This window comes from Pinus tabuliformis, chromosome 3_2 (assembly GCF_031772625.1).
Source record: "Pinus tabuliformis cultivar Carrire ecotype Pingquan chromosome 3_2, CPIR1, whole genome shotgun sequence".
In the NCBI taxonomy this organism is placed as follows: domain Eukaryota; kingdom Viridiplantae; phylum Streptophyta; class Pinopsida; order Pinales; family Pinaceae; genus Pinus; species Pinus tabuliformis.
In genome coordinates, this window is record NC_142302.1 from 665,626,668 (window position 1) to 665,698,756 (window position 72,089).

The 72,089-nt window shown below is 35.4% G+C and overlaps 2 long non-coding RNA genes across 5 annotated transcripts; both read right to left on the reverse strand.

The window, feature by feature from the left end:
* Positions 1-33,543: 33,543 nt before the first annotated feature.
* Positions 33,544-38,518, reverse strand: LOC149182399 (uncharacterized). The gene is made up of 2 exons (XR_016257122.1): positions 36,343-38,518; positions 33,544-36,145 (listed from the first exon to the last, which is right to left on the reverse strand). It is a non-coding gene; the product is annotated as an uncharacterized LOC149182399 (long non-coding RNA).
* Positions 38,519-41,849: 3,331 nt separating this feature from the next.
* LOC149182400 (uncharacterized) lies at positions 41,850-47,090 on the reverse strand. Of its 4 annotated transcripts, none has more exons than XR_016257123.1 (4): positions 46,771-47,090; positions 46,481-46,639; positions 43,748-44,241; positions 41,850-42,084 (listed from the first exon to the last, which is right to left on the reverse strand). It is a non-coding gene; the product is annotated as an uncharacterized LOC149182400 (long non-coding RNA). The 4 variants fall into 4 exon arrangements; XR_016257124.1 differs by having other exon boundaries at positions 43,748-44,159; positions 46,771-47,089; XR_016257125.1 differs by lacking the exons at positions 41,850-42,084; positions 43,748-44,241 and adding an exon at positions 45,742-46,394 and having other exon boundaries at positions 46,771-47,089.
* Positions 47,091-72,089: the final 24,999 nt, after the last annotated feature.

Consider the following 72,089-nt stretch of genomic DNA (forward strand, 5'->3'; position numbering starts at 1 on the left):
GAATCCTGATTTGAAGAAAGATAGTGAGAATGACAATTTCAATGGCATTTTCTCTTGATTCGGATTGTGAAGGCCTCTTAATTATGACTTTGGAGACAATAGAGTACGGTGTAGAAGCATAAAAAAAATTGGACTTGGACATTTGGTGTATGATTATTTGGAGTCTGTTTTGAAGCATTGAAGTGGAGCATATTTAAGCATTGTTGAAAGCATTATGAAGAAGTTCTGAGACATGAAGAGGGGATAATGTGCTAGTTGATGATGAGGCAGTAATCCTTCTATCTTGAGTAAAAAGAAGAGCACCACGACAGGGGAGTAACATACCCATAAAAATATTATATTCATAAAGAACAGAGGCAATTTGACAGGGGGAGCAGTTCGACAAGGAGAGTCCTTGTGCACTCCTTTGCCATTGATGTCAAAGGGGGAGAGAAGAAGAATATTGCCATCAATAACAAAGGGGGAGATTGTTAATATAGGTTGTCATTGATGTCAATATGGAAATGTTTGTGATGGAAAATTCTTGTGACGTGTGGTTTCCCATTGATTCCCATTGATCATAATACTACTCATGGAGGATCCAAGGATTGAATACAAACATAATAGAAACAGTGGAACTGAGGAGGAAAGATATCAGAAGCCATCAGAAGAGAAAGAGAAAGAGTAAAAAGGAGAAGCCATGAAGGCAAAGAATCATAGTAAGAGTTCATCAAAAGCCATCAAGGAAGCAGGTTATTGCATATGCCCAAGGATAAGTGTTATCAAAAGAACAAAGAGAAATAACGATATCAGAGGAGTAAAGAAGAAAACATCGGAGTAGCCATATCGCAAGTATCACATGTAGTATATGTCCAAGAAGAACCGATAGGAAGAAAACAACGGAGGAGCATAAATAGAGTTATTGGAGGTCAAAGGAAGATAAGCCACAGGAGAAATAACTATCGGAAGAGCAAAGGAGTGAAGAGAAGTCACAGGAGCAAGAACCCAAGTGCTTGCAGAAGAAGAATGGCAAAGGAATAGATCTAGATCATCATATCAATAGATCTATTAGATCGACGGTGATTAGCAACTGCGAGAGTAGGAAAGTACAGATTTCCTTGATCGTGGCTGAAGTCCCACACTCAATCCTAGCCGTCAATCTCATATTCAACTCTTAGATCATAGTCAACTACGGGGGTTAAGGTTGTTTTAATCTGTGTGCCAGTCGAAGTCCCACAAACCATAGATTGCGATATAATACATGCGGACCCGAACAGGTTATAGTAACAACCCTAATATAATATTGCATCCGCTATATCAAAACCTTCGTGTCGCAAGTTATGAAGGCTTGTCACATTAAAACTCCGATTGTGAAATAATATGTGGACCCAATCAGTGTATGGTAACAGCCCTAATGTAATATCGCATCCACCTATCAGAACTTTCATATCGCAAGTTATAAAGGGATGTCACATTAAAAACTGCGATTGCAATATTATTGTGGACCTGACTACAACACTATAAGATAACTTAATGTAATATCGCATCCGTTGAATCACAAGTTTCAAAGGAATGACGTGTAAAACCTCCGATTGCGATAATATTGTGGACCCGATGGATTCATTAAAAACAGTTCATTGAATATCGCATCCGCTCCATCGAAAGACAGAGCATGTGCACACTTGTAAAACCTCTGATTTTTTATGAAGTTGCAATTGCGGGATTAAAGGAATGACTCTGATTCTCATGAAATTGCGATTGTGGGATTAAAGGTGATGATGTTGCATGTGGGACCTCCATGTGGGTATAGCAGCTCTTATATGGTTTCCATTAATAATAAAGTCTATGGATAAAAGACTCTCCGATATATATTTTTAATATACGAGTCGGCCTCACTCCAATAGACGTGTCCTTTGGTCATTGGTGAAACTCCTATAAATATGAGTTAAAACACTTCAGTTATGAGTATCTATCTTGGGCATAAAAATAGAGCATAAAGAAGTTCACAACTTGTGAACTTGAAGAGATAGAGGAACCCGAAGGAACAGTAGAAATAAAGCCGAAGGTCGAGCGAGTGAAAAATGAAGCCAAAGGTCAAGCAAACGAAAGTGGAAGCCAGAGGTCGAGCAAACAAAAGTGGAAGCCGAAGGTCGAGCGAGTGAAGAAGGAAGTCGAAAGGTCCAACGGAAGAAAAAGGAAGCCAAAGGTTGAGCGAATGAAAGTGGAAGCCGAAGGTCAAGCAAGCAAAGAAGGAAGCTGAAAGGTCGATTGGAAGAAGAAGAAAGCCGAAGGTCGAACATTCTGTTGACTAGGTTATTTATTGAAAATCTCAGACCTATGTTTAATAGTGATTGAGATAACAGTTCAAAGGACTCTCTATGGACCTAAGAAGATTATCTGAGTATGAACACGGTTGTTTTTAATTGAACATACAATATGAAACCACGACAGTCACTCCTCTAAAGAAGTCACTCCTGAAGAAGTTAATCTCGAAGTAGTCACTCTTGAAGCATTTACCGTGACAGTGAGAACAAAGGCTTGAAACAGAGTGTTGTTTTTGTGTAGAGCTTAGTGCAGTTCATTGTAGACACATTGAAGTTGTGTGAAGACTATTGTAAATCATGATGGTTATTTGAAATCATCATGAGGTAAATTTGCAGACTCTGTTTGGACAATATGAGAATTGTGAAGACTCCATATGAAGACAGGTTGTCATTGATGTAGCAATGAAGCTGTAGAGTGACAAAACATAGTGAAGAAGATTTTGAGAGCAGCGTAATACAATCAAAAAATTTCTTAACAAAGCAAAATATAGGATCGGAGCCCTTGGGGTTTGTGCCTCATAATTGGAAGGATTGGTGTCCTTGGATTTGGTGCTCCTAAATCCAAGGTTGGTGCCTTGACAAGATGATCTAGGTGGATCTCAAGACAGCAGGGGCATGAAAAAGGCTCAAAATTCAAAGTGGTAGAAAGGCAATTATCTTGACATTAGATCGAAGTGCTCGTCGTCCTGATTCCAACGGTGCAAACGATGCTCCAATCCGATTCTGAATGAAGGAGATAGAAGCAGTCAAAGTTTTGGGTTGACTTGCCCATGGGGGAGGCTTAAAGGAGGAAAAGTTTTTCCCAAATGCAGCCCCGAATTTCGGCAACCTGGGCCAGATTTCGGGTGAATTTTTGGCTTGGATAAATCATCTCCTTTGGCCTAAAAATGGGTATTTTAAAAATATAGGGTGGTTTAATTAAAATAAAATAAAAAATATGAAAATAGGCCGACTTGCCACCACCCTTGCCGGCCTAACTACTTCCCAACAATCAAAACAAATATTATATGTTGGGGTGGGCGTCCATGACCCCGCCACCCTGAGATCCTCCACACTATAGTTAACATATGGTTACGGTGGGGCGCGGGCTGCCAACCTTGTCGCCCACCACCGCCACCTCACTCCATATACAAATGCCACGGGAAGTGGGGGAGCGGGCCATCGGGACCAGTGGACCCACCTCCCAATATATATATGTTGTTTCAACCGCTCATATTATATAGCATATACCATGTAAAAAAAGGGAGGGGCGGGGTTTGACCGCTCGACCCCTCCCTAACCATTTGCCAACTTTGCCACTGTGCCAAACGGCCAGTTTGCGAAACTCTGCCCACACAATGATATAAAAATCATTTTTTCTCAGTACGCAGGGGAGGAAAGTTGGCACGTGGATCGAGGCAGGAGAGTGGAACCCTGAGCAGCAGAAAACCAGAGGTGGAACCTTGCCTGAGCAAATTTTCCAAGGGGGTCATTTTGGTCCAGTGTCAGAATTGGACAAGTTTTATATCGATTTTACACCTCTCGGCGACGGGAATCCAATGGTGGTGTTAGTTTCTACAATAGAGCTCTCCATTTTTCGGCCATTTTCCAGCATGGAGGTATAAGACTCCTTTTGTAACTGATGATTGTATTTCTCTTTCTGATGCCATTTAATGAATGAAGGCCTCCCCATTGATTGAGCAGGGCCCGGAGACGTAGTCCAAGATGGATGAACTTTGTTATCAAGCTTCTTGTCTTCTTCTTATGCTTCATGTGTTTCTTCTTCTTCTTCTCTCATGTGCACATTAATTCTCTATGGTTAAGCTACAAATTCTTCATGTAATTCTTTAATACATCTATAAGCAAAAGATAACCTGGATCAAGTGGTATCAGAGCAGGTCTTTTTAGATGTAAATTGCATGTTTGTATGCTAACAAGGAACAGGATCCAAAGAGGCGAAGGGAAACTAAAGTCTTTCAACACCGAAGCAGGGCGTGCACATCGAAGGAGAAACATGGTATATGAAGAGGCTTGTTATGAAGAGGAAGTAAACTTCCACAAGACATTATACACAATGGAATATCATGTTCAGAAACTGTTCTCAAGACTTGAAAAACTTGAAAGTGCAGAGAAAAAGCTCCAGAAGGACAAGGTTTAGTACACGGAGATGATGGAGGAGATCCACCTCCTTCTCTTTCCACGAGTGAAAGTTCTTCTTCCTCCCATCACCATCATAGAAATTCAAGGGATTTACATAAGAAACCTTTCTTTAAATTAGATATCAAACTTCCCATGTATAACAGTGAAAGTAATGCAGAGAAGCTTAATAAATGAATTAGGCAAATCGAGATCTACAACAAGATTCAGCAAATCACAGAGCACATGGCAAAGATTCAGTTGGCCTCTCTTCGGCTGAGTGGCACCACTCTCATCTAGTGGGAGAGAAAATTACGAAGTAGTAAGAGTGTGGGTAATCTTCCTTCCTCATGGTCTAGTTTCATTTCTACATTAAAGGAACAATTTTATCCCTTGGGTTATAAGAAAAAAGCCTTAATGAATTGGCAATATTTAAGGCAAGGCAATGGTCAGGATGTGAAAATTTTTATAGAGGAGTTTAGAAAACAAGCACTTAATTTCGGCATTGTACCTGACTCACCTGAAGTAGTAACCAAGTATATTGGATCATTACATAGTTACATTAGACATTCCTTATTATTGTTTGAACCTACTACCATTGACTCAACCAGTGTAAAGGCCATTCATCTGGAAAACAGGAGAACGCATGGGCAAGATGACCACTCAAGGAGAACTGTGGCAGCCAAGAGAAGGGGAGCAAAGCCCTCTTGTACACATTGTGAGAAAGAAGGGCATGACGAAGAGAATTGTTGGAAGTTGTACCTTGAGCTGAGACCTGAGAGGAATGACAGAAAGGGGAAGCAGAAGGTCGTCACCACTGTACAACAAAGCCAAGATTCTGAGTCAGAGGAGTATGAGAAGGTCACAACTGTAGGATTTGCACAAGGTAGACCCATTGACTTGGGGTATAATTCTGGCGATGAGACAAAGTTTGTAGCCCTTAGGATCGCGGCAGGACGACCCATTTATTTGGGGTCTGATTCCAACCATGAATCAAGGATTTCAACTGACATAATGAAAGGGGCACTCCCCGCAGCAGGACTCCAAGAACTTGAGGAGATCAACCACCACATCCAAGCAGAGAATGCTGAGCTAAGGAGGCTTCTACAGGAGGCAAGGGAAGAAAAACAAAGATTATTACGCCAGTTGCAAGCCAAGGACGAGGCCTTGGAAAAGCTGCAACATAGCTATTTGTGTTGAAAAATGTGCAACAAGAAATGTTAAATTTAGAATGTGCTATAAATAGAAGTCCTAAAAATAGCATGTCTAAAAATAGCATTTTGGCCAGTGAGGTCATTGGCCACCTCAGGTGTGAGGTGAAACTGCTAAAAATAGAAAGTTATAAAAATAGTAGTTTTGGGTCCCTTCCTATTTATAGTAGCCCCTGGTCTATCTATAGGAAGTAAATTCGATTTTGGTCTTAATAGCTGTTTAAAATCTTAAATGATTAATCTCCATGAGTTAATTAGTTGTAAAAATTAAACTTGAAGTCTTTGTGAGAACATGCAATTAATTTCTCCACTGATTGAGGAATCAAGGATGAGTTAAATATTGAGAGGATCAGTTAACTTAGTTTAACTTAGTCAAGTTCAGTTAGATTAATTTAATAAGTAGTTAAATTAATGAGATATAGTTTTTTGATGCTTGCATGAATGTGTCAACTATTATTTCAGATAGCTGTGTATTCACTCATGGATAACTGATGCATGTCAGTTCTGTCAGAGACCAGTTGAGATCAGATGAGGGACAGTGTACTATCAGATGCTTGGATCTTCCTTTGGAATATTCCTGGCATGCATGAGGAACAAGTGTCCTCAAGGATTGTGTAGTAGGACCTGAGGTTGATAGCAGGTGTGATTAGATCAATATACATGTGTTTTGTAATTGAATTCCAATCAAAACTGTGCAAGGAAATAGGGGATTGGACGAGAGGAGCAGCCTTTATATACAATGCTAGATTGGTTCATGATACAGACCATCAGAGTACAAAGAGAACACGATAGCTTTTGAGCTGATTCTTTTTGTGTGTTGTTGAGGATTTCTACTTGATTGATAATACAGTGTTGGGGTTTTATGCTGGTGCTTTCCCCAGTGATATATTTTGTGTTATGGTTGATTACTTCTCATTCTCAGTTATATTTGTTCATGCTTGATGTTGCTCATGTTTGATTAAACTTCTGTAAATTTTATGGTAGATGTAGATCTAGTATTATGATTTAGTACATTGCATATATCAGTTGGATTTGCAGGTGAAATTTCTACATGATATCAGTGAGCTAGCTGATTTGTGGAGAAAATTCTACATGGTATCAAAGCTAGCTTATTTGTAGAAAAAGTTCTACATGGTATCAGAGCACAGGTGATCAAGCAAGGAAGAACAGAGTGAGAGAGAAGTTGAAGTTTGTTGTTTCTAAATATTGAAGTGAGTTCTAATCACATATATTTCATCGACGGCGTTTTATGGTTTGAGGCTTAAGTATGCATTGAATGGAAGCTCAAACTATATAGTCTGGAAGGATCGCATGGAGGCAGTATTAGATGATAATGGTCTAAAGGACTTCATTGATCAAGAATTCCAGAAGCTAGCTAATGCTACTCAATTGACGGTATGGAAAAAGAATGTGGCTAGAGCTAGGAGAATCCTCTTGGAGGGAGTTCGAGATCACATTGTCTCAAGCCTCCATGGGAAGGAGACTCCATTTTCGATGTGGAAAACACTGAAATATCTTTATCAGAATAGCAGTGATCAGAGGAAGCTAGCACTGAAGGACAAACTTTGAAGGATCAAGTGTGAAAAGGATGAGACAATCTCTATGTATCTGAACAAGCTCACCTCATGTAGGGATGAGCTTGGAAGTGTAGGGATTGTGACCTCAGATGATGATATGGTGAGTCTAGCACTCCTTGGCCTTCCTAAGAGCTGGCATAGCTACCAGGACTCAGTTAATGGAAGGGTGAAACTGCCAGATTGGGAACGACTATGGTCGGATTTGATGCAGGAGGAGATCAGACGAAGCACCAGAGACGGTTCTTCATCCATGGAGGATGAGGAGAGTTGTGCCTTAGAGAGTAAGGAAAATAAGGGGAAGGAGAAGGTTTCTCTTTCCAAATCCAATTCTTCCAATGATGGAAAGAAGATTGACAAACCGAAGGTGAGATGCTTTCATTGTCATGAGGTGGGCCATTTTGCTGCAAATTGTCCACAGAAGAAATCCAAGAAGGGATCCAGGGAAGGATTTGAAGGTGAGGCACTTGCTTCACAATTCAAGTTGGATTTCACACTCTTCACATGCATGGTTTCATCCATGGTGGGAAGAGGTTGGTTTATTGATAGTGGAGCTTCTTTCCACATGACCAGTGACAGGAGTTTGTTTAGTACTTTGGAGGAGAGAGATCTCCAGATACTCATAGCGATGGGTAATCATGAAAAGTATAGTGTCTCAGGTGTAGGCATGGTTATTTTTCAGAGGAAGCATGGAGCTCACCTTACCTTGACCGACGTCAAGTATGTACCAGGACTGAAGAGAAACTTGGTGTCGATCGCGATGCTGGAAGATAGAGGCTATGATGTAGCCTCCAGTAAGGGAAAGGTTTTCCTTAGACACATCATCACTAGACAGGTGAAGCAGATTGGTTCACGGGTCAAGAACCTGTATGTTCTTGAGGTTCAAGATGCATGCAAAGTCTTGATCAGCAAGGCAACTTATGGAGACTTGGTGGTTGAGAGGGAGGGTGTGTTACCTTTCAACATGCAGTGCCAGAAGAAGTCTCAAACGACTGTGAAGGAGACACAATTGATGCAGTAGCTTCAGGATTTATCACAAAAGACCAAGTTGGTGCTTAGCAATAGGTTGGAGCCTTATATATACTGTACCTGATTTATTGTAAAGATTATATTAACAAAAGCATTTATTCCTATTGTTCATTTTGTGTTCTAAATATAAATGATTTAAGTGGTAAAAATAACAATTGAAAAGGAATAGTGATTCACCCCCCTCTCAGTATTTCCAACAATTTGCATACACATAACCTCTATAGTTGTAATCAAAGGGTAAGTTGGAAATAAATTATTGAATAAATAATTTTAAAAATTTTAATGGGTTATATAGTTACACAATCCAATCTATTTATTTCAAACAAAAGTAGTATAATTATAATTCAAAGGTAGGTTGCAACATGATTTGGAAAATTATTAAAAAAAAAATCAGTGCCCCATTTTAAGAATTCTAATTAATTGTTCTAACATTGGTTGTAAAGTGAAGAATGGTAATTCCTCAAATAATTTTTTTCTAACGAGATTCATTAATATTAGGGTAGCTATATAAACTAGCATACTTCCAAAGCTAGGAACTGCTAAACTGAATTGGGACAATGTATGATGTCTTATTTGAAGATAATAAAACTATGTTGGATGGTTTATGTATAGCTAACAAAAGGTCCATTGAAAAAAGTCCATGAATAATGTATTTAAATGCTCTTTCAGATGGCTAAACATTGTTATAGTTGACTTCTAAATATATATAGAAGAATTTTCACATTTGAATGTCACATCAATTAAAGGATAAACATAAACTAAAGTCATTTGTTAATTGTTCTCATGAGAAAATATGGGTCATGGCTTAGTATGGGTCTTACAAATGTATTATAAGACCATAAATGAGAATACATGTTGATAATTTATTAAAAGTGATTTTCCAAGAGAACAATGATGATCACCATTCGTTTACTTAAAAATTGAAAATATATGATCAATTAGAAAAAATTAAAAGGGTCTTCACCAAATTTCCTTCTAATTTATCTACATGTAGCAATGGATTGTTGGCTTAAGAACAAATAGGCAATGATGATACTTTGTTAAAAACATCAATGAATGTAGTTGCTTACCATATATGTAATATCTATGTTGTTTCCATGCGGATCTACCCTTAACTATAGGTGGGATCATCAAAACATGAATTTTGCTCATGAAGCCACAAACCACCTCAAACCATAAAATTATTAGCTATAGGTCACACGTGTACAATTGGACTCCATCTTAGCTTGGTTGTAGAATTAAAGGCTATATCAACAATCCAAAGTGTTTGTGCATTCCTTGTTTGTATGTTTCATTGCTACTCATGCCATTATCTGAATAAGCATATCCCTCCTTGTTATAGGTTGTGAGTTATTTCTATCTTTGCTTTGGTTCTTGTAGGTCAACCTGGAGTTTTTATGGCTTTGAGTACTTTTTCCCATCTACTGTGTCTCATCATTTTACGTATGTTAGTGTTGTTTACTCGAAATCCCGTTACCCTACCTTTGTTTGAGTCCCATCTCCATTTCTATCCCATGACCAAACCTTATCAACCATAATGTTGATTATTCAACTCAATTGAATCTATATCATTCAACAATGTAAACTTTGAAACGGGAACTATAAACTCAAAACGGGAACTCTAGCCAAAAAACCCCAAAAAAACATCAAAAACAGTGCTAAAAACGAAAAGTGTGTATACTGGAACGATGTTTTTTTTTTTAGGTGTCAATTTTGAACGTCTTTTAAAAATGGCAGTGACTACGAAATTTACTACGAAATTTTCGTGCAAAATATAGCTTCAAAACGAAAGTGTTGATAGTGGAATAATGATTTATTTTTTTTAGGGTCAATTTTCAAACTTTTAAAAAAATGCTAATAAAACCAATTTTTTATGTCTCAAACAAAGTTACATTTTAAGGAAAAAACACATTAATGTTTCTGGTAGAATATCATTTTTCTTTCCTAAGTATAAATTTAACATGTTTTCAACCACAACATGCTAGATACAAAAGAAATTGAAATTTTTTCAACTATAAAACTAAAAAAACATGACATTATGAACAAATTATATCACTGAATGAATTCAAAAATCTTTATTTGTATACTGAATAAAACATACATTCTATCTCTAATTTGATATTGCATTGTAGATAATTAAACAATATAATTTATCATACTTAAGACATAATCCAACAATATAAAAATGCTTCATAACTTCTCATTTAACAAAATATGGAAAACATTAATTTTATTTGAAGATACGATGCATACATCAGTTATATAAACTGTCTTAAACAATTATTCAAACTCAATCACCCAATAACCGTGGGTAGGCCGTCGTCGTGCCCCCTTCCCCCAACCCATTACCGATCTTTCCCATTCACCCATGCCCTCTTCCCCTTCTGCCCTACCCATGCACCAGCCCTTGCTACCCCCAACTCACCCACCCATGCACCATTTCCCCAACTCTTCCTTCCCTACCCCACAACTCTCCTCCCCATAAGCCTACCCCCTAACTCCCATTCCCCTCCAATCTCAACTCCTCCTCCCCTTCCTTAACGCTGGCCCCATGGGCCTCGCGCCCTACCCCCCTCCACCTCACCGTTACCCCTACCCCTACCTTCCTCCGCCCCCCACCCTTACCTACACTAACCCTACCAATGAATATATTAAAATGAACACCCTCCTTTTGAATATAAGATATTTAAATGATTAAGTTTCTAAAATGAAAAAGAGAAGACATTTATTTATTTATTAATTCATGCATGATTTTAATTGTTTACATTTAAGTGGTTACTTTTTTTTTATATTTGTGAATATCAAATTCAATATTAGTCACATAAGAATACAAAATAAACTTATATGTAATAATTTATTTAACAACAATTAAATAAAAGAAATTATAATCTATTTAAATTCTAATTAAAATATAACTAACTATATACAAAAGATTTATATGAAGAAATAAAATAAAACAAAAACTGTATTTACATAACACCCTTAATGCATATAAATGATTATATAATAAAATTAATCAAAGAAGAAAAGGCAGTCGCATTAATGCATAAGAATTACATTTTCTATATATATTTAAATAAAAAATTCCATTGTTTGATTACGATAATGAAAATAAAATTTTACGTCTCCCATTTTCACCACTCACCAAGGAATGTAGATCCACTTTTGGTGCAATTTTAATAGTCGCTTCCATTCCTTGTTTCTTATTCATAATCGTGGGTGGCGTTGCTTTTATTTGATTTACAAAATTATCTACTTTACCTTGTACACTAATCAGATTATTATCGTGGTATAGCTGATGGATCAAGAATTACATTTTCACTAGAAAATATAAAATATTTTGGAGAAACAAATGACATACCTTCACTTCTCATGGTTGGTTGCCCATTGGTTCCTTCTAGTGAAGCTTTTGAGGAGACATGTCATTATGACGGCCAATTCCATGCGGGTTTCCGAACAATTTGGATAAAAGATATTTATGGGACAACTTACCGAGGCCTCAGGATCAAGAAGTCTCCGCATCTCCAAAGCATGATCTCTTTTTACCGTTCCGATCTTCCAAAATGATTTTAAAATTTTATATTAATAATTTTAAAATTTATATTTTTTATTTAAAAATTTATATCTTTTCAATGATTGGATTGAATTTGTTTTAAGTTATTTTTCAAGTTGAAAATATATAAATAAATCTTTCATCACCCACATAAATTCAAATTTTATTTAAATTTAAGTTATTACAAGTATTTAAATACTATGGATATATATATCCATAGTGGTTGATTACTCTTATATTATTCTTAAATTTTACTATTCAATATTCTTACATTGCTCCACCATATTAATTACTGGAATTTATTTGGTTAATTGATTCAAAGTAATTTCTAAGGTAGCACTTTGAATACTTACCTCCACCAACTTAATGTTGTCAATGGAATATTTTGTTTTATATTTTATGAAATTATTATATAATAAGTTAACTTGTATATGGTTTCTTAACCAGTGACAAAAGAAATTAAAAATTAATTTAATTTGTTATTTTTAAGCTGTGATTTTTTAATAGAAAAAAATATTGTAAAATTATCAAATTTAAATGGTTTAAACCATTTTTTTATTTCCAATTCCAATATACACCACATCTAGCCTTACCTCGTAATTAACAATTACGAATAAAAGCAAATTTAATTTGATACGGTTTTGATTAGAAACATTATTATTATTTTTTGTTATGAATCAATCGACAATATTAACGCTGAACTCAGTGATATCTTTCAGATTATATCAATGAAAATGAATAATATTAACGCTGAACTAAGTGATATCTTTCAGAGCTTCCATTTGAACTTCTCATTGTCGCTGCCTCGGTCTCTTCTGGAGGAGCTCGCTGCAGCGACACTCAAATCAGATTGCATTCACAGGATTGCCAAAGGTGTATGATCAGTGTCTCGAATTTGTAACTCTTGTAAATATTCAGCACGCCCGGGCCGCCCCGCCCCGGGACACTCAAATCAGATTGCATTCACAGGATTGCCAAGGTGTATGATCAGTGTCTCGAATTTGTAACTCTTGTAAATATTCAGCACGCCCGGGCCGCCCCGCCCCGCCCCGCCCCGCCCGACCTGCGGCGGGTCGATTCCGGGAATCGACCTGCCACCGGTCGGGCGGGGCGGGGCGGCCCGGGGTGCCGCTGCGCCCACTATCACCCAAAATGAAGAAATTTATTTACTGAGCCGTAATTCAACTTCTTCTGCATGGTATGTTTTCTCTTTGTATAAATTTAACGAATTGAAAACTTACTTGTGCAGCAGGAAACCATTTATATCCCCAACATGAGATAGCGCGTTTCTCCAACTTTGTAGCGTGTTTGAGTCGTAGCGTGGTTTGTCTTCGCCAGTTTGAGGGTCGCGTGTTCTCTTCTGTTGGAGTTTTTGCAGAGCTTCACCATAAGTCCCGATTGCCCACCGCACCATAGAAGGTTCAACGTGGTAAAACACGGGAAGAATGGTAGACCCTGAGCTAACCATGAGAACGAGCTCATTCAGGCACCAATATGATTCCGCGTAATTCGGAGAGAGTATGGCAATTTGGACAGAAGCTACTCTAATGGCTGATTCTATTTGCGAAGAAATGTGATGTCCCTCCTCCAATTCCTCTTTGTCCAGAAAGACTTGCAATCCTTGTCCAATAAGACGACGGTACAGATCACTTGCGAAGGTATCTTTGACATCCCTACCACGATGATTAATGAATGCATCGTAGCAGGGATAAGAGGTCGATGGTATTACCATTGGAATTGGACACTCGATCGAGGTATAATATCAGATGAAGCGGATGCACGAAGATTAGATTTCGTGAAAATAGGAAAGCGAGCGCGCTCATTAATAAAAAGGATGGATCAGTGTACGCCAACGCTTTTCGCAGCAGCCTTCAGCATTTTTCGTTGAAAACATGAAACCGCTAATGAAGTCGGCGGAACCACCAAGGGTGGTTTCATTTTGAAATTCCAACCGGCAGCATCCACAGAATAAGCGTGGTGGTAACGGGTACTCCATTCGTCTTTCTAATACTTATGTTTTTATCTTCTCAACCACGTGGCTTGATGCGACTCAATACCAAAACTCTCTACAAGTCCGCGGGTTGAAATATGACTGACATTTTGCATATAAGGTAAAAATTATGAGATATTTCGCAACCTGTAATTTGGGGCTGGTTAGCAGTTGTTGATTAACTCTCTCTGCAGGAAGTTGGAGCTATCCACCGAATAATCAGATTGTGCTTCCAAATTCTGATGTTACAAATCATAAAAGATTTTAGAGATATAAGTTTTGAAATTAAAAGGCATTTTATATTTAAATTTAAAAAGCATAAAAGTTTTAAAAAAATGATAAGCATGAAAGTTTTCCAATTTTCTTTTATGTAACATTGTTATATTATATAATTTATTAAAAATGATTTAAAATTCAAAATAATATCTTATAGAGTATTACAACATTGTTATATTGTCGAGTTTATTAAAAATGATTTAAAATTAAAAAAAAATCTAGAGTATTGCTTTATAAAAGGTATTTCTGTTACATAGACCAAAGTCTTTAACATGTATATTGTCCAATTTGTTTCTCATTAAAAATTATTCATTCCAATTTTTATCCATTCGTATGTAATTAGGATTTTCAAATTTAGTACGTATGGTTAGATATTGCGAGAGCCCTTCGACCCTCTGATGCAGGACCTTGGCTTCTTCAATATGATTAGAATTGTGATTGAGCATAGCCCGTCGCTTGGAGTGGTTCAGGTGATAATGCAAAAATATTGTGTCCTTGCTTACGCTTCACCATAACACGCGACCCTTCTATGGTGTGGTGGGCAATCTGGACTTATGGTGAAGCTCTGCAAAAACTCCAACAGAAGAGAACACGCGACCCTCAAACTGGCGAAGACAAACCACGCTACGACTCAAACACGCTACAAAGTTGGAGAAACGGGCTATCTCATGTTGGGGATATAAATGGTTTCCTGCTGCACAAGTAAGTTTTCAATTCGTTAAATTTATACAAAGAGAAAACATACCATGCAGAAGAAGTTGAATTACGGCTCAGTAAATAAATTTCTTCATTTTGGGTGATCGTGGGCGCAGCGGCACCCCCGGCCGCCCCGCCCGACCAGCGGCGGGTCATTCCCGGAATCGACCCGCCTGTCGGGCGGGGCGGGGCGGCCCGGGGTGCCGCTGCGCGCTCGCAACGCCACCCCCGGGCCGCCCCGCCCCGCCCAACCGGCGGCGGGTCGATTCCAGGAATCGACCCGCCGCCGGTCGGGCGGGGCGGGGCGGCCCGGACGTGCTGAATATTTACAAGAGTTACAAATTCGAGATACTGATCATACACCTTGGCAATCCTGTGAATGCAATCTGATTTGAGTGTCGCTGCAGCGAGCTCCTCCAGAAGAGACCGAGGCAGCGACGACGAGAAGTTCAAATGGAAGCTCTGAAAGATATCACTTAGTTCAGCGTTAATATTATTCATTTTCATTGATATAATCTGAAAGATATCACTGAGTTCAGCGTTAATAATATTGTCGATTGATTCATAACAAAAAATAATAATAATGTTTCTAATCAAAACCGTATCAAATTAAATTTGCTTTTATTTGTAATTGTTAATTACGAAGTAAGACTAGATGTGGTGTATATTGGAATTGGATTAAAAAAATTTAATTTTTTGATAAATAAAAAAATGGTTTAAACCATTTAAATTTGATAATTTTACAATATTTTTTTTTATTAAAAAATCACAGCTTAAAAATAACAAATTAAATTAATTTTTAATTTCTTTTGTTACTGGTTAAGAAACCATATACAAGTTAATTTATTATATAATAATTTCATAAAATATAAAACAAAATATTCCATTGACAACATTAAGTTGGTGGAGGTAAGTATTCAAAGTGCTACCTTAGAAATTACTTTGAATCAATTAACCATATAAATTCCAGTAATTAATATGGTGGAGCAATGTAAGAATATTGAATAGTAAAATTTAAGAATAATATAAGAGTAATCAACCACTATGGATATATATATATCCATAGTATTTTAAATACTTGTAATAACTTAAATTTAAATAAAATTTGAATTTATGTGGGTGATGAAAGATTTATTTATATATTTTCAACTTGAAAAATAACTTAAAACAAATTCAATCCAATCATTGAAAAGATATAAATTTTTAAATAAAAAATATAAATTTTAAAATTATTAATATAAAGTTTTAAAATCATTTTGGAAGATCGGAACGGTAAAATATGTTTGAAGAGTTACTTATTAATCATCTATATGCATATATGTTTGAAGTGTATATTTGCACTATGTCAGAAAGAGATTATGCTTTGGAGATGCGGAGACTTCTTGATCCTGAGGCCTCGGTAAGTTGTCCCATAAATATCTTTTATCCAAATTGTTCGGAAAACCCCGCATGGAATTGGCCGTCAGAATGACATGTCCCCTCAAAAGCTTCACTAGAAGGAACCAATGGGCAACCAACCATGAGAAGTGAAGGTATGTCATTTGTTTCTCCAAAATATTTTATATTCTCTAGTGAAAATGTAATTCTTGATCCATCAGCTATACCACGATAATAATCTGATTAGTGTACAAGGTAAAGTAGATAATTTTGTAAATCAAATAAAAGCAACGCCACCCACGATTATGAATAAGAAACAAGGAATGGAAGCGACTATCAAAATTGCACCAAAAGCGGATCTACATTCCTTGGTGAGTCGTGAAAATGGGAGACGTAAAATTTTATTTTCATTATCGTAATCAAACAATGGAATTTTTTATTTAAATATATATAGAAAATGTAATTCTTATGCATTAATGCAACCGCCTTTTCTTCTTTGATTAATTTTATTATATAATCATTTATATGCATTAAGGGTGTTATGTAAATACAGTTTTTGTTTTATTTTATTTCTTCATATAAACCCTTTGTATATAGTTAGTTATATTTTAATTAGAATTTAAATAGATTATAATTTTTTTTATTTAATTGTTGTTAAATAAATTATTGCATATAAGTTTATTTTGTATTCTTATGTGATTAATATTGAATTTGATATTCATAAATATAAAAAAAAAAGTAACCACTTAAATGTAAACAATTAAAATCATGCATGAATTAATAAATAAATAAATGTCTTCTCTTTTTCATTTTAGAAACTTAATCATTTAAATATCTCATATTCAAAAGGAGGGTGTTTATTTTAATATATTCATTGGTAGGGTTAGTGTAGGTAAGGGTGGGGGGTGGGGGAAGGTATGTGAAAAAAAGAGAGAGCACAACTGTGATTTTCGCATTGATTTTTAAGTTAATTATTATTTTTTGAAAAAAAAAGTTGTTATTATTATTTTTTGACATGAATTCATAAATAAAACTATTATTTGACCATTTTTAGTTAATATTTTTGTATGAAAATTGTGATTTGGACATGTTAATTCTAGCAAAAGATTATCAAAACGTTTAGTTTTTTAGTTATATTTATGTTAAAAATGGTTATTTTTATGTCCATTGTTAAAAAATGTTGTTTTTTAGAAACAATTATTTCATGTGGATTGAAAAATTAATTAAGGATGTATAAATATGTAGATTATCTAAAATTCAAACTATCGATTTTCTAATTTAAAAACGCAAAACAATAAAAACCCCCCTAAAAAAAAAAAATTAAGATAGAGAACAAGAAAATATGAATAAAATGACGAATTCAAAAACTATCAAATTTAGAAAATAATTTTTTACATTTCACACACTAGAAAATTAAAAGTCAAAAAATAGGTCTTTTAAAAAAAGGGTGTGATGCAGAATACTCACTTTTTAAAATCAGCATGAAAATCACTACCATTCTAAAACTTGATTTCATCCTTGAACATGAAAAAAAATTAAAGTTCCAAAAACCATGTTCTAAAAAAAACATGTGTATTCTGCATCACCACTTTTGGAAATCGGGTCATTTTTTTGCTACCTCTACGAAATGGGTAACAGTATCAGTTCCCGTTTCAAAGTTTACATTGTTATTCTCATTGTGGATACAAACTTATGATTTGGCTAGGGTTATTAAACCCTTATCTATACGTTGGAAACTAAAAAAATGAAGTCTAATCCTAAAGCCATTAACTACCTCAAACCATGAAATGGTTAGATATAAGTCACATGAGTACACTATGGCTCCATCTTAGTTTGGGTGAAAAATTAATAGTTGGATCAATGAGCCAATATTTTTGTAGGTTAATTGTTTGATAGTTTCACTATTGTTTGCACCATGGCTAGTCTAATTGTCCCTCCCCACTATAGGTTATGATTTCTCTTTGGATTTTGTTTTTTAAATCAAACAATTCAAACCTAACCTAACATAGGTGAATCCCCTTCATCACCATTGGCTCAATTGTACATAGAAACATTACATAAGATCTTTGTTGCATCAATGGATACTTGCTTGAGATATCTCTCACAAGAAATAAATATTTAATATATTTTTAAGTTTTTATAATAAAAGAATAACAAAATGTAAATTACCATAAAGTAAATCATGAATGAATTAATATAATTTTATTACATTCATGAATATTGTACTTTAATGTAAAAGTATTAAAATCAAATGTGCCATTCCTTTTTTTATTCATCATTTTGAGAAACTCGCGATTAATATTAATATAAAGATAATCTAACACAATCAATTCAATCCATGGAATCCATGTTATTGAGAGCTCATTTATACAATCAAAATTTTGAAAAACATAATACATATTCTTAAATACAATTTAAGGATATTTTACAAACCGAGCCCCTCAATACTATAGGGTTTATGTATATGACACAAGATTTAAATGAATTTTGAGCTTAAGATGCATTCCTATGTTACTTGTAAATGAAAAAAAGTGGATATTGATACTATTCAATGCATACAAATAATGTTCAATTATGAAAATTGAGTTGAAAATGGGAAACTTTAATATTAAAATCTAATATCAAAATAAGGAGACTTCTATAAAACATGACCCCATTCAAGATGGATTTATCTAATTTTTCAATATTCCCAAGTTTTCATTTATGATTTTTTGTCAATGTATTATAAAAACCCATAAAATAATGACAAAGTGTTATTAAATCTATGATGGCAAAAAATCTATATCATAGAGAAATTATTACGGCCATCCATTATCCATGACATAGATATTTGGAGTGAGTAGCAATGTATAAGGACATTAAAATGCATCAAACACCACACTTCTTGCACCAAACCCTAAATCTAGAGGTAACCAAGCACACAAAGAGGAAAGGGTAAATGCGAAGGGGAAGGGGTAAATGTGTGGAATAAACAATCCCATATAATTATAAATAAAAACAATAAGAGAGAACTAAAATTCATATATGGATTTTTTTAAATATAATAAAAAAATTAAAATTAGAGGTTAAGGGCATGATCCTGAATCGATTGAATTGAGATCAAAATTACACATTGGACCGCTCAAAGGCTCCAAGTTGATCAACGTAGATGTTTCTTATGTACAATTGACATGTTAAGCCTATAAATAAAAACCATTTCAAATGCTCCAGAAATTTCTCGCCGGCTTATTAATCAACATGAAATCCTTACATGACACCACATTAAACTTTCATGATTCCTTAAAACTTTTTGGTAAGGTAAATAGTGTCTAATTTTGAACATGGATGCTTGTTTCTACAACCTTTTAGGCCAACCATTGTTATTTCAAAGATTTGGGGATTGAAAATATAAATTGGGGAATCAAAGAAGATGAGAAATTGATGTGTACATCTGCTTTCGTCTTTCAAAACATGTTGATATGATTTTGAATATGGTCTTTAAGGAGTTTTTGAGAGCAATGAATTACATTGGTTTTGCTGTTCAAATCTCTCTCTCTCTCTCTCTCTCTCTCTCTCTCTATATATATATATATATATTCAATAATCTTATAATTCTATGTCCACCTATAGTTGTAATAGATATGTGATTACAACTTGTCTAGAGAGATGGAAGAGGAAGTGATGAAGAGGGTAAAGAGATGATGATAGTGAAAACCCATAGGATGATATTTGCTGAATGAAGATAATGTAGAGGTGAAGAGGGGATGTAGGGGTGTTGAGTAAGATTGATAACTTGCAAAAGGGTTCAAGGTCATATGATATTAGTGTTAATATTAAATATTCAAAATATATATTTCTTCTAAGTAATTAGATTGTGTCAATACCCTTGAAATATTGGCATAAATCCTGAAAAAACAATTGTCAAAATTTTAAAATATATAATAGATATCCTACACCCTTCCAATAATAGAAAAATATTAATATTTATAATCATAAGACTATTTAATGTCTAGTGTTACACCTATATTAATATTTATAATCATAAGACTATTTAATCTCTAGTGTTACACCTATATAAATAAAAGGGTGTTTAGATTCAAAAGAACAAATATTCAACCAAAAAAATAATACATAAATTCCCTCCTTTACATATGTGCATAAATTCTTACTTTTTAATCCATAACTAAATATATCGATGTCTTGCTTATGTGTAATTTTTCAGACCACAAATAAAGTAACATAGAGAGTTAGATATTAAAATTCCATAAAAACTTTAATCTCAACTTTTAGTACATAAATAAAAGCAGCATAACCGTTATTTATTAAAATTGCATGAAACCCCAATTAAAGGATCTTTCGGTTCAAAAGAACAAATATTCAACCAAAAAAACAGTACATCAATTCCCTCCCTTACTTTGTTAGGCATAAATAAGTGTGGTTCTTACTCTCCGTCCATAAATAAAAGTATGGATATCATTTGTTTATACATAACATTCAACCTATAAATAAAGTAACTTAGGGAGTTAGTGTAACACACCCCATAAGATTTAGCTTGATATCATTGGATTTAAGTGCACCACTGTTCTAAGGTGTGTATCCTATGAATTTTTTTGTTTTTCTTTTATCGCTGGCCCAAGTTTATAATTATGATCTTCTCCTCATGGTTAGTAAATTGAGCGCAGTTTTCACAATATCCAGCCAAAGGAATCAATTATAATTGACTTTTGGAATATAGACCACAACGAACAGTTTAAATATTTCTATGAGGTCAGGAACATGATTCCCCATCGGTTGAAACTAAGAATGAGGCTCAATTGTTCATCTTTGCTATTATTTCCGCACATAGTGCTACTGTAAAATCTGTAACTCCAAAGTTAAGTCTCTAATTTAATTCAATCATCTACATAATATAACTTTGATTATCCGAGTAGAAGTCATGCAACGATTGTAGACATAATATAACTTTGATTATCTGAGTAGAAGTGATGCAACGATTGTGGCAACAGATCTAACAAGTGCCACTCATACCGCATTGACAACAATTAAATTATAACAACAAATTTTAGGGATCTATAGAACTTGTGCAATATCATTATGGGGAAAAGTTGATGAATGCCTCTTAAAGTGCTTTGATGGAATATAGTTTCACACCGAGGACCAAAGGAAATATGAAACTTTACTGTAACTATTCAGTGTGTAACTACATTATCCATTTCTTGTGGACCAAATCTCATCACAAGCAAAAGACAATCATCAACTACCATTTGCCATGCCTGCAAGAAGATGTTCACAACAACACTCGGTACAAAGAGAGAAACTCATAGTACAAGATTCATCATTAAGGTAAAATAAAAGTCATTTTAGTTTTTCACTGTATGTAAAGAACTTCATTATATTAAATTGCATAGACAAAAAATACAACAATAAGAAATGCTTAAACCAGGACAGTGGAAAACAATGAATCTGCTCCCCAACTAATACACTAACAAAAGCAAGGAGATCATAGAAAAGCTGAGCAAGCTCTGATATCTCCAATGGAAGAAGTGAAGATTAGACAAAAGCTACCAAAGTCCAAGCATCTCCCAACCTATGATGTCTCCTCACCTATTGTGATGCCTGAATTAATATGTCATATGTCATGCTTGAAATGCAGAAATAGTTGCAAGCAAGAATTGTATCTTGAAAACACAACGAGAACAATAAACATTGGAAGTTTCTCAAAACAACCAAACATTATCAACTGTCAACTATGCACTTCAATAGATTATACGCTATGCTTGTTTGTCCAATGCACAGACATATAAAGGGCAATGGACATATAAACATCTTGTTTTGTTAAATGGAGGCCAAGTAAGATGCCTCACTAAGCATGAGGTTACTACACCCAAGCATGCTGGGTAATATTTCTTCTTTTGATTTGGTTTTGTTTTTGACAAAGGTTCCAAACCTACAAACCATGCAATTTACAAAAGCCCGCTGAATAACAAGAAGTGCGCAGATTTCTCAAGGACCCTGGAGGCGGATACATGGACATGCTCATCTAAAAATGGATCTCCTGGTGCATTAGGTGGCCTTAAATCACTCATGAGTTTAACTCCTGTCTTCAAGAGAGAAACCCACTAACCTTGTAAATGAAATGCAAATCCCCATTTCCATGCAATTTTTCACGTTTTAAATGATTGCAAGCAGGGTCTAAATCAAGGCTTATGGTTGAATTTTGAGGGATAACTACAATCATTACTAATTTTGATAATTTAAAACAGGATTTGCAAGGCTTCTCTTTCCTCAAGGAACTTGCCTCCGAACTTGTACCAACCCAGAACTATGCTGGTCACCCAAATGAACTACAAACTTGTATGCAACGAGGGTTGATGACACAAAGCATTAGAAGCATTTGTGAACTATTGTATGAATCGTATACAGTTTTGACCATCATTTCGTTGTAATAGTTTTGTTATATGAATTTAATACGAGGTTTTCTCACCCAAATACAAAATCGTTAAGATGACCAGTGCCAAAAAATAGGGGAAGACTACTGGATTTAACCAAGGAATAACAACCTTTTTAGTAAAACAAACCTTGTGGGAAGGGAAAGAAAAATGTTGTCAAAGGGCATGAGTATAGGCTTTAACAATATCTAGAGTTCATAATCTCATATCTGGTCCTCTCCGTTTGAACTATTTGCCAAAATCAAAGAAAAACACATTATAATTATTTATGAAATACGACTAGACTTGAAGATGTTCTAGGCTATAAAAAGTTATTAACACAACCGTGTACTAAATACATCCAAAAACAAAATGTCTACTATGAGGGTATGAACCATAGTCAGTAGAATTGTGTGATTGTTCCCATTCATTGACTTATGATTTCGCTTATCAATAGGGGTACTAAGGCACCTGAGGGATAAATAATTGTTGGACTCGCCTATATGAGAGTTTTAGTGGCAGAACGTGTACCAAAATAATCTGTTAGTTGGAGCAGTGGATAAAGAAAGAAAGAATTGAAAAATTGAATGGAAACCAACAATAAATTACAAAGTAAAACACAATGTTTCATGGTAAAACCTTGACAGGGTGACAAGGAAACATCCACGGGGCAAGGGATTAGATTTTCTATTAAACCAATAATGATTCTCCTTATTACAATAGTTCAGGCATTCATCATTTTATAGGAGGCTCTTCCATTACATAACATTTTTCGTTATAAAACCAACTTGGCAGTAAATACTATTTTACTCATATTCACAATTAGCTGTAAAATTCCAACAAACTCCACCTTGAAAACAATTTTCCTAATCCCTTGCCCATGCCCATTCATCATCTCTTTTGCAAGCCAAGAGAATCTAAACACCATCGCAACTTCTCTACTGTAACTGGCTTTGTGAATATGTCTGCACAATTCTCCTGTGTATGGACCTTCTTGAGAGCTACTTTTCTACCATCGATCACATGTCTCAGAAAATGATATCTTACATCAATGTGCTTGGTCTTGCTGTGATAAGTTGGATTTGTAGCCAAGTGAATAGCACTCTGACTGTGACAGAGTACATTCACTTTCTCCTGCGTCCTTCCAATCTCATCAAGTAGACACTTTAACCAGATTTCTTCTTTACGTGCATCTGAGGCAGCTATATATTCTACTTCGGTAGTGGACAACACAATTGTTTCTTGAAGCTTTGACATCCAACTAATTGCTCCACCTACAAGAGTAAAGACATAACCTGTAGTAGATCTCCTTTTGTCCAAATCACCTGCATAATCAGCATCTACATATCCGCAAACTGATCCTTCACTACCATTAAAGATGATGCAATGGTCACTTGTGCCTGTTAGATATCGAAGCACCCATTTCAATTCTCGCCAATGTTCTTCACCTGGATTTTCCATGAACTTGCTGACAACTCCAACTGTATGTCAAATGTCAGGTCTTGTAGGTACCATCGCATACATTAAGTTGCCTACAACATTTGCATATGGTACATGAGACATATACTGCTTTTCTTCATCCGTTCTAGGACTCAAAACCAAAGAAAGCTTAAAATGGGAAGCTAATGGAACATTAACAGGTTTCACATTGTTCATACAGAACTTTTCAAGTACTCTCTAAACATACTTTTGTTGTACCATTGCCTGGGAGACTGCCTCAGGCCATACAATGATTTCTTGAGCTTGCAAACTAATCTTCTGCTGCGGCCTTGTACAAAATCTTCTCATTGTTCCATATATAACTCTTCATCCAAATCACCATGTAGAAAGTTGTTTTAACATCTAACTGTTTTAACTCAAGGTTAAGTAATGTCGTTAGTGCCAACATAGTATGAATAGAAACAAGTTTTACAACTGGTGAAAAAATCTCATGAATGTCGATACCTTCAACCTAAGAATGCCCTTTTGCTACCAGTCTTGCCTTATACCTTTCGATACTTCCATCAACTTTTTGTTTCAGTTTTAAGACCCATTTGCATCCAACAACACTTCTCCCTTTAGGAAGTTCTACAAGATCCTAGGTATTATTCTTGGCTAAGGAATCCATTTCTTCTTCCATAGCTGTTTTCCATTTTTCGCTATCCATATCATCTACTGCTTCTTGATAACAAGAAGGTTCCCCATCTTCAGTAATCAAAGCAAAAGATGAAGCAGAATCTTCATACGTTTTAGAGTTTTTCTTTCCCTTGTAGAGTGATTGGTTGTTGAACTGGTTCAGAAACTTCAATAGCTTCCTTTGTATCCTCATAACCTTTTCCTCCAGAAGTCTCTCCTTCCTTTCAACTTTCAGAGAAAGGTCTAGACTCCAACTAAATTTGTTGATTTGGTGATACTTGTTCCTATTCAATTCTTTCAACATTTGATTTTAAAAGAGATGATTCATCAAATGTTACATCTCTGCTAATGACTATCTTCCGTGACGTAGGATCCCACAACTTGTGTCCTTTCACCACATAGTCATAACCAACAAAGACATAACATTTTGATTTTGGATCTAATTTTAAACGCTGATTTTTAGGAATAAGAGCATAAGCATCACAACCAAATATCTTTAAATGTGAATAATTACAAGACTGACCTGACCAAACTTCTTCAAGAATTTTACAATTAATTGCTACCGAAGGTGATCTGTTAACTAAGTAACAAGCAATGGATACTGCTTCTGCCCACAACTCCTTTTGTAGTTTAGCATTGTTGATCATGCTTCTGGCTCTTTCCATAAAAGTCTGATTCATACATTCAACAATACCATTTCGCTAAGGAGTATAAACAAAAGTTTTGTGTCTAACAATTCCTTCATCCTTACAGTATTGTTCAAATTCTAGAGAAGTAAATTCACCACCATTGTCAGTGCTTAAACAATTAATTGATTTGCCTGTTCTTTTTTCTACCATTGCTTTTAATTGTTTAAAGACATTGGATACATCAGCTTTTTTTTCAGCATAAAGACCCAAACTTTACGGGAGAAACCATCAATAAACGTTAAAAAATATAGAGCACCTCCATATGATACAACAGGAGATGGTCCCCACAGATCATAATGAATATAGTCTAAAATTTCTTTACTATTATTACATCCAGTTTTAAATCTTTGTTTACATTCTTTTCCATACACACAATGTTTATAGAAATCCAACTTCAAGGATTTCAAATCAGGAAGTGATTTATGTTTCATCAATACCTAAAGACCTTTCTCACTTACGTGACCCAATTATTGATGCCATAGGCGACTACCTTCTTCTTCTTTCTCTAACACAATCACTGCTTCACTGACCTGAGTACTTCCTTTGAGTCTGTAAATATTTCCAACCTTTTTTGCTTTCATAACAACTAGGGCGCCTTTAGAGACTTTCAGCACTCCATTCTGACCTGTAAAATTATAACCATCCAAATCCAACACTCCCAAAGAAATCAGATTTTTCTTCAATTCAGGTACATGCCTAACACTAGTTAATGTTCTAACTGTGTTACCATACATTCTAATCCTGATATTTCCCATCCCAATAGTCTGACATGATACATTATTACCCATAAACACAGAACTACCATTTACATCTTCATATGAAGTAAACCAATTTCTGTGTGGACACATGTGATGAGAAGCACCAGAGTCTAATAGCCAACTTCCAAAATCTTGAGAGACATTACATACAGGTAAAGTTTCATCTATTATACATAATTCTTCAGTAGATAAAACTTCATCTATCATACCTAAATCAATCTAATTTGCTTCCTTCTTCGGGTTATCAGACTCTTTTCGTTTCCAACAATCCTTCTTAAGGTGTCCAATTTTATTGCAGTGTCAACATTTTTCCTTACACTTATTTCCCTTTTTTTTTGATCTGGAAGACCCCCTTGTTTTTTTCTCCAATTTTCCTTTGACCGTCCTCTAGCTTCGTACTTCTTCAAACAAGAGAGCTCCCACAACTGATTCAAATTTTAAAGAATCAGCAGTGCTCAAACTGATTGAAGTTATGAAGTGGTCCCACAACTCGGGAAGAGAACATAACAAGGTTATAGCTTTTTCTTCTTCCTAAATTTTAACTTCCATATATGATAATTGGCATATAACTGTATTAGAAATATTTAAATGTTCTTCAACTTTTGTACCCTCCTTCATCTGCAGACTATACAATTGTTTTTTCAAATAATTTCTATTGGTTAACGATTTTGTCATATATAGTTTTTCTAGTTTTTCCCATAAACCTGTCATTGTACTCTCTTCAACAATGTTGAAGAGAACTTCATCCACCAGGCATAACCTGATGGTACTGAGAGCTCAAGCATCCAAGTCCTCCCAATCCAAATCTGCCATGCTAGCAGGTTTCTTATTCTAATGCTTTGTGCAACCCTTGTTGCACCAACAAATCCCTAACTTTCAGTTTCCATAGAGCAAAGTAGTTCTTGTTGATGGATTTCTCCACCTTGAACTTTGCATTCGTCATCTTGGCCATTTCTTCCCTCCTAGGGTTTCAGTCTTTCAACTAGGGTTTCTCAGAATTTATCTTCCTTTGATTTCTTAAAAAAAAATGATTATGTTCCTCTTTAATAAATTTCCAAAACTTCCAAAAAAACTTCAAACCCTACTCAACTTTTCTTGTATCCTTTTTAGTTTAAAATTTTAGAGGAAAAAAAAAAAAATTCATCATTTTTTTTAATAAACCCTACTCATCTTCGGTTCAATTTTTTTTTTAATAAACCCTACTCATCTTCCGTTCAGAATTTTTTTTTTTAATAAACCCTACTCATCTTCCGTTCAGAATTTTTTTTTTTTAATAAACCATACTCATCTTCCGTTCAGAAATTTCCCTACTCCAATTTAAAAAAATATCTTTCTTTCTGCTAAAAAAAAAATTACCCAGATTTCTTTTTAAACAGCAGCTCTGCTTCAAGCAGGTGGCTTTATGCTTCTCTCTATTGTTTTCTACTTTGACAGGACTCTCTGAATTATGATGCTACTCAGAGATTTTCTTTAAAAAAAAAATTACAGACTTCAAACAGTGGCTCTTTCTAGCAGCTCGATCAACCGGCAACCCTCTTCCTCAACAGCGGCAACACTCAACCGGCATCCCTCTTCCTCAACAGTGACAATACTCAGACCAGGAAATCCGCAACAGCAAAAAAAAACCTCTTCTATGACCCTCCTTGATGGTGACCAAGAAATCCGCAGTAGCAAAAAAAAACCCTCAGTTCCAGCACTGTTAGCGTGGGGTTCCAGCACTCAGGAGTTTTCTTCCAGACCCTCAGCAACAAAGAAAATACACAACATGAGTTTTTTCAGAACTCAGCGTGGGGTTCCAGCACTATCAGCATGGGGTTCTAGCACTAGACAACTCCTCAATGCATGCGTGCCTCTTCGACCATTCCTCTAATACCAATTGTTATTTGGAGCAGTTGATAAAGAAAGAAAGAAATGAAAAACTGAATGAAAACCAACAAGAAATTACATAAGTAAAACACAATGTTTACGTGGTAAAACCTTGACAGGGTGTTAAGGAAACAAGTTGATAAAGAAAGAAAGAAATGAAAAACTGAGTGGAAACCAACAATAAATTACATAAGTAAAACACAATGTTTACATGGTAAAACCTTGATAAGGTGTCAAGGGAACATCCACGGGGCAAGGGATTGGATTTTATATTAAACCAATAATGATTCTCTTTATTACAACAGTTCAGGAATTCATCATTTTATAGGAGGCTCTTCCGTTACATAACAATTTTCGTTATAAAACCAACTTGGCAGTAAATACTATTTTACTCATATTTACAATTAGTTGTCAAATTCCAACATAATCATGTGTTGAGCTCGGCCCTATCAAACAGTTAAGTTATATATTAATAACTAAGAAAGCACCCCTTTGCAGGACAATAACAAGTTCAGGTTGGAACTAGTCTCCAACCTACATACTTCATCACATCCCACAACAAAAATCATGTACCTATGTCAACTAATGTATATACGTACAAGATATTTTAAACCCACACACAATGGTATGTGACCAGCATATTTTATGAACCAGTATCGTAGTTTCAGACAAGTATGGGCAAGGATAACATACCACACGCATCTATAATTTCAGTGACCACAGATTGTTTATGCATTATAAATTTAGTGTCACAAGATTCTATGAGAAATTTACTGTACATATTATTCTTCTGAAATACTAATGGGAAATGGAATTTGGGACATTGCTCACCTTCCAACGATTGACTTCCAACAATCTAGCCCCTTGTGTAGTTGTCACCCCCGAGCTTTACTTCAGGGTTTGAGAAGATTGTTCCAAGATCAAACTTCCAGATGTGTTAAGTATTCCAGAGGTTTAATCTACCTCAACCCTTCACCCAAAGAGAATTGAATTAGAAGCTAATCCAAGGACTCCAGAGGTGTGCAACCTCTACCCACTAACCAATTTATTGCCAAAGTAACTAGACCCAATGAAGGGGATCCAAAGTCTACTGCCAAATTGATTAAAATGAAGAAAAGTTGGGCTCTATCTACCTACCTTCCACGAATCGAAGGTGCTAACTCCACCTAGATGTCTACGGAGTCCAGAGAACAATATCTCCCACCCTATAGTCCCAAGAATATAGAGGTTTGCATCCTCACCCGGAGGAGAGCTCTACCATTATCTGTTGTTCATCTATCGTTTACCTTATCTCTTATGAATGCAGCTACGCTGAAGGATTTACCCTATCTGTTATGAATGCAGCTACGCTGAAGGATTTACCCTAACTCTTACGAATGTAGCTACGCTGAAGGATTTCCTTCTCCTCTATTATGTAGATGAACACTCCCACTAATATCGATGATCTGTATTCACTCCCCTCCCCATTACCAGTTGATTCAAACATATATTCTACTAGGCTTATAGTGCACTCCCAGTGGACAACCTCCAACTGTTGTATTTTCTCCGCTCTGCATTTGACATTTCAACTCCAATTATTTGTCCCTTCGTATCCTCACTTCTACGCAACTCATCTCCCTCCTCCAATTTCTCTCGTCTGCTGGTAATTAATGTCCAGTTTGGAGAGGCCTTCTAAACCAACCAACATTGTCCCACCTAGGCTTGTCACAGGTTGGCTAATCCAATCAACCTGATGCTAGGACAACATTTACAATGTTCTCACAAGTATCGAACAAGGTTTAAAACAATATACATATATATTACTTCAAAATCTTTACACTATTTTTGACAGTGCAAAATGACCATGAAAGATTCACAATATCTAGAAAGAGTAAGATGGCAAGAGAAACATTTACAAATTCCACACAAGTGTGAAATGACCAGGGTTATGGGTTATTACAGTCAGATAAAAACTTTTATTTCACCCATTGATCTCGCCCTTTCTGTCCATTAATAAAAATAACGTGGGATAGGTATTAAAATTTCATAAAAACACTATTCTTTTAGGTTCCATGCCAAACAGAACAGGGTTATTTAATAATATAAGAATTATTAGTATAATATTAACATCATATTTTTTTAAGGATTAAAAAAAAACATTCTTTTAATCACTCTAAATCTTATCAATTTTAAATTTATTTTAACTTCGAATTTACCAAACATCAAAAAAAAAATTTCAATCTCAAGTAATTTTAAAATATCTCTCGACAAATATCTAAGCTAGTTTAATTTCCCCTATATTCCATATGAATATAGGTACCAAAAATTATCTTTATTTTGATTATTATTTTATTTTTATAAAATTAGTTTTTATATTTACTTTCATATTTATTTTATTTTGATAAAGTTAAAATATTTACATAGTATTAATATTTTTCTTTAATTTCATTTTTTTTAAATATGTAATTTGACTTAATTGAAATGTTCAACATTATGTGAAATCAAGCTCCTCACAAAAAAAATTACAAACTCTCTATGGAGCCCTTCTGAAACATTATGTTACAACATCTTTACTATACTACACTGTAATCACATCTTCTCAACACAACTAAAATGACATTATAACTTTTAAATCAAGGGCCTCCCAAAATACAAATTACACATTCTTTATGAAGCCCTTCTCAAACATTATGTTGCAACATCTTTACCATATTATACTATAATAACATATCTCAACACAAACTAAAATAATATTACAAATTAAATAAAATTATGTTGCAGCATGTCTACCACACAGTTGAAAAACAACTCTAAACACAATTAATACATACAAAATTACATTAATTGTTTCAAATAATGTGGAAATTTTCGCACACGTGAATATTGTCATTTTTCTTAAAACCCATGAGCAAGCAGACTTAGGTTCTGGAAGCGAACAAAATCTGGGAGCTGAAAATGTTGATTCCCTTCCCCAATCACTCCAAATTTTACAAGATTCCCAGGTGCACTTTTCAGAAGAATTAAAAAAAATACATACAATTTAATTGTCATTATACTGATTAACCACCAGCCAGCAAAAAGGCAAACTTATACTATTTATTGCGAGATCATGGAACATGTGTGTTATAGCTTGAGGGAGGCAACCCTAAATCATTTTATATATGAGTGTTACAGCTTGAGACCACAAGTCCTTAATTTAGATTTTACTAAAGCATCCAACAAATCAAATGATCTATGGGATTGGATTGGTGCAGTTTTATAGCTAAAGGTCATTACTTAAACATTACAGAGTTGTGAATTAGAAGGAGCTAGTTGACCTAAATTACTTTAAATACTTAGCCAAGTTAAGTTGGTTATGGCGAACAAGATGACCATCATCAACTGTGGCATCACCATCTATGATATCAACCTCCGATGTCCTACAGAACTTATTGTTTTCACACAAGTAAAATTTTCTTATTGAATTGATCGTTAGGCTCTTTGACGGAAAGAAGCCAATTATCAAAATTGTTATTGTTCATATGTAGCTGTGCATTTATTTCTCACCATACATTTTTATTAATATAATAAGAATCATACTTAATTCTTGGATATTTCTTGTGGTACATGCCTTTTTTACAGGTTTAATTTAGATCATGTAGCCGACCAACTACTCTATTTTATACTACATATATATAATCACATTTCTTTGAAACCCATAATTCTATATTGCTATTAGAGATTCAAAACATAGTATTATAAACCATGATAATATATTGTTGTTAAAAAGTTAAATATTACATTAGAAACCATGATATCATTATATAACACCTATACGCCGAACGAGAGAACATGAACATATAACTGGAACTAAAAAACCACTCATGAGAGCTTAATTGCAAACCTCTTGGATGATGATTTCAACCCAAAAATACCATCTAACCCACATTTCAATCCACTGTCCTGCACAATTTATGCCTCGGGCTGCAGATTGTGGAGTTATCATAAAATATCACCCAAATACCATTAGATGGACTAATCCTCTAATGTTATCCAACACTACAAATTACACACTCAAAAATTGAAAACTTACTAAAGGACTGATCCAGACGTCTTATGCCCCTGCTTATCCTCTTGTTCTAGTTTCACATGAATGGATCATATGATATTGCTCCTCCAATAAACAGAGAACTTGAAAATGTAACTACAACTAAAAACCACTCCGCAACGAATAACAACAAACCTCTTGGATGATTTCGACCAAAAAAATGCCTTCTAACCCACCTTTCAATCCACTGTCCTACACAATTTATGCCTAGGGCTGCAAATTGAGGGGTAATCATAAAAAATCACCGCAATATCAATAGACGGACTAATCCTATGAAGTTATCTAACACTACAAAGTAAATACTCAAAAATAATTTTAGATCTATAGACCTGTGATACTTTGTCAGATGCATGTTTGTTGTTAAAATTTCAAGAGAATATTCTGCTTTCTATGATCAACTCGCAAATGTAGAGGAATGTGCTTTCTATGATCAACTCGCAAATGTAGAGGAATGTATTTATCCTGCAGCCCAAGGACTAAGTTTTTCCCAAATTTGGGATAGCAATGATGAGAGACAACGTTAGAATCACCTACATGAAAATAACACAACAAATATTAAACATGAAATCCCCTATGTAGATCCTGTAATAGATTCCTAATCAAATCATCTTGAAGAAGTTGTTAGGAATCAATCCGCTTCCTATGATCGAATTCCAAATTTAGACTATGATCGAATTCCAAATTTAGATGAATTGCCCTGCAGCCCAAGGATCAATCATCTCTCAAATCACGCATGCCCAAGTACCAATATTTCCAATGCTAAATACTCACAACTAAATAAAAATAACACTAACAAACACTTGACCACGACCCCTTTATACTGATTATGCAGCCACAAAGCCCTAATTCTCCTGCCACTAAATATGTAAAAATATGAACAAGTGCAATAGCATGGAAGGGGATGAAATTATTTAGATAATACTTCCAATTACAATAGCTAATATTGTGGACGCCCTTGTGGCGTCTAACATCCTATCTCCAAATATAGTCAACCAGATAGATCAACACAAGCAGATCCTTCAAGGGACCAAAAAACATAAGATCACACGGTCATGTTATCAACGCTTCTTTACAAGGAAAGTGCATATAGTTATAAAGCGTACACAACCCACTACCCAAAATTAACCTAATTACTTACACAGTGAAGTGTCTTGATCTATTTTGATCCTCTAACCCCAACAGAAAAACACACATTTAACCTAATTACTTAAAGAGTGAAACTTCACAAAAATTACTGAAAAAATGCCCTAGATCTCTGCACATGTAGTACATTGAAACGTGTCACTTACATCTCCATCGACCTATGGAAAACACAATTATAATTTTTTCCAATTAATTTCAACATGTAGTCTATGTTGTCTTTATAAAGTGAGAAAAAATCATTTTTCGAGTATTAGTTTTATTTTTGAATTTATTATCTTTATTTTAAAAAAAACCATTTTTCTAGTATTAGTTTTACTTCTAAATTTACGATCTTTATTTTTATTTTTATTTTTAATGTAACGCGCGGCTCCTCTGTAAATTCGTACAACTTGCTTTAAAAATTTATCAAATAAAAGACAAAGATTTGTGATCCAATATATATGAGTCTACTAAATATAAAATATGCGCATTCACGTGGCTCCACCTCAAACGCACAAGTAAGAACATATATATGAGTCTACTAAATATAAAATATGTGTGTTCACGTGGCTCCACCTCAAACAGTTTTAATATTTCCAACATTAAACATGTGTTCTTTTTTTTTATCACATCTAGTAATTGCCATTTTCCCTGACAAGATTATTATAGGGCTTGGTTGAGATTCTGCCAAGGTGCCCCAGGAAAAAGGAGATGAGTTAGATAAAATAATGATGTATTATATTTTCAGAGTTCATTTATTCAATGAGTATTTTATTTTTCATTACTTCAATACAGCAAACGTCTCATCAAATTTTATTGAATACTTAATCAATATATATAAAATAAATTAAATAGGGTGTCAAATTTTATTGAATACTTAATCAATATATATGTAGATAAAATAATGATGTATTATATTTTGAGAGTTCATTTATCCCAGGAGTATTTTATTTTTCACCACTTCAATACAGCAAACGTCTCATCAAATTTTATTGAATACTTAATCAATATATATAAAATAAATTAAATAGGGTGTATAGTATGTTTATAAAAAACAAAAAAAATTCTCATCAAATTTTATTGAATACTTAATTAATATATATAAAATAAATTAAATAGGGTGTAAAAATTGATAGTATGTTTATAAAAAACAAAAAAAATTAACAGTTATTTAACCGTTTTCATTATTTACAGCATACACAATCAAATTATTAACATTATATTATATTAATTAAAAATTAATTGCTTACCTATTTTGTAAGAATGGTGGGTATTATGGGTGAAATATTGGTTTTATCTAGTCAACACAATGACAAGTTTGTCCACTCTTGCTTTACTCTGCCGAAACTTATCACGCAAATGTTCATAAAAAAATATCACAATTCAATTTCAATGTTAATGTCGTATATTCAGTGTTAATGTAGGGTTTTTTGCTTTTATTTTTACAGACTGAAAATTACAACCTCAAAAATATTAGTCAGAATAAGTGCAATAATCTAACCACTTAAAACAAAGTGCCTTAATCTAAAAGACCACTTAAATATTTTTAAGAGAAATGAATAAAATAGGGAAGAAATTAAATTGTCAAAAAAGGCTCTCATTATACAGAAAGAGTTTGTCATCTCACAAGAGTTTGGCATCTCACAAAGTGATTCCTCGCATGGTTTCATTTCATAAAATCTTCAAAGTTATATATAACCTGATTGATCTTTAGACCTGCATACTATCAAATTTTTACTTTCACAGGGCACTGAAACGAATATCATTTTAACAAAGACCAATAGTAAAAACAAGCATTTTTTTTTTCTACCTCATGACAATTTCTTGTTACTGCAACGTTTTTATATTTTACATGAAATCTTCAAATTTGTATATAACCTGATTGATCCTCAGACCTGCATACTATCAAATCTTTACATTCATATACACTGAAACGAACATCATTTTAACAAAGTTTATACTAAAAACAATCAACTTTTTTTGCTATTCAATTTTACCTCCTTGTTCTGAAAACGACCCATAAATATATCATGGTTTGTCATGCATAAAATTCATAAACAGTTTTTTGGAGTCGCATATGATTTTTAACAAATGCCGACGGGAATCAATCCTACTGCACCATATGCATTGTCCTAATTAATGGTCAATTTAGAACAGCCACCATCAGCACAAAGCAGATTTATTAACCAGTCGTTGCCTTCTTTAGCTCTGCCAAGTTTTTTTGTCAATCTTGGAATTAAAAGTTAGTTGATATGCATATAGTGGTCTGTTCAATCTTAGATGGCGTTGCAGTTCCCTTCTATTCTGGGGTTCAACTACATTTGAACCGGCGGAGAATGGGAGATGTTAACCGGTGGTACGGCAAATGGCATTAACCACCAAGGATGTGGCAAGTAAATTCCTTTAACTGAAAAATGAGACCTTGCATTAACCAAACTGGTAACTGACTTCGTCGGATATGAACTTAGTAGAAGAATATTCAAAGGATATAAAATCCTGACCATACAGATCATTCTAGATTTCAAATTCCTAAACCCAATCCCAATATACCGCGTAATAAAGAAAATATGTGTGTTTATTGCTAGTATTATAAACCATGACAATTTATTGCTATTAAAAAGTTAAATAGTACATTAGACACCATGATATCATTATATAACACCTATAAGCCGGACAACCCATTTCACATTACACCTTAAAGATTGAAGGGAAAACTTCATATCTGGTATCGTCATGAGCTAAATTGGAAACTAAATGACCCCTAGCTATTCTGACGAATCCCGATAAACACATTAATAAACCATGGTCAATGCCAAATTAGAGGGACGAAGGCAAATACAAAGATAAGAAAATATCGTATTGGTGCAGACATTAAACGTAGAAAGAAAGAATAATAGAAGCACTTCCCCCCATGGTTGTCCTTCAGATGGCAATCTCACGCTAGCCTGAGGAAGACCAGATACACGCTCGCTTGCAAAGGAGGATAGTAGGCCGGACACTATTCAGACCAGATAATGAAGAGCAGTAGTGATTTATTGGAAAGTCAGAGATACTGATATGAACAACGCTTCTAGAGAAAGACATAACATAAAACCTAACTGGATTCATTTCCCAATTTATTCAATTCATTATCCTAACTGTATTCATTTCATGAGAAAATGAAACAATCTGAATCTCTCTTAATAAATAAAATACCTCGATTAGAGGTGAGAAGAACCGCTGACATTGAAGACCATGTTGAAAGATCCATGTAGCTAAGAACCCAATCTAAATCATCGATGTGTGTTCAATGCACAGCGGAAACCAGAGGTGAAAAGAACATAGTACAGTCAAAGTCACAAGAGAGACTGAAGACTATTGAAGTCAGCGACCAATGCAACAAATTAAAAGATGTGAAAAGGTTAATAGAAAAAACCACTCTGAAGAACAATCCGCTACAACAACAACTGGAAAAGGCATGCACACATATTGTGGCAACTCGGTCGATGTTCATCTGTTAAAGTTTCGCACCTCCAGAAAATACAAGCAAAAACAGATCACGATTTTAGGGCAACCTAGAAGAAATAAATATGTAGCTTTAGAGAAATCAGAAATAGTGGATTCCTATGTCTTTTTAAGTACAAAAACGTAAGTGTTTACCTCTAAATCACAAGTAACAACATAGTGGGATAACAATATGATCAGTGCCAGGAGTTAAACATGAAGCAAAAACTGAATTATATGCCCGAAGCTTTCAGACACCGGAGAGACGAGCTCGAGTGCTTTCAGATATTTCCCATCCAATGGCAAGCATGTCACGACCCAATTGAAATAATGCTATGCCGATTCAAACAGAACCACCGCAGCACAAGCTGTAGATAAACCTTGATTCAGTACACCTCCATCAGAACCAGAATACGGCTTGTCTCAAAGATACTAGAACATAAAAAATATTCCACTTTCAAGATACAGGCTCAAAAAAGAAAGTTAAACTGTTTGAAATGGTAATCCTTACTATTCCCAAGGAGAATATGGCGACTAGGCTTTCAAAATATTGAAAACATGTAACTTCAACTAAAGGACTGATCCAGACTTATGCCCATGCTTTTCCTCTTGTTCTTGCACCTCTAACAAACAGAGAACATGAACATATAACTGGAACTAAATACCACTCATGAGCGCTTAATTGCAAACCTCTTGGATGATGATTTCCACCCAAAAATACCTTCTAACCCACCTTTCAATCTACTGTCCTGCACAATTTATGCCATGGGCTGCAGATTGTGGAGTAATCATAAAATATCACCGAGAAAACATTAGCCTGAGTAATCCTCTAAAGTTATCCAACACTACGAAGTACACCCTCAAAAATTGAAAACACACAACTTTAACTAAATGACTGATCAGACGTATTATGCCCCTGTTTATCCTCTAGTTCTAGTTTAACGTGAATGGATCATATGATCTTGCACCTCCAACCAAAAGAGAACATGAAAATGTACCTACAGCTAAAAACCAATGATTTCGACCAAAAAAATGCCTTTTAACCCACATTTCAATCCATTGTCCTGCACAATTTATGCCTAGGGCTGCAAATTGTGGAGTAATCATAAAAAATCACCGAAATAACAATAGGCGGACTATTCCTATGAAGTTATCCAACACAAAAAAGAAAATACTCAAAAAGAATTTTAGATCTATAGACCTGCGATACTTTGTTGATGCCTGTTTGTTGATAAAATTCCAAGAGAATATTCTGCTTTCTATGATCAACTCGCAAATGTAAAGGAATGTATTTACCCTGCAGCCCAAAGACCAATTCTTTCCCAAATCAGGCATAGCAATGATTGGAGACAACGTTAGAATCGCCTACATGAAAATAACACAACAAATATACAACACCAAATCCTCTATGTAGATCCTGTAACAGATTCCTAATCAAGTCTCCTTGAAGAAGTTGCCAGGAATCAATCGCTTCCTATGATCGAATTCCCAATTTAGATAAATTGCCCTGCAGCCCCAGGGTCAATCAGCTCTCAAACCACGCATGCCAAGTACCAATAGCGCCAATGCTAAATACTGACAACGAAATAAAAATAACATTAACAAACACTCTACCACTACCCCCTTTACACTGATTCTGCATCCATTGAGCTCTAATTCTCATGCCACTAAATATGTAAACCATCTAAACCAGACAAGCAATAGCGTGGAAGGGGGCGAATGATTCAGATAATAATTTCAATTACGAGCAGCCATCTTGAGGTCTAGTCAAGCAGATAGACCAACACAAGCAGATCCCCTTCAAGGGACCAAAAAGCATAAGATCGCATCATCCTGTTATCAACGCTTCGAAAGTGTGTATAGTTATAAAGCATACACAACCCACTACCTAAGAAAATATAATTAACCTAATTACTTCCAGAGTGAAGCTTCCACTGATCGATTTTGATCCTCTAACCACAATAGAAAAACACACATTTAACCTAATCACTTAGAGTGAAACTTCACAAAAATACCTGAAAGAATGCCCTAGATCTCTGCACAAGTAGTATATTGAAACGTGTCGCTTGACATATCTATAAACCTATAGAAAACCCAACCCCAATCCACAATCCCATTCCCAGTTCACATCTCAACATGAGCTAATGTGGTATATTACGGTGTTAAAATATATAATAGTATAGAAATTAAGGGTAGAGAGCACCAGTAGAGAAGAATAAGACGGTAGAAACAATAAAATGTGCTGAAATTAAAGACATAGAGCACCACTGATGAACAACCGCAAGCCTCTGTACCCTATGATGAAAGACAAAGCATCACCGACAGCCTCTGTACCCTATGATGAAAGACAGAGCATCACCGATGAAAAACCGTGAGCCGCTGTATTGGGAGGAAAAATATCAACGAGTAATGCTATTTTATAACTGCCTGAGGACAAACAGTAGCAAGTGGCGGAAGACTGATAAAACCATTTCATCCCTTTCCTTACATGAGGAAATTCATCGCATTTCCCTTCCTGTGAAGGGGGAACGGCGGTAAAGAAGTGAATGAATGTGATTTCACAAGAACGGGAACTCATCAATTTATAAGCGGAAGGAGTTAAATGGACGGTGACGATCAAACGGTGGAAGAATATGGATGAAGGTGATCAAAACGACATCTGGAAAAGAAAAAAGAAGGAATGGCGTGCATTGGATTCTAATCTTTTTGTACCACCGACTTATGTTAATTTTAACGTCAGCGCGGATCGCAGAGATATGGAATTTTTTTCGACTCTAGGCACTAATAGCTCCGAGGGGAATTGAATCTGCGCACTTCATCTAATTAACTAGCAATTGTTCCAAAAGGTACAAAGAGAGGCCGATAGGATTATTAAATAGGAATTGTTGAATTTTTCTAGAAGAGATGTTGGTTCAAGCCTAATGAATGAGCAATTTGAGTTGGCTAAAGGCTTTCTAATTGTTTTTTATTATGGTAAAATTATATTGATAATTCATTGGTTTTACTTTACTTTCAAAAGCTTGAAGGAATTTGAAAAGCAAGTATAGAATTGCTTTGTGGGATTTGATCCCAAAATCATTGCTTTGTAAATACATACTCAATGAAATGTTAATTGGTTGAAACCCTGCAAAGAACACATTGAATGTCTTATTTCATTTTAGTGTAAGTTAATTACCCAAAATCAAAAAACCTCTATAGATGGCCAAACATATACGAAGCTTGCTAGTGACCAAGGCAATAACCACCATGACTATCCCCTACCAATATATTTCATTCAAAACCATAATTGTATATTGCCTTTAGAAAGTGAAAACATAATATTACAAAACATATTGATATATTGCTATTAAAAAGTTGATTCCATTAGAAACCATGATATTATCGGATGCCTCGGATCCATCAAGACTGAGGCTGAATTTGTTGATCGTAAGGGCTGTATTCCACAGCCTCCAACCCACAACATTGACAGCTGAGTCAACAGTCCCAACGAATTGGGCCAAGATTTCAATTCTGCGCAATCAGAAACCCACAACTTCTTCAAGCTGCTCAAGTGACCTAGAGAACAGGGCAGCATTTCCAACAAAGCATTTCCCAAAGAAAATTCTTCCAAACTGCTTAGGTTTTCAATATCCTAACAATTCTTTTTATGTAATTCTGAATTTTCTAATTTTTTTAATATAATTATCTGATCATTAACTTGCAATTTCTAAATCTGTTCACATAATTTTCAATTACTAAAATGATTAATTTGTCAATCAAGTGAATTACAAAAATCTACTTTTTAATCTAGAAGGATTTCTTATTGATATTGAAAAGTTTTAAAACAAAACTAATGCATTGCTTATAATGCCCTTTGGTTATTAACTTATTCTTTGTAAAACCAAAATGATCATTGATAACCCTACCCCTACTAATAAAATTAAGAAGATTGGTTATGCTTTGTATGACCAAAATGATAACCCTACTAATAAATTTGAGAAGATAGGTTATGCTTTGTAAGACCAAAATGATAACTCCACTAATAAATTTGAGAAGGATGAGCAGCAGAACATTGAAATGAGTCATCCGTAAGTTGTAACAAAAGGATTTAGGATTTCCAACCTGCCTAAAACGTTGGGAAGCCTAAACAAAGTTCAACCCGGTTAAGAGGCTGGAAGCCTAGACAAGTTTAGTCAAACCCGTAAGGGTAAAATGACCCTATACACTGAACAAGGGTGTTAACACCCATGCTGGGGAAGAGGCAAAATGAAGCAGTCTCCAGGTCCTCCCTCATGAAACATGATGTAATCTACTTATTTTGCAAAGTAATATAAGATGTATTCTCTTTCTAGAAATGGAAAATAAACAGATCAAAAGAACAAATCCTGTTGAGAAGATTGGTTATGCTTTGTATGACCAAAATGATAACCCTACTAATAAATTTGAGAAGATAGGTTATGCTTTGTAAGACCAAAATGATAACTCCACTAATAAATTTGAGAAGGACGAGCTACAGAACATTGAAACGAGTCATTCGTAAGTTGTAACAAAAGGATTTAGGATTTCCAACCTGCCTAAAACATTGCAAAGCCTAAACAAAGTTCAACCCGGTTAAGAGGCTGGAAGCCTAGACAAGTTTAGTCAAACCCATAAGGGTAAAATGACCCTATACACTGAACAAGGGTGATAACACCCATGCTGGGGAAGAGGCAAAATGAAGCAGTCTCCAGGTCCTTCCTCATGACACATGATGTAATCTACTTATTTTGCAAAGTAATATAAGATGTATTCTCTTGCTAGAAATGGAAAATAAACCGATCAAAAGAAAAAATCCGATCTAACTTCATTTGTAAAAGCTACAGTCCTTAAAGGTGTCTCTGCAAGAAAGATATCATGGGATACAATTCACATTTAGGCAAGGAGAGTCAATTTGTGATTCTATTCAACTTCAACCAAATGGAAGGCAAAAGAAAACCGATCTGGAAACCAATTTATCATCCTTTTGAGAGTGAATCCCCTAATCTTGTAGAGTGAATCCCATCATATTACAGAATGAAATAGAAGTCTAAAGGATTTATCAGAGACATTACAAAGAACGCTATCACAGTGGAGAGCTGCTTCACAAGGCAGGACATGGATTCTGCTTATTCACCACAGAAACTCTTGTTGTTGAAGATGAGAAGCAGCACAAAAGTAAGTCATTCCACAACTACTACAAACTTACAACAATATTAACATCCTGCAAATATTCTCATCTATGAGGAGCTTTGGGGGCCTATAGATTACAAGAGAATAGCAGAAATTCTTCACTAAACATGTTAGTAGCGTACTGATCATCTTGGCGGTTGGAGACAGAACTGGTGTTGAAGCTCTCTTTCCTCACAAACCCAGCAGGGGCTTTCTTGTCATAATTCTGAGTACAAAATTTGACTGTCATTTTCTACATCTTTCTATTTATATACATTGTTTGAACTCCTGTACAAAATTTCCCACAGAAGAGAAACAAAAGATATTACAATCATATTGTAAGAGAAAAAAAGATATTACAATCATATTGTAAGAGAAATGATCTGGCTACTAACAAATGAAAACCAACATGAAATGATGATTCAAGCACTACAAAGCTAAATCCTAGTTTTCAAAATACATTATGTATTAACTACATGTGGGCATCAGACTGTCCTTGTACAGTGACTTAAGCTATTTGGCTAGCAAGAAATGAAAAGAATTCAAAACAAAGATGTTATTACTAATCAAGTTTGACACATGAATAGATATGCATATTAAGGGACACAACCACCTTTAAAGGAAAAGAAACAAATAATACTAAGATCCCCAGATATATATATAACAATAGTGTGGAGTTATTTCAACGAGGCTTGTCAAGGTAATCCCAACTATTGTGGATCATGAGGCATTACTTTAAGAGACAATTACGAGATCAGTTTCAAAGCAGAGCTGTAGGAGATGGATTAAACAACAGAGCAGAACTTTATGCTTTTTGGTAGATTCTGAAAATAGCAATAGAGAAAGGTTTAAATTGTCTACAGGTGATAAGAGATTCCAAACACATTGCAGAGAGGTCAAATGGAAATTTCAATCAGGAAAATTTGCAGCTGGCCCATGATTGGACGGAATCAGAGAAGCAAGGAAAAATTCCATGTCATTATCTTTTCAGCATGTCTGCAAGGGATAAATATGAAGGTTGATATATTGTTCAAGTAAGCACTGAGGATGCAGAACAGATGGATGGAGATGATTGAATACCACATCTGGACCTTCTCATTCAATCTATTTCTAATCAAGCTATTATAGTAATGACCTTTTGGATGGCTGTTTTGGAAGCAGTGTGTTGTAAAATTTCCATGTTTAAGAAACTGATCGTAAGTAGTTTTCTTTGGTGTCTTGAAAAACCTGGAGGATTGCATTAGGTGAAGGCTTTTGAAATTTCTTAAGAGTTCATGTATGGCACAACACACACACATATATATGAGAGCACTGGATTTATCAGAGGGTTGGTGGATGGGAGATTGCTGAAGAAGTTGTGGTCTCTTTCCCAATTTCCCTGTGATCCCAGTTTCTGTGGGAAAACTCTCAACATCCAATAAAAGTTGCCAACTACACTCAAGGGAATCAAGTTTTTCTTAAACTCTCAATGAAATTTTGTTTTTTCCTTCTAGCAGAACCCTTTCATTCAGATGTGCTTTTGCATGCTGCAAGCTAGAAAAACTTCTTGTCACTTTCATCGTGCCAAAACAGAGAGATACAGAGCATGAGATGTGCAATAAAACCCTAAGAGGGAACGGAGATGGCTAAATACCGGCTGTGTTTGCAATGTACATAAACCACCAAGAACAAACATCTAAACATCTTCAAGAACAAACTTCATTAATTCTGAAATAAATATAGACCCAATTTAACAATAGTATATAACAATTTGTTTTGAACAACACCAATTGGTATTGAGGCACCATTAATCTCCCATTCTCTGTTAAAAAGCTATTAGATCATATTTGAAGAGCATGATCGTGAGGAAGAATCATACAAAATGCACATAAACTGTAGCTTATGCAAGAGGTATTGACCAGGCAATTTCTTTGTAGCATACAGCTTACAAAATAATGTTACAAAAAATCACCTTGTTGAGATTCAAGCCTGAATCTGCTTAAAATTGAACAATCTGGTTCTAGTCTTTCACTGGCAAGAGACCTCATTAGATCCATAGCTAATAGCAGCAAGGCTCAAATCCGACATGTTGGTTGCCCATCTTTTAGGTCCTCCTGCTGGGCCTTCAATGTTGTAAGCATAAGAAGCCACAGTTGAACCTTCACAATCCTGCGCCCTATCCATTCTCATGGTCCTCTGCAACACTATGAGACTCGAAAATGTAGAAAAGCTATTCCCCTCAAATGTATCAGCCTGCAGGCATACTTCATAATCAATTGCAGATTGAATGAGATAGGGATACTTTGAGTAGATATCCAGCACACCCAGTTTCTTCTTTTCGTAAGGGGCTGGTGTAGCCGACCATGAGCTAGGTCTCGCTGAACCTGGCAACCATGATCGAGAGGACCATCTTATTTGTGGACTTCTTTGGATTTGTATGAAAACAGTGCTGAGGCACCATAAACGCTGATGATAAAATACAAGAATTGAAACATTAAACATTCGCTTGCATGGATGCAATTATGACCAGGAACATTTTAGGAACCATTTTAGTAGCAGAAAGCGCTGAATTCGACTCCATGAAGTATTTTCTGCTGTTTTGATAAGAATAGTATGCTGGAAAATTAATCATACGAGAAAAATAAATGAAATTAAACGAAATGATGATTGTCGTAAGCCAATTACGACCAGGAACAATTTTAAGACAACTTTGGCAGCAGAAAGCACTGAATTCAATTCAAAAAAGTAATCTCTGCTGTTTTGATAGGGACAATATGGTGTAAATTAATCGTACAAACAAAAATCCTAAAACATGTGGCATCCCCATTGGACAGACCAATTCAGCGGGCACATACATATGAAATGAAACGAAATCCAACGGACTAAATGCTCATTGCTAATTGCAGTAATGCAGTTAGAAGCAGGAACATTTTTAAGACCACTTTAGCAGCAGAAAGCACTGAATTGGATTCAATGAAGCATTCCCCGCTCTTTTGATAGGGACAGTACGGTGGAAATTAATCATACGACCATAAATCCTAAAACAAGCAATATCTCCATTGAGCAGGTCAATTCTACAGGCATATACATATGAAATTAAACGAAATCCAAAGAAATAAATGCTGATTGCAGTAACAAAACTACGAGGAATGTTTTTATGACCAGTTTAGCAACAGAAAGCACTGAATTCAACTCAATGCAGTATTCTCTGTTCTTTTGATAAGAACAGTATGGTGGAAATTGATCATAAGGGCCGAAATCCTAAAAAGACCAACATTTTCATTCAACGGGTCAATTTAGCAGGCATATACAAATGAGATTAAACAAAAATATCCAAAGGACTCAATGCTGATTGAATAACAGAATTGAAAGATATTTTCAGCAGACAAAATGGCATTTCAAGAATATTATAAAGAAAAAAAATGTATATCTCAAAGCCCTCAAAGGCTAAACAAGAACATCCTACGAGTCGTTGAAGACCTTAATATTGTCTTCCTACACAGAAAATCAAATTATTTTCGTTATTAAGGACATCAAAAGAGAAATAAGCTTCGACAGAGGATCGGTACCTTTACAAGGCCATTCAGGGAGTTAAAAACGTAAAAATCAAACAACAACCTTCCCCGAGATTCCTGAACTGAATCGAGAAATGTATATCTCATGTGCAACATAATACGATGCATTGGGGGACTAAATTCCAGCTGCAGATGATATTGGATACAACTCTGATATTAGATACAACTCTGGAGACTTCGGCGGACAAATTATCAACAAGAAGGAGGCATTCAAAGACTCTGGCATAATCAAGAACAGGCCAATGGTCGTGCCAAAGAAAAGGGTGTTTACCCTCCAATTTAATAACGGTGTTTACCCTGCATTATTGATGCTGGATTCCCCAGACATAAACTCCCTCTGACTCGCTTCCTCCCAATTCAACTCTTGGGAGCCGTTCATTTCATCTCTCAATTTCTCCATCCCACGGGTTATGATTGGCCATTTGTGTAATTCAGGTTGGTGTTCCACCCATAGTGAATAGGTTGTAACCTCTACGAATCTCTGATTCCTTGAAATAGTTCTCGGCCTTACGGCACCAAATCCACAATATAAATTCTAGCGAAAACAGCATTCTGCATCTCATTCCTAAGAGATAAATTATAAAAATCCCTCCGAATGTCCCCACCGATTCTCCTTTCGTGGCGCCGGTATTAAAAATATTTGGCCATTGCATAAAAACCCTTCTACGTTTTCTCACTGCTCCTTATTATATGCAGGGCCGACAAGATAAACTCAAATACAAATCTACTACATGCAATCTCGTTATGTTTTCCCTTGCTTTCCCATTTCCCACTCTTCCGGACCACAAAAAGAAACCAAATTTTAGAGGCAAATATTTCTCAGAGGCTTTTACGACCGTACAGCACCAAAGCCTCCCAGAGCAAACACACTTTCACTTTTAAATTATTCCTACCAAATTGCACGTAATATACGCATACAACCTTCAGCAATTTTCCCAAGGCAAAATTTCTCAAGCCGGTTCGCGAACCGAAGCTTCTTAAATTTCACAGAGTAAAAAGCGGTGCCAAATATTCTTTACAGTGCCTTCAAGAGACCGGAACCAGCTGTCGCTTCAAACACATACTGAACTTCAAAATCTCAAAAATGTTAACAGAAAACCTACCAAATTCTCAACCATAAAGCAAATTACCTTTCAGACAAAGCCGAAATTTCTAGCTGTGAAAGAATTCAGCAAAGAAGACTTCAAAGGAAACGCCTTTCTGCACTTTATTTAAAGCTTCAATGTACCGGCAATTAAAGAAAGCAGTCCATCCTGCGGGAACCGCCCGCATTGAACCCCAGCCGCAACCTGCAAGAAACCCATCGACACGTTTAAATCTTTAACCATTATCGTTATCAATAAACAGACAAAATAATAACTAAAGCAGCTCCTGCGGTACGAAGAGCATTCGACCTCACAAATCAAAATGATAGCTCTACCTCAGAAATTAAACCGACAGCTCAACTTCCGATTGATCTTTTGCAGAATTTAGAAAAAGAAAATGCCAAACCGACAAAGAAACTTGCATTTTCTGCCGCCAAAGCCAAAGAATTGTACGAGGAGCAGAGCTGACAGAAAATAAAACCAAAAATCAAGCCCTGCGAGCTGCAGAGCGACGACGGCCTCAATTCCGCGGAATTCACCGGTAAATCCAGCGGTTTATCCGCACACCGTAAAACGGAGGAGCAAAAACAGAGCCAGCTATACTGTAAGTCTGCACATTATCTCTTTGCCTTCGCTGAAGGTAGCCATCCAAATGGTTTACATCCAAATGGTTTATCAATTAATTCTGTAATGTTCCAGACGTGCCATATCCCTTTCCACTGTCCACCGCCGCCCACTCCCAACGAAAACATCGGAAAAATTACGGGAATTCATGCTGCTTATGCGAACGAAGCTGTTGCAGAGGGAATTGAAACGATGGAGCGAGAAGAGGCGATCGACCAGGTGTCAGCATGAGAATCAAGCGTGAACAAACACTAAGCAAATTGCCCAGTCCGCCAAGTGTCAGCGTGAGAATCAAAAGGACGACGAAAGTCCCTTTCAAAGGAAGGCCTATCGGCCTAATTAGACTGCCTATCAAAACTAGATTCACCATGTCTCATTACCATTGTTTAAAGGTCTTTGTCTAAATATAATCTTTATGGATGCAATAGAGGGTGAGTTGGAAAATGACTATTGAAAAAATAATTTAAAAAAAAGTTAATGGGTGATATGGTTACACTATCTAGTCTATTTATTTTCAAACAAAAGTAGTATGGTATAATTCAAAGATGGGTTCTAACATGAAAGGAAAATTATTTTTAAAAAATTCAATACCTATTTCAAGGGTTCTAATTGATTGTTCTATCTTTAGTTGTAATCTTTAGTTGTAATGGGAAGGATGGTAATTTCTCAAATAAATTTATTTTAAGGGATTTATTAATATTAGGTTAGTTATATATATTATCATATTTTTGAAGTTAGAGAAAGGAAATTGGTATTGAAGTATTAATTTTATCTAATATTTTATTAGTTCGTGCTAAAGGTAAGATTTTAGCAATTGATTTGTTTTTTACTATTCATTAGTTGAATTTTGACTAATATATTTTTTAATGTTTACCTTGATATATATATTTTAGCATTATTAAAAAAACCAATTTATAATTTTCTCACTCGTTCATATTTTGAAAGTCATATTTCCACCTTCAAGACAATTAAAACATAATGAAATAATTTTTCTTTTAACTAAATTCTATGTCACTCCTGAGATTTGTGTTAGTTCCATCACCAAGAGAAGGGAACTTCATTAATGCAATTTTTTCCCAATTTGTTTGTTGTGAGTAAATAAAAACTTGAGAAAAACGAATAATTTATTAAATGTTGATGTGAATACACTCACATGAAAGGTTAATCCAAATAATGACTTCGAAGGGCTTCCATCTTTGTTCTCAGCGGTGGAAAATGAGACTTTCAAAGTTCTTTCTGCTCAAACATATTTAATAGCAAAAAGTAATCATCACCATTCTGCCAACGCAGACCTTTGGGATCACTCTAATTTGAATTTTTTTTTGGGTTGGCAACGGGTTTTAGCGTTCCAATTTTACAAGCAACATAATTGTTGTTGCTCGTTTTTATGCAAATTGCCAAGACAATGGAAAAGGTGCCCAATTAAATCCAATTTCAAATAAAACTCTCTTAAACTTAAGTTAGATAGTTTTATGATGTGGTATGTGTTTTGTTTTGGTGATGTTGTGTTTAAAAATAGAAAGTAATGGAATTATATATATATATATATATATATATATATATATATATATATCCACCCAATTTTTTTTGAAATATATTATTAGAAACGAATAAGCCTCAGTATTTTGGTGATGTTGTGCTTAGAAATAAAAAGTAATGGAATCAAATATAGTTATATATATATATATATATATTACCACCAAACTTTTTTGAAATACATTATTAGAATTCAATCTTGAATGCCAACATCCAATAATATTAATTAAATTCCAAAAATTTAAACGTGAAAACTAATTCATACATACGTCAGTCTTGTTTTATATAACTTCAATTTAAAACGGCTTAAATGTAGATTTTATTTTGCATTACATTGTATGCTTATTTAAATTGATATTGTCCTTTTCAATCACACTTAGGTGGGTGGACGCATGAATTTGAACTCTGGCGAATTGTAAAATTACTTTACCTGAGCGACGTTACCTACCCGACCAGATCACTACTTGCTATTCAAAGCTTTGCATGTAGGCCTCGCCTCATGAATCAAACCAGTAACCTTGCCTATTTTTCTATTTGATAGCCGGTAGTTACTTAGCAAGTTCAAAATTCCTATACCCATAGAAAACAAGTCTTTGCATTTTTCGGAATTGAAGAACAACATCATATACAAGCTCCTAGACCCCTTAGTTTGTGGCTTCAACTTTAGTTTGTGATCTTTAGAACTGTAGATGGAAAGTGCTCAACCGACAACCAAATTTGGGTCACAAAGGATGGCCCATATTTCACTCTCATACATGAATTCAAAATAATAGTATAATAGTATGGGAAAGATTTATACATGATTTGTGTTTTGAATTCTTTCTTATTTTTTTTTATATACTATTTTTTTATAAATAATTGAATATCTATAAATAATAAAGATTAGAGTTTTTAATATTTAAATCTGTTGCATTTATATGTGTGTAGAGGGTAATTAAAAATTTCTTAATATTTTATTTATAAAATAGATATTTTTCTTTCATTATTATATATTAATTTATTTTTTTATATGAAATAATATATAATTTTTTTAATTATATTTTTAAAATAAGAAGAAAATTAGAATTTTTAGAAAGGATTCACAATTTTAAAATTTGAATATGTTGGATTGATTGTATTTGAATTCTAGACATTGGTGCCTTTTATTACCCCTTGTATCAAACCAATTTTGACAGTTGGGGTGGGGGCTGGACTGAGTGATGCATCGATGCATTCAGGGAGGTTGCATTTGCACTTAGTTTGGGAGCCCAGAGTAGGAGTAACATTGGAGCAGTCAATAATATGAGTTATTTGTGGTTGCTTCTGGCCCTGGAAGGATTAGATCGTGGTTCATTCGGGAGAGGAGCGGAGACCATTGGCTAGGGAGAGGGTACCATGCTGAACTAGTGGGGGAGGAGGCAAAATTTAGAACCCTCGACATGTGTGTGCATGGGTGAAGAGGGTGCAAGAATTTACGTTGTTACCTGGTGGTGCATTTTGGAGTTGAGTGGCAGTGTGTGTGGCCACATCATGTAGCGTCAGTAAGGGAGGTCGCTAAAAGGTGGAGAATAGAGAGATTAGGGGGACCATCACCATGCGGGGAAACTTGTTGACAAGGGTGAGATGGAGTAACCGGTTGGTGGTTCTTCTAGGTGGGTGGACCTACCCCCGCCCCCCCCCCCCCCCCCCCCTCGATTCAATTGAATCTCAAATCCTCCTTATTCAGGCATCAGTTGACACACATGCTCAAGATAGACATCATGACAATAATGAACATATTAGTTTTCTCAATGATATTCAATATAGCCAGTGGCACATTCTTGACTGAAAAGAGTCCATGTGTGACACTTAAAGGAGGCTCCAAGATTGGATGGAAAACTTCGAAGGTTGCCTTGCTCATATGGAATCTCATGTTCATGATGCTTTTCACCACTTGACCAAGGGAGGTAATGTTGACTAGGGTCCTAATAATGCTAATGAGTAATGAGGAGAGTGTGTTGTATTTTGTTTTTTAAATAATTTTGGGCCTTCTAGGCCATCGACATGTGGTCTTATAGCTTTGATTTGATGATCTCGATGTTCTTTTGTTTGTACATGATGGCCAATAAATACGATAGGGGTGAGGCTTTAGTTATCCAGCAAAATATCTCCTCACAATGTATCATTTTCAAGAATTAATAGAAATACTTGACTTACAAAAAAAATCATTATTTATGTTAGTTATTTTTAATATATTTATTACATTTATTATAAGTTTGTTACTACCTTACAATTCATTGTATTATATTAATTTGTGTTTGGATTGCAAAGTCATAATCTCATATCACTTAATCAATATTTTAAAATTTTAATTAGATTAAGCCAAAATTGATATCAATTTAGTTGATATTTTAACTTTTATTAGTTTTCACGCTATCGGAAAAATTCCATTGTAAAGTTGGAAGTCTTTACAAAAGAATAATTAACATAAGAAAAGCTCTATTGTAAAGCCTAAAGTATTTACAAAAGAAATGTATACCTACTTTTTAATATGAACATTTCATCGTAATAAATATTTATTTGGTTGTTTCATATTCCTTTTTCTTGTTTCAATTCCCTTGCATCAACTTCATTTTTAAACATTTCAGTTAGGGAATGGCAAAGAAAATTGCACCAATTAGGCAGTAAAAAGGAGTGTGAGAAGAATGAGGATAAAGAAGAGTGTTTGAATTGGAGTACTTTAGTTGCAATGACTCAGAATTTTAATCCATCTCTATTGTTAGGCTAAGAGAAAACTCCATGAATTGAATTGTGTTTTGCATTAAAATGGAACATGGATATATACATAGAAAGGGAGACAATTGCGTTTCATCTCCTATTGTCTCTTTGTCTTCCAATTCTCTTTATTTTTATATTTACAATATTTACATGGATTTACCTAATCCCAAAGATTTGGTGTCAACATTCTCCCCCCTGAATCTGAAGGGATTTTGCTGAGCCCAAAGCATCATTCTGAATCTCTCAAATTTTTCCTTTCTGAGTGCTTGCTTCGGTGAAGATGTCTGCAATCTTCTCATTTGTGGAACAATGTCGTAGGTGCATTTTTTTGGCCTCTACATGATGACGAATCAAATGGTATTTTGTATTGATGTGCTTCATTCGATGATGGAACTTTGGGTTCTTGGCCAACTTTATTGCAGAAGTGTTATCAATAAAAAGGGGGAGATGAATGCATTTGTTTCTCCTACAAATCTTCCAGAATTTTCCTGAGCCACACAATTTTCTTTGTTGCTTCAGCTGTTGTCACATATTCTTCTTTAGTTGTGGAATCTACTCGAACTAGTTGTTTGCGTGATCTCCAAAGGCAACTCTTAATCTAAGACTCATAACATAACTTGAAGTAGATACACCTGTTTCTTTATCTCTATCGAAGTTTGAATCATAGTATACAATCAAGATGAAGTGATGTCAGCCTAAGCCGCAAATACCCACAGTATGCATATAAAATGCATGTCATATACATGTCCCAGGAATTTTAATGTTCCTGCCTAGTAAAACCTTCTTAAACCAAGGTTTAATGCTCTTAATTAAATGCTTAAGCGGAAACATTTTGTTTAACTATCCAAAGTCTAAACTTTAATAAACCTTTGATTTGGAACCTTATACAACCCTTCATAATCTTTGGTTAATTCTTATTACCTGCGCATATTAACCATACCCTTTTAACTCTGGTTTCACTTTAACCCAAAATTAACCATAATACATTTATTCTGCTCATTTCTATTATAACTCTTGTAAAATAGAAATATTTCATAAACCACACGTAAACCTTACCTTTCCTCCATTCCACAAACCTTTACACATATATCGATGCTCAACCTGCGCTTCAAATCTGCGCTGTCGATCTCATTCTTTAATCCAACAGTTGTCACATCACCCGATCGCCAACTAGCTTGGCCAATCTCCACCGTTGATCTACCTCGTCAGATCTAATGGCTATCGCATAATCTCGTGTGAAATTAAGCATGACCAATATCTGATTGAGAGCGCATGAGAAAAGTGGTTTTCTCTTTCCATCGAGTGCTACATGTTGGCTGCTAAAGTTAATCACGTAGAATTTAGAAAGACCGCTTACCACCTTTAAGGTGCGTGAGAAACTACTTAACCCTTGCGAGTAATACCCCTTGTCCATTAACACGTGGCTTCATCTGATCTCTTCATTTCTTGACTTTATTCTGCGCGACTTAATCCTAGCCGTCTATCTCCCTCACTCTTGTTCATTGATCTGATTGATCCAACGACTCCTGTTCTTTGTTGTTTAATTCTTTCTATGTCTCACCGTGTAATAGTCTTCTCGCTTCTCTATCTGTGTGTTTGTTCTCACCTTACGGTATTCACTTGTTCTGATCCCAATCTTCACTTTGTTACTTCATTTCTTCATGCCTTTACACTTCCTTCGTAAATCCTTAGGTTTTAGGAAACCTTACAGCTCTCCCTTCACTGTAACCATTAAGGATTTTCTCCAATACCGTTTGTGTGTAAACCTGTAACACTCCTGTCTGCACTTCTTCTCTCTCGGATTCTTTTCGAATTCCCTACACACTTATGTTATGCAAATACTCTGACTCACACACAATTTATCATTCGATTACTCAATCCACACTTGCACAATTCAGAATTAACTCTCTGTGTATATATAAACAAATAATTACATAATGAGTCTCTCTCTCTCTCTCTCTCTCTCTCTCTCTCTCTCTCTCTCTCTAGCCTGATTTTCTAATCAATGGCCTTTTCCTTTCATTCCCGTAGGCTTACAATCAAACCCTATCTAACTCACTTACTAACTCCTAGCTAGCTAACCCTCTTCTATGCCTTTTAGGCTTACATTTATACAAAAGGTTCTATAACCCATTTCCTGGTTCAGATCCTTAATCTGCTCATCAAGTCCTAAAATCTCTCAATGATCCCTTGAGGATCTCAACAACTTAACTAAATCCTAAGGATTCTCTTTAATCCCCAAAATCATGAAACCAATTCCTAATCTAGGATTTACAATATTTCAAAATCTCTCAATCCTCACTAATCACTCATCATCACTCATGTTCTCCTACATTCGAGAACATTTACAAATATGCCTCACAATACTTAATTAATCCCTATTCTAGTTTCTCTCATTAAAATCACTCAAAACCTTAATAATTACATTAATTTAATACTTAGGAAACCAACTTCCTTGAAAACACAAGACCCCCTATGTCTACTAAAATACAATGATATTTCTGAGTCGAATGCTCCTACATCAAACTCTCAAGGTTGAAAACATTCATGATCTCCTGATCATGTGTTCTCATATGTTGATAGAAAACCTCCAGGGTCCCAAACTTTAGTTTGTAGTTGTCTGAATGCTCTGTTCCTTTGTTGTTGTTATATGTTTATTATCTTCTGTTTCATCTTCCTCTCCTTGTCAATCAGTTTCAAATTCTAATTGATCATTCTTCCTGTTGCTGTCAATCTCCTCCATCTGGACTGCTTCATCATTAACTACCATAATTCTTCAATCTCTATCTCTAGCACGTCCTTTAGTTGGTACATACTCTGCCATTTGTTGTTTTACTCTGTCCACTCATCTTCAACCTGTTGTTCATTATCTTCTCTTTGAAGTTATTAGATTCTTACTACCGCCCTTTCATCCTTACCCTCTTGTGATTTTCCAAACAACCTCTGTTCAATATCTGTAAATTTACTTTCAAAATATAAATGGTCTTCCAATTCCCCTTGTACTTGATTCCTCTCAAATACATCACTATGTTGTGCATCAATTCCAACATATTTTCCTTCCTCTTCCACCTTTACTTGGTTGCTCATATGTGCCAAATTTTCTCCAGCATCTGCAACAAAACCTACACTCACAAAATAATTATTAAAATGAAAAAACTTAAGGCCTCAGCGTCTCTTCTTCCTTTGGCAACATTTCAGTATGTTGCTCTGATTTTTCCTTCTCTATCAGCACATTAGTATGCTGATTCAACCTCTTTAAAGAATTCTCCAAAGGACTCTCGAAATTGTCAGCAAGTCTCTCTTCCACACCATCTGCTTCAATGATGTCTTTCTACTCTTGTCCACTGTAGTGAACTCCTTTCTCTGCAATCACACTGCCATACTCTGAGTTTTCCAGCAAATACTCCAGTAATTCAATTTATCTTTGCCACTTCTTAAGTATTTCATCATCACTTATAATTCCTGCATTTATACACAATTTATCAGTTTGAGAATTACAAGGTTCAACAGTCTCAACTGTTGCTTCACATATCAGCTCTTCAAACTAATTCTCATCTCCTTCTTTCACAAGAAATTGTTCCTAGGGTTGTAACAACTTCAAACATCAATGTATTACTAAATTCTTTCTTCTGTAATAATTCACTACTTTTCCAATTTAAGAGACATTCTCCATCCTTCTTTACTTTAGAGTATTTATCTTCTGAAAGATACTCTTCCATACTTGTTAGGCCCCTATACTACTGGTGTAACCCATTATTGTTATTAGTACAACCCCCTTATTATATTGTTGTGCCCGTGTAGTCCCCATATTGTTATTATTGTGCCCCATAGAAGCCCACTATTGTTATTATTGTGCCCTTACATTATTATTATTATGTCGGCTCTGATTATATTATGACCCCTTAGACTCCTATATACAGAAAGGAGGTCTTGTCATTTGTATCATCCAAGAATTGTTCATTTGTGTAATGTAAAGGAGGTTTCCCCCTCGAAGAGGCTTATTTCTAAGGTGTTAATCTATCTTTTCTATTTTTCTGTGTGCTGGTTTCATAACATTTGGTATCAGAGCTTTTGGATTCTAGGGTTTTCGCTACTCCAAACAGGTCATCGTGGAATTTTAGCTATAACTTTATTTTTGCGATGTTTAAGAAGCTAAAAATAAAACCCATTTGAGGCAAAATCTCTCTGAACCTTGGGTCCGAATTTCAGAGCTTGTCTCACTATATTTTCAGAGATATGATCCAAGGAATTTATAATTTGTACAAGCTCCAGAATTTCATCTAAAACAGGTCATCATGGAATTTTCGCTATAACATTTTTGCTATGAAGTTTCAGAAGCTAAAACAAAAACCCATTTGAGAAGAAATCGGTCTGAACCTCAGGTCTGAATTTTAGATCTTCTCTCACTATATTTTTGGATATATGATCTGAGGAAGTTAGGGTTTTTGTAGACTCCCGAATTACATCTTAAACAGGTGACCTTGGGAAAATCATCATAACTTTCTCTCTAAGCATCAGATTGAAATTTCATAAGAAGTTACAGAATGAGGACAGACTGTAGTCTTTTGTATGTATTTTTCATATCTGAAAGTCAAAACAGTGACACGTGGCACGTCATACAAGTTCACTATTTTGAAAAGGTGTATAATCAGGCCATCTTGGGAGATTGTGCATAACTCTTTCTTGGAGAATCCAATTTCGATAAGACTGGTGGCATTGGAAAGAGGACACAGAGGACTACTTCAGATCATGATTCAAAACTGGAAGATCTGAAATTACAAAGTTACAATCGTTTCAAGATCTAACTCCTAAAATCAAGAAAAATTGAGATGAGGAAGTTTGATGGCAAGAATCCGGTAAATTGGATACTACAGATGGAGAAATATTTTGATCTACATGGTGTACCACTGTTACAAAAGGTATGTATTGAATCTTCATATTTAGAACAAGATCAATTTTTATGGTATAATTGGCTTTGTTTTGTTACATGGTCAATTTTCACGCAGGAAATTATAGCACATTATGAGGATACAAAGAGCAACACCACAACAATTGGAAGAAAAAAGAGCAAAAGAGCTTTGTTACAAAGTGGAAAGCAAAATCATGGCAACAAGGAAGTCTACCCCTCACAACTATAAAGATGGAAGTGTTGTTTCTCCTAGCCTTCCACAACCTACAAGGGTTACACCACAACAATTGGAAGGAAAAAGAGCAAAAGGACTTTGTTACAATTGTGATAACAAATACATTAAAGGTCATAAGTGTGCTGAGAAGAAATTATTTTACATTGATTGTGAAGAGGAGGAAGGAAAGGATTAAGAAACATCAAAAGAAGAGGATATACACTAGGAGCCTACCCCAGAGAAATAGTAAATGAATCCGACCATATCTTGTAAACCATTGGCAAGAATTACCACTCCTAAAACTCTCAAGATAGAAGGACATATCAAGAAGAAAAAGGTTCAAGAAGTGAAAGATCACATCAAGAAAGAAGAAATGAATCCAACCATATCTTGTAATGCATTGGCCGAAATTACTACTCCTCAAACTATCAAGATAGGACATATCAAGAAGAAAAATGTTCAAGATGTGAAAGATCACATCGAGCATCAAGAAATGAATCCGACCATATCTTGTAAAGCATTGGAAGAAATTATCACTCCTCAAACTCTCAAGATAGAAGGACATATCAAGAAGAAAAAGGTTCAAGAAGTGAAAGATCACATCGAGCATTAACAACAAGTTCTCCAACTTTTAAAGGATAACGCCACTTTGGTGCAGAATTGAATGAAACAATAGGTAGATCAACATCGCAGTGACAAAAGTTTTGATGTAGGTGATTGGGTTTTTTACGGCTACATCTCAAGCAAGCTATTTATGAGAAGAAAATGTTGGCAATACTGCATGCACTTAAGAAATGGCGACCTTACCCAATGAGAAGACACTTCAAGGTAAAAATGGATCATGATAGTCTTAAATACTTTTTAGAACAAATATTATCTTTAGAAGAACAAAAAAAATGGGTCACAAATATGTTGGGTTATGACTTTAACATCATCTACAGAAAAGGAAAGAAAATTTTTGTTGCAGATGCACTCTCAAGAAATGACGAGGATGTGGAAGCATTGTTTTGTGCTATTTCTATTATCCAACCAGATTGGATAAACAAAGAAAGGGATGAATGAAAGAAGGAAAAAGAAGTGTGGCCACTCATTCAAAAGTTGCAGAAGATCCTAATTCAAACAATATTGTCAGAACTTGAAGAGGAAGGAAAAATCATATTGGAACCTGGAGCAGTCACAGAAACAAGAACTCGACAGCTACGAAATCGATCAATTTCAGAGTATCTCATCAAGTGGAAGAACTTACCCACTGAATATTCCACATGGGAGGACAAGAATTTTATACGGAAGCATCAAGAACTACTAAAGCGTTGAGGACAACACTTTCTGAAGGAGAGGGGCATGTTAGGCCCCTATACTACTAGTGTAACCCGTTATTGTTATTAGTACAACCCCCTTATTATATTGTTGTGCCCATGTAGTCCCCATATTTTTATTATTGTGCCCCATAGAAGCCCACTATTGTTATTATTGTGCCCTTACATTATTATTGTTATGTCGGCTCTGATTATATTATGACCCCTTAGACTCCTATATATAGAAAGTAGGTCTTGTCATTTGTATCATCCAAGAATTATTCATTTATGTAATGTAAAGGAGGTTTCCCCCTCGAAAAGGCTTATTTCTAAGGCATGCATCTATCTTTTCTATCCTTTTGTGAGTTGGTTTCATAACAATACTTTTGACAGCTTCAAAAGACTACTCATCCTCTAGAAAACCTGTAATCACATCAAAATCATCATATTAAAAAATACAAGGTTTTACATCCTCCTACTGATCTGAATTTGTCCAACAATTCAGAAAATCATCAATAATTCCTTCTTCAACAAAGTAAACTTCTTGCTATCTTGAATTATCACAATAGTTCATAAGATCTTCCACAGATCTCCAATCTTCATCTTCACCCAGAACTTCACCTTGTTCTACTTCACAAATAGAAACTTCCATTTCCAACTCAACTTCTCTGAGTTTTTCCACTAGCCACTTCACTTGCCTCTGTTGTAGCCTTCTCTGTAACTTATGCCACTTCATTGCCTTTTTCCTCAAGACCCAACCTTGTCTTTCGTTTTCCTCTAGTAGCATACTTAGTACATTGAGTTGTTCTTTTAACTCTGCAATCTCCTTGTCATTTGCCATTTGACTTGGAATCCTCCTTCTTCACTTTTCTCCTGTTGTCTTCCTAACTCCATCTTGTAACCATTGCAAGAATTCCTCTCTCTCAGATGGACATATCAGTTCATTCTTATTCCAACTATCTTCATGATGTTCCACTCCTCACTCATAGCTATCTGTTCATGTGAAAGCACATCGAGCATCATGCCGACCATCTTGTAGCATTGGAAGAAATTATCACTCCTCAAACTCTCACCATATCAAGAAGAAAAAGGTTCAAGCTCACATCCAGCATTACAACTTCTCCATGCCTTTGGTGCATTTGCTTCACATCGCACTTGTATTTTCGGCTACATCTGCAAGCTATTTGTGTCCATTTGCATCACTTCTTACTGAGAACACTCTTCATGACCACTTATCTGTTGTGGTCTTCCTCAACCTCCTCTTATGACTAGTAGTCATCACTTCTCTATCTTCATGACCTCACTCTTATGACTGCATTAAAGCCTTTGCAACAGCAAGTTGTCCTGCCACTTACCTCACCAAGCTCTCCTCTGTACCTGGTATTTGGCAAGCACTTCTCTTACTTAGCTAACATCTTTGACACTTCTCTTTGCTCCTTCTAGGTTTCAACTCATCTGCACCTTTTAACACAACTGTCCTCTTTATCCAACCTTTGTTGGAATTCTTCAAGGTTTTTCCACATTTTGCTTTCATTCATAAACTCTTACCAACTTCCTTCATCCTTTAGCAATTCTACCCACATCCTCTATGGAATTTCCTTTATGATATTTCCGTGAGCTGCAACAAAATTTCTGTAGTAACAAGTTGTCTTCTTGCTACACATGCCTCACTAAGCTTCTCTCCTCTGAGCTCAGAGGGAAATAAAATTGCATGTCACACTATGTCCCAGGAAATTTAAAATTCCTTACTTAGTAAAACTTTCACAAGTCAAGGTTAAGGCTCCTTAATTAAACTCTATGCGGAAACATTATACAACCCTTCATAATATTTGGTTAATTCTTAATACCCACGCATATTAACCATACCCTTTTAACTTTGGTTTCACTTTAACCCAACATTAACCATAATACATTTATTCCACTCATTTTTATTATAACTCTTGTATAACTTTAAACCTATTTTTTGAGTGCAAAACTTGAGGAATGGTTTGCACCTCGAGAGATTTGATCCCTCTTGGCGCTTGATAGATCCGGTGTTAAGATGGATCTAGGTTGGTTTCAGTCATGTGTGGTCACAAAATTTTCTGAACATCTAATTATTTTGATCATTTTAAATATGTTAAATATGTCTAAGATTAATTTGGTCAATTTAATTTAAAATTTGCTTAGTTAACTCAGTTTTTTGAGATGAGAGAGAGTGCTAGTAACTTGAATGATGAAAAATGATGAAAAATGATGAAATACAAATTTTGAGTGCAAAGTGTCAATGTAACAATTTTGATAGATAGAAAATGTGAATCCTAAGAATATAGTAAATTACAAACAATCTTCATTGCAACCAATCTGAAACTATTTTCTTCTACTGTTCCTATTGTCACACCTATTAATTTTTTCATTTTCTCATGATCATATGAAAAGAGTAGTTGGAATCATAGACAATTCAAATATTTAACTCGAGCTACTGTAGTAAACAACATACCTTGTCTATGTTCCTCTCCAATATTAATAGTAGTTTTCTCTAAATTCAATCATTGGATTGTTAAACCCCAAATAATTTTCAATGGTAGTTATTTTCTATTATTGTGTTTGAATGCAAAGTAATTAACAATGTTGAATGATGGAAAATGGGAATAATAAGAATGTACCCAATTATAAATAGTTTATAGTTTCAAGAAGAAAACATTTGGGGTAAGAAAACATTTTATTTAGGATGAAAATTCAAGTATTGTATTTATGGTTGAATAATTTTTATGTGCTTACACTAAGAGAGAGTGCGTATGTTTTGGGGGTGAGAAGGAGAGACAATGGGAGATAGAGATATAGATGCGGGGGGAGAGAGAAGAAGAGAGAGGCAAAGATAGGGAGGGAGGAAGAGATATAGATATGGAGAGAGAAATATTAGAGAGAGAGAGGGAGGGGAAAGGAAGGGAGAGAGAGAGAGAGATAGATATGGAGAGAGAGTGTGTATGTTTAAGGGTTGAGATAGAGAGATAAATAAGGAGAGACAATGGGAGATAGAGATATAGATGGAGGAGGTAGAGATGTTCCTACACTAAAATCAATGCACACTATTAATCTAATTACTTCATACATCTTGTTGCATCAAATCAGAAATTAACATCTACGCTAAAATCAATGCATCTAGTGCAAACAATCAAATAGGATTAGAAATCAACATTTATACTGAAATCAATGCATCTAGTGCAAGAAATCAAATAGGATTAGAAATCAATATCTACACTGAAATCAATGCATCTAATGCACACAATCAAATATGAGTAGAAATCAACATCTATGCTGAAATCAATGCATCTAATGTAAGGTATTCAATATGATTAGAAATTGACATCTAAACTAAAATCAATGCATCTAGTGCAAGCGATAAAATAGGATTAGAAATTAATATCTACACTAAAACCAATGCATCATGTGCAAGCAATCAAATAGGAGTATAAATCAACATCGACACTGAAATCAATGCATCTAGTGTAAGGTATCAAATAGAATTTTAAATCGACATCTACACTGAAATCAATGCATATAGTGCATGTGATCAAATAGGATTAGAAATCAAAAACCACATTGAAAATATTATATTTATACCTCCCTTTATCTCTCCTTATTTGTCTCTCTATCTCAACCCCCTAAACATATGTGACTCTCTCTCTCTCCCCCCATATCCATCTACCTATATATCTATCTCTCCCTCTTCCTTTCCTCTTTATCTCTTCCCCTTCTCTCTCTCCCTCCCCCCCCCCCCCCCCCCCCCCCCCCCCCCCCCCCACCCCCTCCATCTCCCATATATCCCTCTTCCTCCTCCCTCTCTTAGCCTCTCTCTTCTACCTCCTCCCCCACCCCATCTATATCTCTATCTCCCGTTGTCTCTCCTTCTCACCCAAAAAACATACACACTCTCTCTCCATATCTATCTATCTCTCTCTCCCTCCCTCCCTCTCTCTCCCCCCCCCCCCCCCCCATTGACTCTCCATCTCTCCCTTTTCACTCCCTCTCCACCTTTCTCTCTCTATGTATTTCTTTCCCTTCCAACTCCATCTCTCTCCCCCTCTCTCTCCTCTCTTTCAAGTCCTCCTCTTTTTCCTTCCTTTCTCTCCCCTTCTCTCCCCCATCATACACACACACTCTCTACACCCTCCAACTCTGTCTCTATCTCCCTCCCTCTCTCCTTCTCTCTCTCCTCCTCTCACCCCCCTCCATATCTATGTCTAATTGTCTCTCTCATCCCCTTATTTCCATATATTTATCCTCTCCTTTTTTGTCTCTTCCCTCGTCTCCTCTCTCTCTCATTTCATCGTCATCTCTCCCTTGTCACTCCCTTTCTTTCCCCCTCCAAATCCATCTCTCTCCCTCCCTCTCTCCCCCTCCTCTCTCTCTCACTGTGTCTCTCACCTCTATGTCTCTCTCCCACACTCTATTCCCCCTCCCATTTCACTCTCTTTCTTTGTATTGTACTTAAGAAAGTATCTAAATTAATAGAAAACATAATTGGTTGTAAGATATTAAACCTATATTTTGGGTCAATCATGTTAAAGAAAATACGATAATAAAAAAATTAAAAGAATCATGCACTATCTTTCCTCTATCATTGTTAATCACTTTTCTTTCTAATCGCTTGGATCCTTAGTTAAGATACATTTATCCTAGTTCTTTATAATATTATTTATATTATATAAATTTCACGTATGTATATATTAAAGTATTCTCATTTTTTAATTTATTAAAACCTCCATTTAATCTCTATGAAAATATTGTAAGTAGTCACGAGGATGAAGGGTTTAGATATACCTCAAGAGTAATTACAACCTTTTTGCTCTTAGATTTAATTAAAAAATATTATAAAATTAAATTAAATTAAAATATTTTTATTTTGAAATAAGTTATTGTTTTTGGGCATGTGGTATTGATAAGCCATGGTATTGGCCCATGGTATTGTAACAATTAAAAGCCTAGATCCATAACATAATAATCAAAAGTCTAGATGGCCCATGGTATTATAATTTTCTTCCCTCCTCTCCCTCTCTATCTTTCTCTTGTGGGTATTGACCCATGGTATTGTAAAAAAACCTACTTAGAAGTTAATAATATCCATGGTAAATATTCATGATTAAAAATCTTGTCATATTGTAAATATTAAGTTTCTATCTGCTTATTAATTAAATTTATAGATGGAACACATCTATATTAATTGTTACAAATATATTGATTACATAAAATATAATATTATAATATTATATGTTACCCAATATTTATAACCACCCCCACCTAATAAATAGTGGCCATGAGTGGGGAGAAATACTAATTAAAATGTAATATTATTAAAGTTTACCTAATATTTCAGGTCACACTCCACCGTAAATATTACATTCTACTCAATATTTCCCCTCACTCCTACTAATTTTATTGAGCACCTTCCATTATATTGAGTTTACCTTCCTACGACTAAAACTTGAATGCAACGAAATATAAATTTAACTGATTACAAAAATTCCACGAAATTTACCTCATTATTATTACAGGATATGCCCAATTGAATTCTCCGCTTAGTTTACCTAATTTTCTTTGTTATTCAATGAATACGCTAATCAATCTACTTTTAAACTGTATATATATTGTTTTCAAAATTGAGTGTATTAATATTAGCTGACAATTTTTTTTATTTTAATTAATTTTTTAATTTCAAAGTAACTTTACACATATCTCCAACATATACTCCAGCATATACAATATATATTAGCTGACAAATATATAGTAATGTTACACATATTATCTTCATCATATACAATATATACTAGCCAATAGATATATATTTTTTAATATTTTTTTTTAATGTAACACATCTCCCTCATATTTTTTTATAATTAATTTTTTTATTTATTTATTTTAAATTAACTTTACACATATCTTCAACATATACAATATATATTAGCCTACACATATATAGTAACATTACACATATCTTCCGCATATACAATATACGTATGTGTGTCACAGAGAACACTAAGCGAGAGAGCATTGAACAAAAAACAAAAAATAAAATAATGAGAATTTCGCGTTGCTTCATTACATTCAACAGAACATTCAGCTAGAATAGAGACGCAGTGTTTGCCGCCAATCTCTAAGATTAGTTCATTGAATCTGTGCATCCAACCATAATATTGAAGCATATCTTTTGAGTTTTACCAAATTGTTTGCATTTTTTTGAACTCTGGATCTACGATCTGTCCGGAGATTTCTTCACTGTAAGTCTCTATCTTTTCTGCTAAGTTATATGCTATTATTAGTTAAGTCGGGAAATGAAGTGAAGTATTAGACTTCATTTCAAATATGCATCTACAGATTGGAGTGACCTTGCAGTCCCTATCTTTGAAAGCTCACAGTTCACTTTGTGAAGATTCGCTCATATACAGATTTTCCTGAGTAGAGCATTAAAATTCCAAGGTTTCAGTTTGGGGACGAAGCTTTTATTAGCTTAAGTTTGTATAGCTTCTCAGATTTATTTATTTGAGTTGTCGAACCACCCATTAGAGCTACATCATTTTTAGGCTCACACGTGGTTCTACCTTCCTTGAAAGATTTCTAGGCACTCTATCCCTACAATGCCAAGAGCTTCGAGCACTCTACATCTGTTGGAGAAGCAGATATATATGCACAGCTAAAGAGTTGGAACTTCGGGAAGCCCTCATCTCAACACAGGAAGAACTTAAATAATATGGAATTATTACATTTCTAGAACAATTCATGTATGCATTTTGATTTATGAGTAGAGCAGCGTGGTGAGCAATGTGAGTTGTGTGGTCAGTATTATGAGCAGAGCAGTGTGAGCAGTGTGGGCAACAGTGACAGCAGCGAGCAGTAAATAGTGTGAGAGCAGGGAGTTTTTATGCAGCATACGTATCGAGCAACAAGCAATAGCAAATGCATTCAAACATGACAAAGGAACCAGAAATTTCAGAACATGTGGAGACAAATGATTTAGGAAAAGTGAAAATTTCCTCATCTACCAAAGCTGGGAAGTGGGTTTGGGTCAACGCCAAACAATATTGGGGCATTTTAAAACAAAGAATAGCCCATCTAAAATGGGAGCAAAAAAGGAAGAAACAGTTTAAAAAGAAAAGTAATCGAGCCCTTCGCAAAAAGCACTGAAACAAGTCTCCTCCACAAGCACGTGGCAACAAGAATTCCAAAGGAAAATCCATTGATGATTCTGCCTTATATAGTCCCACATCCACACCTATCACCTGGTCATCTGATCTTTATGTGAAAGAATTATTAAATGTAAAACAAAGGTTGGAGGTTTTAGAAGCTAAAGGGCAGGAAAGAGATCATAAAATTCATATAATAACGACTGAGAACAAGGTGTTAGCAGAAAGCAATACAATTTTAAAATAACAAGTGGCTTTGCTACAAGAAGCTCTCATGATAGGGAAGACAAAATGACAACACAAGAAGGCAGATGTGCAAAACATAAAGAAATCTGTAGTGGAAAGTACAGAGGTGGTGAATGTGAAATCATCCCAGGATAAAGGGAAAATGATTGGCTAAATAAACAACCATGAAGAGAACGTAAGAGAAGAAACGAAAGGAGATTCCACCAAATTTTCCAAAACCTGGGCTCAAGTTATTAGCGATTCTTCTAATAAGGAAGGAGAAACAAATATTCAGGTTGAGAACATGCAAGATAGTGAAGGCGAGGAAAGACAAAATAAGGCAGCAAACATAATTACTAAAGGGGTGAAAGACTATGGGAAAAATGAATGTACTCTTGACCTTGAAAGAGACTTCTTGAAAGACAAGGTTTTATGGCAAGGACAAATATGCCAAGCATGGAGGGTAGGTAAGTTTAGCGGGGAGAGAGCCAAGCCTATAAAATTCATTATGCCTAACTTGCGTGATAAATATATCATTCTAAGTAAGAAACTTCTCTTGAGGGGTTCTCGTTTTTTCCTAGAAGAATATTTAACTGTAAAACAACAGGAGGAAAGAAGGGAGGAAATTTTAAAGGTTAGGGCAACAAGAGATGAAGGAAATAGAGCATGGATTTATAAAGGAAAAGTTGTGATAGCACAATTTGGACCTCCTTCTAGAATATAGCAGCAAGATGGTAATAAAGAAGAGGCAACAAACTCTTCAACTGGAAATCAAAAACCAAGGTCGGTATGGGAAAATAGGGACAAAGACTCAAATGTGAGTCTTGCATGTCAAGATAAATCGCAATCAAGTCATACCCAAGTTTCCTTAAGATTAGTTGTTGGAACTACAGAGGCTACCCATAGAGATGAGGACCTAGGTTAGGGCCTATTGCGGAAAATAGAGACCTAATTTGCCTCATAAAAACACATGAGCATGAAGGGTGCAAGACACCTTTGTTGGAAGGATACTGGAAGATGCCAGCGTGGAACAAGGCAATAGGTGTAGAAATTTTGAATAATATGACACTTATTCACATAGATTATCGTGATTATACACTATTGCGGAATACATGCATAATACATAACCTCCTCTACGTTGATCATCAATTTTGCGGAATTAAAAACAATGAAACATCAATCGCATGCGCACATTAACACAGTATGTAACTCGGGGAAAGCATATAGCTGAAAACCCCACACTATGTGTATATTATAATGATAGAGAACATGTAACAATACATAGTACAATACTCCTCGCAAGTACTCAGTACTATCTCCTCCTGTTACACACAAACTAGCTCAGATCTGATGCCTCAAATCTCCTCCACTATTTGCCTGCCTCCACTGCGCAATCCTGCATGAGAATCAATCACTATGTGAATTTGAATTCCCTTGGTATACTACGCAAGCCTCATTGGAAATCTCCATCCATGCATGTGCAAATCTCATGCACAACTATAGTCATAACTGATAGTAATCTCAACCTCTAACACCTATCTCCACTGAATTGTCCATGCACTGAGTTAACTGATGTATTCTTTAGTTGCTTTATGAGTTAATAATTAGTGAATTAATTAATAATTAATTCACACAACTCATCACTAGTGTATTCTTTAGTTAGACTAAAATACAACTAGTTCAACCAAGTCAAACTGAACACAACTCCATCAACTCCTCAATCAACTCCACCAAACTCAACCACATGAATTCTAACTGAAGTCCATCATGCAATAGCTCAACTGACTCATAAGAAAAGCGTATTTCCTTCTAACAGCTGCATGTGCCACATCTTTAGCTCAAACTGAAGTGCTCCAAGAGGATAAGATAATGTTTATAGTCCAAATATTATTATGAGCTAATAATATTCGACTGTTCTATTTTTAGCCTGACAGTCTAAAAGTAGAAACCACCCATATGTCTAAAAATAGAAGTCCATATATTTTTACCAACATGACCAATCATCCAAAAATAGCATCTTGCAACTCATAGACCATGATCCATATGTCTAAAAATAGACATAGTCTAAAAATAGACTTTGCGCCAAAAATAGCCTGCGGGCCCACTTAGTGAAGGCGACTCCTTTCCACTAAGCTCCATCATCTTGTTGCATTCTCAACAATAGGGAATGGCAAAGGACACGGGGGTATCATGGTTTTAGTAAGGGAGAAAGAAGGTTGTCTCATTCAGTTAGAAAAAGAAGACTCAAATAAGAAATTCATTTGGTTTAAAATATCAGAAAATGGAAACCACATCAGAATTGCAGCATGCTATTTGTGCTGCATGTTTCAAAAATCTACAAAGGTAGAGGGTTTGACCACAAAGATCCATTTGCAGCTTTAAAAGCGTATATTGCAACATATTCGCAGCTAGGTGAAGTCCCTATAGTGGGTGATTTTAATGCTAGGACTGCAAGTGAGCAAGCTAGTATTCTTTGTTGTAAAGATGATTGTGACCCTATTTGGCTTACAAAAGAAAGTAATCATCAGTGAGAAAGAATTTGAGAGGACAAGGGCTGCAATTTCTTTGGTGAACAATTGCTTACTCTATGTTGGGACTTTGATTTAGTCATTTGTAATGGCTTGACTAGATGGGCAAAGTCCGATAATTTCACTTGCAATACTTACAATGGAGCAAGTGTGGTAAATTATGTAATTTTCTCGCATGGTTTATGTGAGAAAATGGAAGAAGTTTTGGTTGGAGATCAGTTGTGGGATTGAAATCAGATCACAAGCCAATTTATTTATGTTTCTCTTGGATTGGAAAGAAACAAATAGAGTAAAAAATTCATCATGAAAATCTCCCATAAGGCAGAATTCTTTTAACACTAGATAGGCTCTTCCAGAAGGAGAAAATTACAATTCATAGTCTTCATAGTCATGAATTGACACATTTAATTCAATGCGCACTTGCAAAGTGAAAAAGAACAAAAATTAAGAAGTCTGAAACAAATTGCTTTCCAGTTAATGCTTGGTTTGACGAGGAATGAAAAAAGGCAAGGAGAATGTGGAAAGAGTCAAACAAGGATAATATAAATCTCAAATCTTACAAGCAGTTATTAAGCAAGAAAAAGATTGATTTCATGGTTTCAAGGAGGAAAGAACTAATCTTCCTTGGGAAAAATAATCCCAAATTATTTTGGAAGCAGCTCCAACCAAAAAAGATATAAATTGGAAATAATATTACAGCTTCTACATGGTTTGACTATGCAAGACAACTCCATGAGCAGGCTCCCAAGGTTGACCCTCCCCCCTTGGTCAGCATTGATACTGAACTCTTCACGGTACAAGAGGTAGAGATGGGTATCAAGAAGTTGGGTGTTGGAAAAGCAAAAGACTTAGCTGAACTCCAAGCAGAATATCTAAAGTGGGGCTCAAAGATTCTTGCACCTCGCATTACAAAAATCTTCAACAACATCATACAACAAGGGATCCCCACAGATTAGACAACTAGTCTGGCAATACCTCTTTTCAAGAGTGGTGACGTCAATAATCCCTCCAATTATAGGACCATCATGATAAACCCTTTGTTTGCAAAGCTATTTGGAAGCATGCTAGAAGACAAAATTAGCAAGTGGGCAGAAGAAAGAGATAAGCGTGCTAAAGGGCAAGCAAGTTTTAGACCTAAACATTCCACAATTGATCATTACATAACTTTAAGGCACATCATTGAAAAAGTTTGGGAGAAAAAGGAAGAAGTATTTTGTTGCTTTGTTGATTTCAGAAAAGTGTTTGACTCGGTTCCTAGGGATAAACTTTGGCACAGAATGGAGGAACTTGGGGTTCCTAAACATTTGAGAGCAGATGTGCATAGGCTATATGAAGAGGTAAAAGTCAAAATTAGAAATTCAGCAGGCATTTATGAAAGTTTTAGAAGCGATATCGGGGTCAAGCAAGGTTTCGCACTGTCTCCTACCCTTTTTGGTTTGTATGTCAACAAGCTTAAAGAGTGGTTAAATTCACAAGGGGGTGATGGTATCTATTTGTGCAAGTTTATTATAAGGCTTCTTTTGTATGCAGATGACCTTATTTTGATTACTAAATTGGCCCTTGGTTTGCAAGAGCACTTACTATCCCTTGAGAATTTTTGTAGAAGTGTGGGGATGCAAGTCAATATCAGCAACACGAAAGTAATGGTCTTCTCTAAGAAAAGAAAACATAACCAGCATAAGTTCTACTTTGAAGGCGACATTCTAGAAGAAGTTGCGGATTACAAATACCTCAAAATTGACTTCAACAAAAATCTAAGCTGGAAGGGTTGAAGAAAGAAAAGAACTTTGGGGGGCTGGAAAGCATTTTAGGCTTTTCAAAATAGGTGTAGAGAGGAACAGTTATGGGATTTGAAAACCACTCAAACTCTTTTTGGGCTTCTAGTGATTCCGGTGATTCTCTATGGTTGTGAACTGTGGGCTAGCAGTACCTCTGACATGCAGTGGAGACAAATTGAGAAAATTCAGAAATGTTTGATTACAAACAAATTTAAGATTAAAAGTGCAATTCCTTATGATATCTTGTTAAGTGAAACAGGGACTGCTCCTATTGAAGCAATTGCTATGGTGCGAGTCATAAGGTATTTAAAAAAAAATTGAGCAAATGGAAGAGGGTAGATGGCCTAAGGTTGTTTAATGATAGATTGTGAAAAATCAAAAATGTTGGATGCAACAAAATAACAAATGGTTTAGTAAATGGGCTATTTGCTTGAACGAGTGTCCCATAAACAGTAAAGAGATAAAAGGTTTCTTTATGGAAAAGTTCCACAAATGTACTTGGGATAAGGAGCTAGGAAGAAAGAAAAATTACTATATTGAAGTGTTTAATCCCACTCATAATCATCAACCAAAAGCATACATACAGGCCAATATCTCTTGGAGAACCAAAATTCTTATTGCTCAGTTAAGGACTAATTCTGATCAACTCCGTTGTGAAAAAAGGCACTGGAAAAAAGGCCAGAGGAAGTGTGGGAGGAAAGGGTATGCATTTCTTGTTCTTTTGGAAAAGTGTAAATAGAAAAACATTTCATTTTAGAATGCAAGGCCTTCAAAGACAACAGGGAAAGTTATGCAGATATGTTGGCAGCTAGCTCTTGGGATAATCTATTTAGCGAGGGGTTTGTCGAGAAGATGGGAGCATTTATTTTGAAGCTTCACAGAAAAAGGGTCGAATACATCAAGCAGATGAAGAATCAATATGTCCCATAGGCTATCTTTAGCCTCATGGACGTTAAAATAATTTCTTTCTTTCTTTCGATATTAGCCGACCCATATTTTTTTAATGTAACATTACATTATGTGACAACATCTCCCTCATATTTTTTTAATATTTTTTTAATGTAACGTTACATTACGTGACAACATCTCCTCATATTTTTTTAATATTTTATTTAATGTAATGTTATGTTACATGACAACATCTCCCTCATATACTGGGTTGTAGAACGCCTCTCGGCGCAATAATTTTTTTATTTTAAAGTAACATTACACATATCTTCAACATATACAATATATATTAGCCGACACATATATAGTAACGTTACAAATATATTATACATATACAATATATATTAGCCTACAGATATATTTTTTTTTAATATTTTTTTAATGTAATGTTACGTGACAACATCTCCCTCGTATTTTTTTAATATTTTTAATATAACGTTACGTTACGTGACAACATCTCCCTCATATATTGGGTTGTAGAGCGCCTCTTGGCACAATAATAATTATATTAAAATTAAATTATAAACACTACGTATAATATTAAACTTTAGGAATATGAATTTTCAGAGTAATAAACCTAAGGGATCAATATAATAAACCCTGCGTATAATATTAAACTTAAGGGATTAATATTATAAATCCAAGGTATATAAACCCAAAGAAAAATATTATTGATCCGGATTTAAACAGGAATGCAACAAATTACAGAGATAACCGTATACACAAAGATGCAGCGGAAATAATACTTCATTTCATTAATGGAAAATACTGAAATATGCTTACAACCAGAAAAGGAAATAAACCAGCTAGGGCGATGGTAGCTTATCTCTGAGAAGAGATGTGATGGCTACATGCCTCTGAACTGTGTTACAATGAGGCTCGAAGGCCTATTTATTGTTGAGAAACAATGGAAAACCCTTAACATTCCAAAACCTAACCCTAGGAGATGAAACGCCAAACTGTGGGCCCCGTTTGGGGTAAATTGGTACATCAACTTCCCGGGGTTGTAACTTTGGCATATGATCTCCGTTTGACGTATACAATAGCTCGTTAGAAAGATCTATCCGAGTACTATCATTGTTGGAACGGGCAACATCGATCCATTCTATGGACCCACTATGGACCCATGTTGCCCCTAGATTCCCCAAAAAACGTCGTTTAGGGCCTCAAAACGGCTCCGGAAGTTCAGGACCCAAAAAACTGCTAAAAATAGTAAGTTGTGCTACAATTAAGGAAACTGAAAATGCTGAGAAGGACAATGGTGGGGGTCCAGGTGGACTTGGCAGGTGGCCACCAATATCCACCTGGATCATTCCTCCCCCCTTAGGAAGCAATGGTCCCCATTGCGTTGAGCTCCTCCATGAGATGAGGAAACTTTTGCTGAACCTGTTCCCTGGTGAGCCACTTGCCTTGCTGAAGGAGTTGGCCTGCTTTGACAACTCGATACAGTTGGATATTCTGTTGGCGAGTGTTCTTGATTTGTGTGTCCATGATCCGATCAGTTGCAGCTTGTTCCATGCAATCTGGATTTAATTTTGTGGGTTTGAGCTGTTCTGCAATGTCGGATGTGTCTAGCAATGGTGGAAAGTATGGCCGAAGGCGGTCCACATTGAACACTGGGTGCAGGCCAAGGAATGGGGGAATGCTGAGCTCAAATGCATTATCTCCCATAGCCTTAGTAATGGTGTAAGGACCATATCG